The sequence below is a fragment of the Schistocerca gregaria genome, chromosome 8, assembly GCF_023897955.1.
Source record: "Schistocerca gregaria isolate iqSchGreg1 chromosome 8, iqSchGreg1.2, whole genome shotgun sequence".
Classification (NCBI taxonomy): Eukaryota; Metazoa; Arthropoda; class Insecta; order Orthoptera; family Acrididae; genus Schistocerca; species Schistocerca gregaria.
The window spans coordinates 285,763,831-285,835,919 of NC_064927.1; the positions used below are offsets into that span (position 1 = coordinate 285,763,831).

The 72,089-nt window shown below is 42.0% G+C and overlaps 1 protein-coding gene across 1 annotated transcript; it reads left to right on the forward strand.

Moving 5' to 3' along the window:
• Window positions 1–4,367: 4,367 nt before the first annotated feature.
• Window positions 4,368–19,942, forward strand: LOC126284491 (endocuticle structural glycoprotein ABD-4-like). Its single transcript, XM_049983453.1, has 3 exons — window positions 4,368–4,467; window positions 10,093–10,226; window positions 18,172–19,942. Exons 1-3 carry the CDS (start codon window positions 4,453–4,455, stop codon window positions 18,482–18,484), a joined length of 462 nt encoding a protein of 153 aa, XP_049839410.1. The 5' UTR covers window positions 4,368–4,452; the 3' UTR covers window positions 18,485–19,942.
• The last annotated feature ends 52,147 nt before the right edge of the window (window positions 19,943–72,089 follow it).

A 72,089-nucleotide genomic window follows, 5' to 3' on the forward strand; every position in this document is an offset into this window, starting at 1 on the left:
CAGGATTCGAACCTGCGACCGTCGCGGTCGCGCTGTTCCACACTGAAGCGCCTAGAACTGCTCGGCCACATCGGCTGGCAACTCAGATGTTAAGTCCCATAGTGCTTAGAGCCATGTGAACCATTTTTCAGTGTAAGAGGCAATACAGATTAATCTTTTTTGAAGATGGCAATACTCAGATCCTAATTTCTGAATGTGTGAACTCATAGAGAGTTTGCCACATGTCTTCACTCATAAGAGTTTAACGTGCTCAACTTCACTAGAACATGAATTACATGCGAGAAACTACAGTATATTTGTTTTATTGCTGCATTTAAAGGTGGTTTCTGTTAGCTCCGGGACAATTTTGTCCACTGCTCTACTTGCGAAATAATTTAAGGTGCATTCCACACACGTTCAAAACCAGTGTGATGTGCATGGTAGACGGAAGGTACCACATGTTAAGATTTTTCCTCATTCCAATCGCGTTTGGCGCATTCGGAGAATGAAAATTGTCACCTCTCTGTGCGTACTGTAATTAGGCTAAAATTATTATCATCGTCACTACCGGACCGATATGTAAGGGGCTTAGTACTTGCACTTTATATTTTTTAAGTAGGTTTTTGTGGGTTATCTGATACAATCTTTAATACTTAGCCAGTTTATGCTTTTCAACACATCCGCGGCCCACTGCAGTAAGTCATGCAAACCTAGTACCTTTCTTGTTGCCCTTCTTCGTAGTCTTATATTTCCTGTTAATATTTGATGTGGGCCTCACAGGCTTCAGCAATTTGACGCACAAGTGATTTTTCCTTATAGAGAGAGAGAGTGGCTGAGTATATGACTTTACACAAATATGTATTTATTGCCATATTCTATTAGTCCACCTCCTCCTTCCCCTTCTCTCTACCTCCTCTTCCCTCTCTATCCATCTCATACTCCCTCCATCTATCCATCTGCTCCATCTCCTCTAACCTTATGTTTCTCTAATCTCCTCTCTGCCCATCTGTTCCTCCAACAACCTCCACCTCCACTTTCTCCTCCTCACTCCCTCTTAGTACCTCTCTACCGATCTCTTTAATCCATCTCCTCCTGCCCCTCTCTATACCTCCTGCTCCATCTCTTGTCTTTGCCCATTTCCTCTACCCTTTCTTTGTCCACCTCCTTCTCCTCTCTCTATCTCCTTCTCTTCCCTGTCTCTCGTCGTCTCTTTCTTTCCTTTGTCATTCTCGCTCTTTCTGTCTGCTCCATTCACTATCCATCTCCTCCTCTCCCCACTCATAGCCCATCATCTCCTCTTTCCCTCTATTTCCCGCAACCCCTATCTCTGTCCATCTCCTCGTCCTCCCGTGTGTCTCCATTCCACCCTTCCCCCTCTCTGTCCGTCCATGTTCCCTACCCCTTTCTCTCTCCACATAATCACCGTTACCATTATAACCGTTACCAGAATCGTATGTGGTATGCGTAACAAGTTAAGTTGATATGAATCCAGAGATTTAGAGGCAGGTTTTTACCTTTCGCTCTGCACGCACATATCATGTATATTCCACACATATTTAACATATTTCACACACATATTTGTACACATATTCCACCAGTATATCTAGCGAATTTGGCCTTGCAGTTTCTTTTTCATGCACCTCTGTATATATCAGGTCTTATCTCCTGAACTATGTGTCGTACAATTGTAAAATGTTGTGGGTAAATTCAGCGAAATCGAATCATATAATTTAAACATCATCCACTAATAAGACTAATATAGTAATACACACCACACAATCTCTGGATACTAGTAAATTGATGAAACAAGGTCGTGGTTCATACATCTAAATATGATGTCGTTCCAACGATTTAGAAATTCCCAAAGGGTGCATGTTACGTATTATTATTATATTTTTGACGGACTGACTCGTTGGAAGAACTTTTAAATTCCATGTATTGAGTTATATTGACGAATTCGTAAGTTTCAAATTGTATGAATGCAGATCAAAGTTGGTGACTAAGAAAAGTCGACTGATAGGAAATCTATCTATGAAGCAAAATTACACTTTAAGGATGGAGGAAGGAGGATATAGGGTACAGAAGAGTACAGGCAAAGAGGGCATCGCTCACAAAACAAGTCTTGCAGTATAAAACATTGGCGTTAATTTGGGGAAGAAATTTCTGTAACTGTACGCTTCGAGCACTTGGAGCACGGGTTTGCAGGATTGTAAAGCAGTGCGTCATGACTCTTGTAAAACCCGGAAAATAAGACACACATTGTATCTGCAGAGTAATCTCGCATAGTGTCTGTCCAATATGAGTGGTGTATGCTTAATCACTTCTGTCGCAGCTATGATCTATGGAACTAGATCTCTCTCTGATTGGACAGAGGTCTCTTAATGTGGCCCCACAAGAAAAAAGTCCAAAGGGCTTCAAGTCAGGCAATCTTGGTAGCCAAACATGTTGTCCACCACGACCGACCACCTGCTCCTGTGGACTAAGTTGGTATGGTTTCGGTTCAAATGGCTCTGAGCACTATGGGACTTCTGAGGTCATCAGTCCCCTAGAACTTAGAACCACTTCAACCTAACTAACCTAAGGACATCACACACAGCCATGCCCAAGGCAGGATTCGAACCTGCGACCGTAGCGGTGACGCGGTTCCAGACTGTAGCGCATAGAACCATTCGGCCACTCCGGCCGGCTATGGTTTTGGATACGAAATGCAAAATATACTGCTACGCCATCATCCTGGAACCACCACTCGTACCGAATGTCCAATGGCACATCTTTCAAGAACTTGTTTGAAGTACATGTCGGCACCAGTTAGGTGGGAAGGAAGGATGTGCAGCCAGATCACACGACCGTTGCAAAAACATGCTCATACACTGATGCCGAAGGTGTGCTGAGATGTTCGTGTACACGTTGCTTTGGGATTTTCTTGACCCCAATTTGGATATTTCGACTATTCAAAACACCCTCCCTGTTCATGCGCGCTTCATCGGTGAACAAAATTCGTCTAGCAAACTGAGGAAAATCCACGTAGCCGTGTAAAAACTAAGATCAGAAATTGACCCGTGGCACAAAATCCACCGCGAGCGTGGCGTATACCTCCTGAGGGTAATATTGGTGAAATTTCTGTTCATGCGGAACACACCAGACAAGCGAGACACAAGCAAGTCACGTGTAATGACTCCAGAAGTCGATGGATTTTCTTCAACCTGATAAAGCACTACCCTTTCCCATACGACAATGGGCCGCCTTCTTGGAGCACCCCAGTTTGCTCTATCATTTGTGATTTTCCCACTTTCCCGTAGGCGTTGCTCTATTGTGGCAAACATGGGATGAGATAAGCACACAATTTAGAAAGCACTCTGACGCTGAGCTTCTCTTACACTATGGCGAGCTTCAAGTTAAATTAACAATATTTGGTGTACTGGGACGTCCTGTTACCTCAGTGCTAGCCACCGTAATGTCAAGTGACTCCTCACTAGGAAGCATTAAAACAAGGCAGATGGAGACTTGGCATCGCGTCATCGTACCAATCATGACTGTGAGTAGCCTACCATAACAGACAAACTCCACTAGAAACATCTGAAGAGCGACTGGCTCTGAGGACTTTGGGACTTAACATCTGAGGTAATCAGTCCATAGAACTTAGAACAACTTAAACCTAAGTATCCTAAGGACATCACACATATCCATGCCTGAGGCATGATTCGAACCTGTGACCGTAGCGGCCGCGCAGCCCCAGACTGAAGTGCCGAGAACCGCTCGGCCACAGTGGCCGGCACGAGCGACTGAATAGCCCTTGTTTCCTTGTAGCACGGAAACGAAATGTTTCAGGGCATGGATCCCCATGTAAAACTTGCCCCTTCCGTATCCTCTAGAAGTGTGAAACATGAATTGTGAAACACCTTGTATATCCAACAAATAATAGAGGGCGTTGCGTGAAAGCGCAGCTCTGAGACGAAGTCGTAGAGTAACCCGCATTAAATGACTCAGATACTGCACCAATAGTATCTACACAGATCTGTAACTGATGAAATCTTTGTGTCATGATCACTGGTAAATATGGAAACTGACAGCAGCTAACAGCGGGACCAGACGAGTTTCGAAAAGAAGTGATATTCCACTTTTCTTTGGCTTTATTTCTGGATCACCGGTGCTTAGCAGGGCAGGCGATGAAAGGCTGATAAGAGCAGTGTGTTCTGTAATAAGAGAGACGAGCAGTGGACTAATTGTGAGGTGTCAGGAAGCGGGGCTGTTGGCTGCGGCCCGCCCCCGGTGGCGGCCGCGGGATGACCTTTGGGTGCCTCGTCTTCTCTCCGCTCCTCACACACACGCTGCACGCACTCACCTGAGACGCGACGGGTGGGGTGGCCGCGCCGCCGGTATAAATAGCGGCCTGCGACGGAGCACGCCATCCTCTGCGCAGACCCGGGCAGCAGACCACCACCAACGCCTTCTCCTCCACCAGCGACAGCCAGCATGCTGTTCTCTCAGGTAAGCACTGGTCACTTGCTCGGCCACTTGCCTCGGTGCATGTTTCAAAAGTTGTCTAGGGTGATTCAAGTATAATCTCTGTCGCGACGGGACCAAGTGTCCTATTCATTGACACTAGTTTCAATAACTGTTCCAAAAATTTCTTTTAACATCTTGTGGTAGTACACAACTTTCTGGAGTTGGAGGCAGTTTATCATCGTTCGTTCAGTCGAGAATTAATGGTTACCGCCCTAGACCAAGTTATAAGGGAAGCATCAACCAAATGAAACTATATACGTAGATGATATAGCTTCCTAATTGGTCATTTTAGATTATGTTAGTGCGTTAAATTTACACTGGACACCTAGTTTGCCATCTGAAATTCATATTACTCTTCAGTCCCGCGTGGTGCATTCCCCAGAAAAAATTATTTAAGAAGCTGAGAATTACGGAAATCGCAGAGCGCGTGCTCTCTTATCTGAATGTGCATTTTAGTTCAGTCTTTATCTAGCCAAAAGCCTTGCAGATGACAACAGAACGGCACTGCATAGAGCTTACAATAAAATGTTGATGCTTACGGTCTTAAGGTATTTGAAATACTCTTAAATTTAAATAAAATGTATGTAATGGTAATTATATATATATATATATATATATATATATATATATATATATATATATATATGGCTGCTGTAACTTTGTGGTGGGGTCGGTTGGGGGGGGGGGCGGAGGGGGGACGATATATTTTTAAAGACGGTAACAATGATAATCTTTATTAAATTTTTGGTAGTGGAAAAAATTATGCTACACATTTTGTCTACTTCTTTAAGTTTTCTTTATCCTTACAAATATACTCCCAGAAACGCAAAAGAAAATGGAAGAATTTGAGATTGGTGCGATACAACTATGTTGAAAATTTGGGGATTGGTAAGATAATAATTGAAGAGCTTCTCCGCATAACTAGCGAGGAAGGGCAAATACGGAGAACACTGAAGGGGCAGAACCATAGGACATGTGTTTCGCCATCACGTAATTATTTACGTGGCTCTAAAGGGACCTGTATGGGGTTAAAACTGCAGGTGAAGACTGGGATTGCAATATATCCATCAAGTAACTGAGGACGTAGGCTAGAAGTGCTGCTCAAAGATCACTGATCTGAGACTGGAGACAAGTTCGTGGCACACAACATGGAGCCAGACAGACTACTGCTCATCCTCCCCCTTCCCTCTCCACCAACCACAAAAGAGATACTTTTCGCAGTAAGAAGGAACGGAGTTCTATCTTATCTACAAGATGGATTTCGTTTTTCTGTTTCTATTCAAGGAGCCATTTTGTTTTAATTTCATTTGTGGGAACAGATAATGATCACTGGAGCCACTGATGGAAGGAGCGTATTATTCTAGAGAGAAACCACTTTAACTATAGGTAATTCTGTCTTTTTGCCTGTGTCAACAGTGTGTTTACAGTAAAACAGGCTTCAAGATGCTTTCTGATCTTGTTTTAAATATTAGTTACGAGAAAGGAGACGATGATCGTTCTTGTAGTAATGGAAGTAGAAGCATCAGTTATATTGCGTGAAAGCAAGCCACATCTAGTGTTGTGAGGCGACAGTCACTTGGAGGAAAGAATAGTGAGTCTGTAGCAGGATTAAATGTTACTAGGAGCTCTGGAGTAGGTGGTACGATTCTGAGTTCTGAAACAGTTTTGTCTGCCAAGTTTGGGATCCCAGTACAATTGTTCTATGTCTATTCCTAAAGTCTCGAATCTTACTGCATTTAAGATTTGATGTTGTACATTGTATTTGCTAAGTAATAAAGGTATTTCAGCAACACTGGGAGACGTACAGCACTTTGACTATCAAAGTCTTAAGTACGTTGCAACAATAACTGTCGGAATCCACCAAAGCGTATATTATGTATATACGCTCCAATATATGTTTCACTACTGCGGCATAAATAATTAAGATAACTGAAACTCCATGATATGAAAAACTGCACAAAGAACCAGCTATGTTCTTGAACCTATATAGCCATACTAGTGTTAGTAATTGCAACCGTCAGCACGAATGTATTGTTCAGATGCATGCAGCTAACTTCTGTCGAAGACCACCAACAATTTTAAAATTAGACTTCGATATTCCGAGACATTTGTAACGAAACACAAGCCCCAAAGGCTTTTTTGATAGTAAGAGGGGAAGATAGAGAAGTAACGAGGTCCTCTGTGGTTAACAATCGAGTGGAAGCATCTTATTGAAGCAACGTTTCACCGCGATTTCTACTAATATTCGGGTCATGTTCTCTTCCGCTGAAAACCTTAGAAAATTTCGCTACTGCGATTTTCCGAGAATTTATTCCTGTAGAGACAGGAAAAATTTGAGAGCAAATGTTATTCTGGTCGTATTTAACGCATTACAGCGAGGCCACCGATGACCGAATGTATGTGGAACACTTCATCCCTGTAAAGTGTAGAAAATGAAAAGAGAAAAAAAAACGAGATTGCCTACGAGTCTTAAGCCTGACAGTAGTTAGTGTAAAACTCGTTAGGTGGATGGAAGTCCTCATTATATGGTGCAAACTAGTAGATACACAGATACGTGGTAATAATATGAGATCTTAGGTGTTGGACAGTAACGGTCAGTGGCCCTTTGAAAAGGTGTGGCGTAATACGAGCGAGAGCAGACCGCCCTTGACAGAGCATTCTCCGGCAAGGTTGAGAGGCTTTCGCTTGGAGATCACGTCGGAAGATCCACCGCCGACGCACGACATTGGGACGGGTCGCGAATTTCTTATGTCTTTTACCGAGATGGGAGCCCCATCTGACCTTGGTGCACTGTATCCCTATCATCAGTCTTCGGACTCCTCAACTTTGTCCATTTACTTTATTGTATCCACACATTTGTTTCCTCTCCATTTCTATGGAAACACCATTAACTCTATCTGATCAGTTCACTTAGTTGCCATCATCTATCTGTTCCGCCTTACCTCAAACGCTTTGATTGTTTCTTTGATGATTATCACCAGTGGTCGTGGTTCACTTCCGTACAATAGTGTGCAACAGACGTGCAGTCTCCCAAATTCCTTTCCGCCCTTAAGTACCTTCCTGGAGAAATTTTCTCTCTGTCTTTTATATCCTGCTTCTTATGGCCTCTATGCTTCGTCCGGCATACATTAACTTGCTTCTTAATATTTTCACCTTATTTACTTTGCTGCTTAACTTTCAGACTACATTATGATTTCAGCAATCTGATCATTCCTTTTAATGAGTTCAATAATCCTTCCTCATTTTCTTTAAGGAAACATAGTCCTGGGCGTACGTGAAATGAATTGGAAGTGAGGAGTAGAAAACTTTGCAATCAAGAAATCACTGAAGGATATTTCGTGGAACACTTTTTCCTGTACCAACGATTGTGGGTTCTCAAGTAAAACAAAGAAAGCGCAGTCAGTTTCGCAGACTTTGTCCATGTAATCAAGACATTTCCACAAAATTTCCGTCCGTTCTTCGATATCATCATGTGCAAAACGTGTGCAGCTTATATCAGCAAATATGTTGTACCCAGATAAATATTATTGGTACGATTGGTGATGGAGTTGTGCTACACGTGGCCTGTTGTGGAAACCTACTGGGATTTACAAGGGCAGTTACTTCACAAATACAAATAAGCTACAAGACTGCAGAGGTTTCACTTTCGTCATTCATTATAAGCTGTTCTTCATATCCTAGGTTCCAACCAAGAAGGAAACTTCCAAATAAGGCTTTCGGCCATTAGACAGAAATCACCCCATACTGAGAAATTGAGCTCAGAGTGTTGATATGACATATGACTTAGTGAATCAGAATGTTTGGATTATTTCACTTACAACAATTCCGTCCTTATGTCAGTTACGAATTTGTGGTAGTTTACTTGGATGGAAGTGTGATGTCAGCTACATCGCTGTCTGGCGATGCGTGCTGCGATTCTACACAGGTGGAGAGACGCTTGATTTTTCATCTCTCTCGTGAAGCTGTAGAAATGAAATTGACCATACTTTTATTAAAAAATAAAATTCCGGTATTTGCCTGAAGTGATATATAGAAATAAAAGGAAAGCTACATTTGGATGCATAGCGGTAGATTTAAATCTCGCTTCTTCACCTTTAGAACTCGATAGACACAGGAAACAGATTCATTGGCTACCGTACTAGTCGAATCACAAATCACCTTTAAGTACGAGTTGGAAAATTCATGACCTACATTATTTCCGTTTTATTTCGCAAAGCAGGGCAAAATCACCGTTGTCTCACGTTAATTCTATGACGGGTTTAGTCGTCTTTAGGTGAAAATTTGAAGAATAAACTACCGTATATCGTACGTATCAGAGAAAAATATCCATAGGACTGCCAATCGAAAGTAGTTCCGAGAAAAAGGGACTGTACACGTACGGGGGCAATAGACTGTAGTTTCAATACTCGACTAAAAGTTTCGAATCATCACACCTTCTTGATAGTAAAATAGCTAGGCACATCATCAGGAGATCTAATTCATTCCTCATACTTAACATGTATCGTGACAATTACTACTTCGAAATGTTAACGCGAAGCGTCTGTTTGTTCGAGTAGCCTCAGCAACATGGGCTTTAACATGCAGTGAATGAACCCAGTACGTTGTCCTCGATGGTGAGTGTTCATCGGAGGTGAGGGTATCATCTGTAGTGCCCTAGGGAAGTGTGGTGGGTCCGCTGTTGTTTTCTATCTACATAAATGATATTTTGAATGGGGTGGATAGCAATGTGCGGCTGTTTGCTGATGATCCTGTGGTGTACCCGAAGGTGTCGTCGTTGAGTGACTGTAGGAGGATACAAATGACTTGGACAGGATTTGTGACTGGTGTAAAGAATGGCAGCTAACTCTAAATATAGATAAATGTAAATTAATGTAGATGAATAGGAAAAAGAATCCTGTAATGTTTGAATACTCCATTAGTAGTGTAGCGCTTGACACAGTCACGTCGATTAAATATTTAGGCGTAACACTGCAGAGCGATATGAAGTGGCACAAGCATGGAATGGCAGTTGTGGGGGAGGCGGATAGTCGCCTTCGGTTCATTGGTACAATTTTGAGAAGGTATGATTCATCAGTAAAGGAGACTGCTTATAAAACACTAATACGGCCTATTCTTGAGTACTGCTCGAGCGTTTGGGATCCCTATCAGGTCGGATTGAGGGAGGACATAGAAGCAATTTAGAGGCAGGCTGGTAGATTTGTTACGGGTAGGTTTCATCATCACGCAATTGTTACGGAAATGCTTCAGGAACTCGGGTGGGAGTCTCTGGAGGAAAGGAGGCGTTCTTTTCGTGAATCGCTACTGAGGAAATTTAGAGAACCAGCATTTGAGGCTGACTGCAGTACAATTTTATTGCCGCCGACTTATGTTTCGCGGAAAGACCACAAAGATAAGAGAGATTAGGGCTCGCACAGAGGCATATAGGCAGTCATTTTTCCCTCGTTCTGTTGAGGAGTGGAACAGGGAGAGAAGATGCTAGTTGTGGTACGAGGTACCCTCCGCCAAGCACCGTATTGCGGAGTATGTATGTAGATGAAATCGAAGTTTCAAGTAGAATGCCAGGAAGAATGGCAGGTTTCAGGATCCCTGTCTGTCCTTTTGTTCCAGATCGTCGCCCTGTCTCTGGTGTGCCTGACGGCCGCGGCACCTCAGTTCCGCCAGGCACCAGGCGCACCAAACGAGCCCATCCCCATACTGAGCCAGGAGCAGGAGGTCAACTTCGATGGCTCCTACAAATACAGGTGAGTCACAATGCAAGGGAGAACCAACTGCCACACACGGTAACCATATATCAATGGTATCTGGAAATCCACTGGATGGCGCTAAACAGAACCTGATTGGTCATAATGGACCTTAATATATTGACACTGCATGAAGTGGGTGAACGGAAAAATGGCTGATCCGAAAATATTTGCAGGGTTACGGGAGAAACTTGTAAGCATTAAATTTTACACTTGCCAAGTGTGCTTCTGTTCTTCGATTTGCACTAGCATGGCCGGCCGCTGTGCCTGTGCGGTTCTAGGTGGTTCAGATCGGAACCGCGCTGCTGCTACGGTCGCAGGTTCGAATCCTGCCTCGGGCATGGATGTGTGTGACGTCATTAGGTTAGTTAGGTTTAAGTAGTTCTGTCTAGGGGACTGATGCACACAGTTGTTAAGTCCCATAGCACTTGGAGCCATTGGAACTATTTGACACTAGCATGCCTTCTAGTAATATTTTACTATCGACTCCTGTTGACGGTTTAGTTAAGCAGATTTTAGTTGGGATGAATCTTTCACATCTGTCAATAATTTTGAAACACCGAGTCTAAAAAGCTAGGAATATAGTCCTTGGTTTTAAAATAAAAATAATTTAAACACGAATCATAAGCAAGAAAAGGCATTTCTAATATTTTAATTCCGGAGAACCCGACTCCTTAGCCGAGGCCGCTAAATGCATGGCTATATGGTGATGCTTGACTGGAAAATAATGCGGTTCGAATGCTGTTAACGCGAAAATTTTCACTGCCGGTATTTGGCTGGCTAGGGGAAGAGAGGTGGTGGAGTAAGTTTCCTGATCGCCAGTCTTAACATCAATATTGCTGATTCCATACCTCTCTGCAGTCTCTCAAGCAGTGAGGACAAGTGACACTTGATAGTAAACCGTGTACACTAAGTTTTATTGAGCCTTAACTGCAACAGAAGTATTTTCCCTCAATGGCAACCTGAGGTACACATTTGTCAATGTTTGATTCTTTCACCGTGCGCAAATGGTGCCAACTGTTGGGGCATCGCTATGAAAATATCTAGAAGTAAATGTAGTGCTGCACAGTAGCTCGTGACCACCATCCGCAGATGGTGGTCTCGCGGTCGCTGTCTCGCTTCCCAAGCACGGGGTCCCGGGTTCGATTCCCGGTGGGATCAGGGAGATTCACTTGCATCGAGATCACTGGGTGTCCGTGTTGTCCTCATCATTTCATCATCATTCATGAAAGTAGCGAGATTGGACTGAGCAAAGGTTGTCAATTTGTACGGGCGCTGACAACCGCGCAGTTGAGCGTCCCACAATCCAAACATCATCATCATCGTGAACACCAGAATACGCTGCTCTGGTCGTTTATCTATGTCTCACTATATAATGGAATATTGTTATCTTGCATGGCAATTACTGAGTGATCATTTTATTTATTACAGTGAAGTATTTCATAATTAGTTATTTTAGTCCATAAAATGAAGCGAAGTGTGCTAAGTAAACTTCAAGCACGAGTACGCATTTTTGTGCAAATCTTGCATCTAAAGCAATTAAACATCACCTAAGAAAGGAAACTTTTCTGTCGTATAGAAAAAATACCAGTCTCAAAGGCTAAACAAGACGGCTCCCTTGATGCTTATGGAGAGGAGCAGGTTATGTATCGGCATCTGGTTCCTCTCCCTTCCCTTCATTCATTATAGCAATATCTATTCCCGTGTTAGTATCATGCAGGCAGCCTTCGCAGACTTCTGCTCGAAACAGGCACATATTTGCCACTTTGTAACGGGCCTCAGGAAGGCAACAGAAAACCACCTCCACTAGGACCTTGCTTAGATCGGCGATGCATCTCCTCTCCTAGCTTTTCCGCAGTACGGATCTACTTTTACTATAATTCTCCATACTGTGAAGGTTAGTCTATATAGCCAGCAAAACTAGTAAGAGATCAGAATTTACTGTGTTTTCCCATTTACATAACCGCCTAATACGTATGTAAATAGGTATGCTCATGTTAGCTTCGTACACTCTTTGGCGGTACAACCGCGGTGAAAACAGACCATGCATCTTCCCATCAACTTGGGACAGCCCGTTACGTAATCTAGGCCCACAGCACCAAGGCTAGCAGGACCTCTGCGTAATCACTTCCCAGAGGACGATTAGACACGTGAGACACATTAAATCATGCGAGGGAAAGCAGAGGAGAAGGTAGAGATAAGTCTCGTAAGAGTAACGACGCAGCTCTGTTGTTGAGGTACAAGGCAGGCGTGCCAGTACCGAAGCTACGGCAGACACTGAGTGAACTACTGTGACCTAAAGTTCAGCAGTTAATCAGTAAAGGCTAAGGACGTTCTGAGTTTTGTTACGTCATTACACTAAGGGTTACGCAGTGTGTCACTGCTCGTACCTAGTAGCAAGTGACCGGTTATGAAAGAAACACATCAGGTAAATGAAGCACTGTCTTTGTTGAACTGAAACATTTTTTATTATTCAGCCGTGTGAATATGTTCTTGTTACTAAGCATCGTTAGTTTCCTGTCTGCTGTGATGCGTTCTGTCAAGGTTTGCTGAGCTGTTGACGAATACCTTCATCTCATTGAGGCCCTTGCACACTACGACCGCAATTATTTGCAGTACACATTCCAGTTTCCGGGTTTCTATATGAGATTGGCCCTCTGCACATATCTCTAGTACCAGTGACGTTATTCTTTGATGCCTTACCTCATACAATGCCATTCTTTACCATTAGTGTTCCTCACGTAATCGCTTTCTCACCGATGCTATGATAAATGTATCTCAAAATCTTAAGCATTTGAACGTAATCAAACTGCAGTGCTGGCTCAACCGCATGAAGATGATGTGAAAGAATCGGCCATTGTATTAACCAAATAGTCTGCATCTATCGTAGAAATTTGCTGGCAATGTACGGTAAATGTGTCTTGTAGCACATCCGATTCCATTACCCGATTTAGAAGATTATAAGTGCGCTTAAATCGACCTATGGAAAGCTGTCTCTTTGTACGACGTGGTTGTATTTTTTTCACTTGAGACAACTGCATACTTCAGCCCATTGTGCTAAGACATCAGGTGGCGAAATAAATATTCTGTGTAATAGGCATTCTGTTGCATTTTCTGTTTCAATAGTCCTCACTTGACATGATATCGCTAGCTCTGCATAGTGCTCAGAGTAGTAAACATAACGTTGTTCTTACAGAAGATCTGGAAGGCAAATGTATTAGCGGTACAAACCGCAGGTAACATCAGTAATGAGAATTTCGAGATTTTTAGTTTTATCCAAAGGCGTGGCTGAGTATTTAACGTACTAAAAGGGTTTCAGGTTCGCGCCCATGTACCTTCAATTATGCTTTTATGTGACTTGCGAATTATTTCAGGTGTTTGCTGCACTGGATCTTGCAATCACTGTGCGATATTGATCCAAGTGAGCTACAGTTGAATCAATAATTATTCTATTTTAGGCGAGTGTTTAAATTCTGGCCGTTGTAAATGAATATTAGACTGTTTATGACGCACATGGTAAAATAATCAGTTAACTGGAGTAAGTGCATCTTTTGGAAGTATCACGTATTAGGCGAAAGAAGCTTTATGTGTAAGCCCCTTGACATCGCGTTCATTAGAAGCAGGATCTGCCAAGGTTGGTTGGTTGGTTGGTTGTTTACTTTGGAGGAAAGGAGCAAACAGCGAGGGCATCGGTTCCATCGGAGTAGGAATGATAGGCAGGGTAACCGATTGTGCTCTTTCAAAGGAACCATCCTGGCGTTTACATGAAGCGATTTAGGGAAACCACGGAAAACCTAAATCAGCATTGCCCAATGCGGGTTTGAGCCATCGTCCTCCCGATTGCGAGTCCAGTGTGTTAACCACTGCGCCACCGGGTTCTCTATCACGGATCAAAGAAAGGCTGACTGCAGCGCCTTAAAGCTATTGATGTCCCGTGCGGTTCGCCGAAGCCATTAAATTCACGAGGCACGACCACCAACGACGTGAGCTACGGCCACTTTGCGGTCGCGATGCTCCGGCGAGCTGTTGGCGACGCGGCGCCTGTGGTAATGCAACGACGTGGGCGCACATTAGCGGCGCGTTAGGACGAAATGTCAGACTGGAGACCGCGGGTGACCGACTGCTTTCCCTCGCCTGACCTCTGCCTCCGACAGCCACTGAGCAGCCAACAGCTGACCCACTGACGGCGCCGGGGGACGTAACGCACGTAAGGCTTGACTCACCGTGGACGGGTGCGTCCTGTATTACCGTACAAGTCCTCCTTTCTGAGGACATTGCGTAACGTACCTATGCCGTCTTTTACGCAGCCTCAAACGTACAACACGTTACTACTGGACGGCAAATTCGACACAGAAAGGAAAACGATGGTGTACGCTCACAAGAAAAGTATTGTACACTGCCTTAACAGAGCACAATCGTTGCTGTCGATGTATACATGGTGTAGAACTGGGGTCAGACCACCGTGTGATCCAGTGGAGAAGTAGTGTCTTTATCTCAGCGCAGAAGGGACAGAAGTGCGTACGAGACAGAATTCCTGAACGGGACTGTCGTGTTTTCGTGTTTGGACGTGACCACACCGTGAATGAGGTTTACCAGTTTTTGGTGCGTTAAAGCGGGCAGTCCAACGTATCTACAAGTAATGGTTTTCCATTCGCAGCCTCGTAATACGGCGAACCGTGTGAATTCTGCATTGTAAAAAACCATTACTCTTAGCCGCATTTAATGTTACACACATTCAGTGACTCGCGCGGGGTAGCCGTGCGATCTAGGGCGCCTAGTCACGGTTCGCGCCGCTCCCCCCGTCGGAGTTTCGAGTCCTCTCTTGGGCATGTGTTCTTGGCGTAGGTAGATTAAGTAGTGTGCAAGCCCAAGGACCGATGACCTCAGCACTTTGGTCTTATAGGGACTTACCACAAATTTCCAAATCTCCACATTCAGTTGGCCAAACAGCACAGAATGGGACATTAGTTGACGAGAGGTATGTAGTGTAATCGGACGAGCCACTAATCTGCCTATTTTCCAACTATGCGAAGCGAAGTGTTTACCGACAGCCCAGCGAGGTTACCTTCAGTGTTTAGAGGGTATAATACAAATCGGAGGTGATTCTGTGATGTTTTAGGGGTTTATCGTACCCTGAGTTAGACCCAATTGAGCTAAAGTCAGCATGAACGAGGATCTATGTTCCTTCTCGATAACAGGTGTTGCTTTTTCTTCTACAGATTCGTGACGCGTGTGATAGGGTCACATCCAGGAGGGCCCCAGCCATGTTTGCAGTGCCGAGCTCATACGTTTCTGGTTTGACCAACATTTAGATATGATGTCGCACCTCGACTTGTCCACCACATCATCCTAATATAATCCCATAGAAAACTTCCGGAAGAACTCGGGACAGTGGGTCAAACTTAATAATCAATATCCCCACAATTGGGCGGTTCTGCGGGATATAATTGCCAAAGAATAGCTTCAAATGTGTGTGGTATTCCTGAAGAGACATGTGAACTCTCTTCCTCGCCGGATTCTGGCCATTATCTACGCTAGGTTTTATACTACATTAGCGAGATGTCTCCTGGGTGGAGTGGGGGTTTCTTATAATGTTGAAATGGTCAGCTACGTGAGTGGTTTAGTGCAACTCTCCTCGCTAGCCTATGTTGCGCGAATGTTTTCAACTAAGTATTACTGCATCCTTCACGCGTTCGAGCCTGCTAAATCTATTCAAGTTTTTTTCTCCCTCTCTGCAAATTTTACCTATACATAGCTCTCCATTTTCAGATTAACTATTTTCTAATAGCTCTCAATGTAGTACATAAAAACTTTCAGTCAAAATGTGGAATAAAGCTCTTTTCCTCACAGTTTGAATCTGTACCTCTTTCCTGGTTACTCGAACTATCTGTCTACTCTTCAGCACTCTATACGTTTTACTCTTAATACGGTATAAAAGATGACAAGACGAACTGACGAATTTTTATGACCATGAACAATATTTTTGTCACGTTCGTTTAAAGCGAAGATTCGAAGAGAAGTTTTAGTAGTCGCTCGTAACGTTGGCTGAGTTTAGTTCTTCAGTTTTACACGTGATGTTCAAAAGGATGTAATAAGTTAGCCAAATTTAGCCACTTGTTAATTAAATAGGTGAATAGTTTATATAATACAGAATTGTGGAAAGAGTTTGAAGCCTGTCTAGCCCAAAAAGATAAGCAATAGGGATTAAGTGGTGTTTGGATAGTCTTGCTGTTAGTACCGATAGGTTTATTGATGAAGAGATGATAGATATGCAATTTTTTTGTACAATACAAAGAACTACCAGACTGACTCGTGTTTCAGAAGATCGGTAATACCTGGTGCTTCAGGTTCAGCTGTATTCACATAGCATTAGCAACTTTGTACACAGAGGGCATTTCCAGACCGTGTGCTTTGGCGTTCTCCCTAGGTAGGGACTTTTTTTTATTTATTTCCTCCTTTATTTCGAAAGGTGGCCGGGGTAAAATACAGGGAGCGAAACGCTATTTACAATTTGTACAGAAACCAGATGGCAGCCGGCAGTCTGGAACCGCTCGACGGCTGCAGTCGCAGGTTCGAATCCTGCCTCGGGAATGGATGTGAGTGATGTCCTTAGGTTCGTTATGTTTAAGTAGTTCTAAGTAATAGGGGAATAATGACCTCAGAAATTAAGTCCCATGGTGCTCAGAGCCATTTTTGAACCAGATGGGAGTTACAAGAGTCGAGGGGCATGAAAGGGAAGCAGCGGTTGGGAAGGGAGTTAGACAGGGTTGTAGCCTCTCCCAGATGTTATTCAAACTGTATATTGAGCAAGCAGTAATGGAATCAAAAGAAAAATTCAGAGTAGTTATTAAATCTATGGAGAAGAAATAAAAACTTTGTGGTTCGCCGATGACGTAATTCTGTCAGAGACAGCAAAGGACTAGGAAGAGCAGTTAAACGGAATGGACAGTGTCTTGAAACGAGGATGTAAGATGAACATCAACAAAAGCAAAACTAGGATAATGGAATGTAGTCGAATTAAATCGGGTGATGAAGAGGGAATTGGATTAGGAAAAGAGACACGTAAAGTAGTAAAGGAGTTTTGCTATTTGGTGAGCAAAATAACTGATGATGGTCGAAGTAGAGAGGATATAAAATGTAGACTGGCAATGGCAAGGAAAGCGTTTCTGAAGAAGAGAAAATTGTTAACATCGAGTATAGATTTAAGTGTCAGGAAGTCGTTTCTGAAAGGATTTGTGTGGAGTGTAGCCATGTATAGAAGTGAAACATTGACGATAAATACTTTGGACAAGAAGAGAATAGAAGCTTTTGAAATGTGGTGCTACAGAAAAATGCTGAAGATTAGATGGATAGATCACATAACTAATGAGGAGGTATTGAACAGAATTGGGGAGAAGAGGAGTTTGTGGCACAACTTGACTAGAAGAAGGGATGGGTTGGTAGGACATGTTCTGAGGCATCAAGGGATCACCAATTTGGTATTGGAGGGGAGCGTAGAGGGTAAAAATCCTAGAGGGAGAACAAGGGATGAATACAGTAAGCAGATTCAGAAGGATGTAGGTTGCAGTAAGTACTGGGAGATGAAGAAGCTTCCACAGAATAGAGTAGCATGGAGAGCTGCATCAAACCAGTTTCAGGACTGAAGACCACAAAAATTACTTTTCCTCCTGAATCGGTGTAAGTACATGGGTAAGCCCTCCAGAGATAAACACAATGTCGGTCCTTCTCCTTTTAACCAGGCTGCACCTGCCAGAGAAGGAGATCCGTGTACAATAATACTATTGTTTCATGTTTCTTCTCACCCTTTCTCCTCGCAGTTTCAGCCTTTATAGGGATTTCATTGTTTGCTAACAGGATGTCAGTTCATCTCCTTTTAATCAGACCGCGCCTGCCAAAGAAGCGAGACCCGTGGTACAATATTAATGTTTAATGTTTCTCCTCACAGCTTCGAGACGGGGAATGGCATCGTCCAGGAGGAGCAGGGCTTCCTGAAGAACGCCGGCAACCCTGAGGCTGAAGCGCAGGTGGCGCAGGGGTCCGCGTCGTACACGTCGCCGGAGGGCGTGCAGATCCGGCTGGTGTACACGGCCGACGAGAACGGCTTCGTACCGCAGGGCGAGCACCTGCCCACGCCGCCACCCATCCCTCCGGCGATCCAGCGCGCCCTCGAGTACCTCGCCAGCCTCCCGCCCCAGCCCGACGAGCAGGGAGGGCAGCCACAACCAGGAGTCTTCCGTGCCCCCGCGCGCCGATTCTAGGTCCAACGTCAATACAGTCCCACCTCTCCGAAAAATCGTACGAGGCCGCGGTCTCCTACAGGCGATGATCCCTGTGCGGTGATCGGGGACTCATTTAACTGAACAATCAAACCACAGCAGTCGAAGTGGCGAACCGAAACTGAATGCCAGACCTGGGACTTTAAGCTGAAATAGATGATACTGCGGTCTGGCACCCAGTTTCCTTACGGCACTAAGTGTTGTTGCCTACAGTTCACGTGTTTCTGACGAGTCGAAAGATTCCGCTTTAAACGGAGTGTCTCCAAATGCGTAAAATGTAACGAGTTCCACAATGTTCATCTGAAAATGATTCTCTTACATTCGACTGATCTAAATGCCCTAAACTATACCGAAATTTCACGTAGTGTGAGGATTATCTGAAGAAGATATTAGAGTGTAGTGTAAAGCCATGAGTAAACTGTAAGGACTTTACATCAAATCGCTGACTATAACTGTGAAAGCTGGAAGGTAGTGCTTGCTGATAACTAAATGGAGATGTGTCTTCTGGGGACCAAATCGTACAGTAAAAACTGGTAACACCGGGGTAGTACATTGATCTTATAGATTAATTTGTCAGAATAAAGATACCCGCTTCCAGTCAAAGCTAGCATCTGTCTTCGTAACATTCAGGCAAAATTACTTCAACTAAAAGCTTGTTTATAATTATAGAACAATATCTTTCAATTAGCTAGAACTCGCGTAAACTCTTCGAACGTCCCACGAGGTTTCTGAAGCCTTCTTTCAGCAGTGAGATTCAAAATAATGTGCAGCACTAAATAGGAATAGAAAGTTGTAAATTGAAGATGGATGTTAAAATCGTTCGATATATATTAATTTTAGGTGTTGTAGCTAATAAAATTTCTTTAGTTTTATTTCGCCTACGGTATGTGACTAACACGTTCGTGAAGTAGGAGATTTTTGCTAAGGGAGTAATTCTACGTGCCATATTAAAGTATTGTAATTTGATTTAAAACTCCAGTACTCGATTTTTATACGACAGGCTTTCTTGAGCCGATGGATGTTTCAACATCTCGTATTTCCAGGCAACGTGCCGATGTCCTCGGTAGAGCACAGATTCAGTTCAAGACTGATTAAATGTATGCGGATACAGTATAGATTAGTGGCTGTTTGCTGTTTAGAACATTAACGTGTCTTTACGAGTACGGTATTTATCGATACTAAAGCTTTACGTTAGAAGACGAATTATTTAAGATACAGGAAATACACGGTATTGTTGAAGTAACCTAGTTATAGGTACAGCCGCGATCACCTGTAGAATTAACATACAACTGAAATTTCGGTAACTGAAAATTTTCCTCTTATGTTCGCTCACTACAGCTTTGAGATAATTCATTTACCTTTCTTATCTATATAGTATGGTAAATAATTGTATTTTTGTTGTATTACCGACGAGATTTCTAAATAAATAATTTTATATAATTTCCTGTGTATTCCTTTTTCAAACTTACGTACCTTAATCGCTGAATTCCATTTACTGTACACAACTGACAAACACGATATTTGATTTTACGTTAAATAACCATGCAGTACATTCACAACATGAAAAATAGGTCTTCAAAAGTCCGAGTGAAATCTTTACTCGCAAACTGAGGGCGGAATGTGGGTGTCTGCAACTCTGTGCGCCTTGGAACAATTTGTTTAGCAGTATGTGCAAAATATTCCAGTCAGTAAGAAGCAAAAGGAAATTTTATAGACCACTACTCGGAGAGAGTAAAATTTGAAACCACAATGTGCAAAGTATGAGGAACCACAGCTGACACTAAAGATTTGTTCAGATATCTACGTACTCGTGTCCCACGGGAAATTTTCAGCTCAAGTCACCTGGACGCATAAGAATGACACTGAAAGAATTCATCAAACAGAATATGTATATATAAGAATATTTATTACGTCAAATATTTTTTTAAACTTCGTCATTCTTACTCTAACTTGCTCTCTCCCAACTCCTACTTCTCTAGTATCTTCCCCTCTTCCTTCTCTACCCATATTATCTAAATGCAACCGTCAAGGAGGATACCACGGTTTGCGCCTGGATTTCATACCGAAGAGAAGCCGACATCCAACTATGAAACGTGGAAGCATTGAGAAGTGCATTTAAACACACTAGAATACCTTCAAACACACGAGAATACATGGTGCAGTTGGCTGGTCGTTTATGAACGTGTGCGATGAGCAGTCGGTTCACTTCAGTTTGGCTTTATGTTATTAGACAACGGTAGTGCTTACAGCAGACTGCGCTGTATCATTAGGCTCGAAAAGTAGCAACGTAAAACTGGGCTGAGAAATAGCACAGCTCTCTACAGAATTCCCGGCAGCTGATGATAAAAATCAAAGATTTTACTAAACAGCTGCTGAGGTGGTGACTCACATACCTTAAATTGTGAACAACAACTGAGTTCCTTTGCAGAACATAGATCTGATCTGATACAGATGTACATATCAGGACAACAACCATTTTAGAGTGACAATTGAATTTTGGATCGAAGACTTTCCCATAGCCGAACTATGCTCCTTTCTCTCTCCCCTTCTCCTCCCCCCGACACCGACTTAGTTTTTCCAAGAATCTTTGATCACTGACGGAAAATTTTTTTACAAGTTTGCAAAAAGTGAGAGAGCTACTGATATAATTAGGATTTCACCGGCACTTAATGCGTTGAGGGGGTGCTTGCTTTGCGGGACGATGTTCACAAAATGTCAAAGTGTAGTAATGTAGTACTGTAGGAATGTGGTATCCTGATATAATTTTTCCATACTATTGTGCTTCTTTGTCGAGAAACTCAGTAGAACAGTACCAGCAAATACACATCATATTATACTGAGTTCATCTTGCGTGACTAAAACGCCTGTAGAATACCTTCTTTCTGTAATGCAGTGCACTGTGTTACATTGTACGATGCACTGCTCTGTACTTGGTAGAGAGTAGATCAAAAGAAGTAAATACGTATTCCATTACAGGCTGAAGGTGCGCATGGGGTTAAACCGCCAGGATGAATATTTCCTATGTGGTTCTAATGTGCGTAGCGAAAAGTCACGGAAAGAGTTTTACCATTTCAAGGATTACTATGTGTGACATCCGAATGTTGTGACTAGATTATAACCATGGCGCGAGCGTAGAGACAATATGAAGGGCTTGGATGTTATCAGTGCAAGGGACTACTTGATTGATTGATTCTTTTGAAATACTGCAAGTTTCAAAAAAGTCTCGTGCATATGTCCAGAACATACACTACAATGTTTGATCCAGAAAGGTATATATATCTACAGTAAGGTAAATATATCTACAGTGAGGTAAATGTATCTACAGTAATGACATATTTTTTAAACTGGTAAACTGTTCTCAAGACTTTACTCTTAATAATTTGTAAATGGGTTGTTAAGTTTGTTTACTTGCTAACCGCGTGCACTTACCGTGGGTTAGCATTGACTTATTACTGTCTACAAACTGGGATAATAATCGAAAAATTACTGCAAAATCCCTGAATAACAGAAATGTCCGAATCGTATCGGTTGTTGATATCTAGATTTACATTAGCAATGTTTGAAATAAAAGGGTTTCACAATCTCCAAAATTAATCTACACTCCTGGAAATGGAAAAAGAACTCATTGACACCGGTGTGTCAGACCCACCATACTTGCTCCGGACACTGCGAGAGGGCTGTACAAGCAGTGATCACACGCACGGCACAGCGGACACACCAGGAACCGCGGTGTTGGCCGTCGAATGGCGCTAGCTGCGCAGCATTTGTGCACCGCCGCCGTCAGTGTCAGCCAGTTTGCCGTGGCATACGGAGCTCCATCGCAGTCTTGAACACTGGTAGCATGCCGCGACAGCGTGGACGTGAACCGTATGTGCAGTTGACGGACTTTGAGCGAGGGCGTATAGTGGGCATGCGGGAGGCCGGGTGGACGTACCGCCGAATTGCTCAACACGTGGGGCGTGAGGTCTCCACAGTACATCGATGTTGTCGCCAGTGGTCGGCGGAAGGTGCACGTGCCCGTCGACCTGGGACCGGACCGCAGCGACGCACGGATGCACGACAAGACCGCAGGATCCTACGCAGTGCCGTAGGGGAACGCACCGCCATTTCCCAGCAAATTAGGGACACTGTTGCTCCTGGGGTATCGGCGAGGACCTTTCGCAACTGTCTCCATGAAGCTGGGCTACGGTCCCGCACACCGTTAGGCCGTCTTCCGCTCACGCCCCAACATCGTGCAGCCCGCCTCCAGTGGTGTCGCGACAGGCGTGAATGGAGGGACGAATGGAGACGTGTTGTCTTCAGTGATGAGAGTCGCTTCTGCCTTGGTGCCAATGATGGTCGTATGTGTGTTTGGCGCCGTGCAGGTGAGCGCCACAATCAGGACTGCATACGACCGAGGCACACAGGGCCAACACCCGGCATCATGGTGTGGGGAGCGATCTCCTACAGTGGCCGTACACCTCTGGTGATCGTCGAGGGGACACTGAATAGTGCACGGTACATCCAAACCGTCATCGAATCCATCGTTCTACCATTCGTAGACCGCCAAGGGAACTTGCTGATCCAAAAGGACCATGCACGTCCGCATGTATCCCGTGCCACCCAACGTGCTCTAGAAGGTGTAAGGCAACTACCCTACTACCCACGCGGTCTGCACGTCCAGCACGAACGCTGGTCCAACTGAGGCGCCAGGTTGATATGGCATGGCAAGCCGTTCCACAGGACTACATCCAGCATCTCTACGATCGTCTCCATGGGAGAATAGCAGCCTGCATTGCTGCGAAAGGTGGATATACACTGTACTAGCGCCGACATTGTGCATGCTCTGTTGCCTGTGTCTATGTGCCTGTGGTTCTGTGAGTGTGATCATGTGATGTATCTGACCCCAGGAATGTGTAAAACAAGTTTCCCCTTCCTGGGACAATGAATTCACGGTGTTCTTATTTCAATTTCCAGGAGTGTATATGCACATGGCCCTTGACATTCCTGCCGTCATTTTTTTATGATGACAGACCTAATATTGTTTTCTCAGTTAAATAAACATTCACAGTTACCTGATTTACAGCTGCTGGACACCGACTCATCGTAAAACATAATGTGATACCGCTGACGTCTCTCTCATTAGACCAACCAATAGCAACGTCTGCGGTTCGAGTACCAGTGAGCTGGTTCACAATCACTGAATACATTTAGTGGATCGACTCCTAGTCTAGGAACTGGCTGCGCGCTGTTGTATTGTGCTCTATATAGATTCGATAGTAATAATCAAGTAATAAAGCAGAAATATGAAACTTCAAATAAGAGACTGGGAATGGTCCTTGGGGGCAATCATTTATCCGGACACAGGTTGTGACTCAACTTTAGTTTAATTACAGTCAACAAACACGGTCCATTAATCGGTGGGCGCACAAAAACCAATATTCACAGTAATTAAACATGATTTTACCATTTCAATGCAAGGAAGCAGTTAGTTCCTCAATGTTCATCTACAATAGTGTTTTACATGAGCTCGTTATTGTCGATCAATTCCTCGCATTTATCTAGTTCATACAGTCTTCATTGGATAACACAGTGTCATATGAAGATAAGTGCTAAGTCACAACGAATACAACGCAACTGAACAGTAGCAAATGGGTTTGATCGAAAATGAATAAGCTGAAACTGTCTACCACATTATCACAAGCTAATACCAGTGCCTCTAAGACCGCACTGTTCTTACCACACATAAGGACACGACAAAAGACCATAGAACCTCCCCAGATCTTCTGCTCCTCCGTCTCCTCCTCCTCTTCAACTTCGTCACGTGATCATTGCTTCAGTTATGTTATCCCTCGTAATTTGTAGACACTTCGTATTAAAGAAATAAATAAGAATAAAATAAATCAGAATTTCAGAAACGCGTCTACCTAGGCAGGAACATCTTTTAAATAATTTACTATATGCCGATGATGCAGTGATTGTAGCAGAAAAGGAAGATGACCCTCAGAAAAGAATCTACTTGCTAAAACAAACAAGTGGAAAATTTAAATTACAAAACAAAAAACTAAGACATTGGCCTTCGTGGGGAAAGAACCAATATGAACCTAAATAGTGACAGATCAGAAGATTTTAGAGTAAGTAAACCATTTGAACTATCTAAAATGTGAAATGACATACGGCTACAGCTGAGGTATTGAAATTAAGCTTAGTAAATTACGTCGGGTATGTGGAACAATTACAGAAGCATGAAAAACAATACCAGGAAAGACAGCCAAATTAAATTTTACAAAACTATTGCAGTTCGCACACTGCTCTATGTACGTCAGACATGGATGATTACCAAGAAGCAAGAGAGCCGGATTCAGGCGCAAGAAACGAAATTCCTTAGAGGTGTTAAAAGTAGCTCAAGAGAAGACAGGATAAGAAATTAGAGAAAAAGATTAGAGAAGAGATTAGAGAAGAACTCCAAATCTTTAGCCTCAGTGATAAAATTCGAGATTACAGAAGAAAATGGAACGAAAATCTACAAAGAATGAAGAGTGAGGGACTTCCCTTAAGGGCAAGAAATTGTAAGTGCCAAGGGAGAAGAGACAGAGGAAGACATCGACAGAGATGAGTGCCGTAACAGGCAGTTCCTGCCTAATACCTGAAGAGAAGACGAAGATAAATTTTTTAGTTACATTTGCGTTCCAATATTACACAGATTAATTTTCTATACAACTTAAATTATGTGTTTTGAATAAGTATTGTAGACTGTGAATCAGAACTGTAAAAATTTAGTAAAGTCCAGAACTTAATTCTTCACACCCCCTCCTTAATGCTTCTGACAAATGACACACTCACAACACTACCAGAATTTTTTGCTAATACATGTAAATGAAAGATATTAATATAGGCTTTTCGTCCATAGACTGATCGTTTTGGGTAACTGTAGTGGACTTCCTGCTTTGACACGCAACAATTTCAGTACGACGTTTTTGTTTGTAACAAATTCCTCTTTTGATGTAACAGTATGTCATATAGGCTGTTTCTATAGCTGTCTTCATTATCCTTTATATGGCAAGTAATTTGTTTGTGAAAAGTAGTGTAGGACGTACTGGGAAATAGTTTTTAAGGAAACCAGCCGATGCGCTGTGCCGTTAATGAGCACTGCAATTAGCCAATCAGGCCGCTGCGCCCGCAAACTTAAGCGGCGTGTCAGACTGTTTAGCCAAACGTGTCCTTCGTTTGGTTTCCTAAAACCGAACAACTGGGGGATACAAAAAAGTGGGAAATGCGACTGCAATGAGGATCGAACCCGAACCAAAGGCTGAGCAGCGTAGCGCACTATCATGTGCGCTATGAGAACAACTGATCCTAATTTCACACGGCGGACCGCCTTAATGTGAGCGCATCGGCCTAATTGCCTAACTTCGATGCTAACGAATTCGACGACGCGGCAAAATGTTCTTCCATGAATATGTAATTTTGTGTCAGATACAGCCCAGAACCTTGCCATGTTAAGAATGCTGCCTGCCAGCGCTCGGCCGTGTGGTATACTTCCCAACGCGGGATTTCCTACAAGCAGTTGTACAGTCCCCTGTGTCTTGGTTAGCCTAACCTCCCTTCCGGCATACATGTCACATAACTTATACAGTCTACTAGATAGTCAGCTATATGTCACTTTACCCAGCCTACGCTCTCCATGACCAGTTTCAAGATATAAAACCCGGGGCTTACAACGTTACGGTGTCACAGTAAATAACCACGACGTTTGGTAATTAAGTGATCAGTAACCGTTTGCTATACAGACGGTGGCACTGTATTCGTATTTAAGATTTTCGACACTGTTTACTCATTCAGTTCTTCTTTAATGGTTTTCCCGCCTCTTGAGGCATCAACGGAATGGCCGCTACTTCGGCTTAAGAGACAATATATGAGCGTGATAACCGCAGTAGTCTGAGAGAAGGCATGTCAGGAAAAGAACTTCAGTAAACAGCAGAAGAAAAAAACGAACACTCTACTGACAAAATTAATCGTTCTGTAATAGACCAACAACACCAAATACGGAGTGTGAAGCACTTTCCGTTATGCAGGCAGCGACCTGAAATTCCGCTTCAGAATAAACGCACTACATTTCAAAATACCTGCATACGTTATTCATATTACGGAACTCAGGAAGACTCCACTAGTTACTGATGTTTCTATGAAGAACTCTCCTAAGAGACTTATAATTGTTGTTGGTTTTTAATGTTAATTAATTGTATCACTATGTGTATGGCTGGTTTGGGGGCTAATTTTGGTTTGTTTTAAAAAATTATTTCTCTTTCTACTTGAAGACAACTTGGTTTAATTATGAGAATTTTGGCAACGCACTGTGAGCTGAGTTAACATATCTCTGTTGAAGCAATTTGAGCTCCAAGGCTGTGGATGAAATTACTTGAAGAGATACAGTGAGTGAGCTATTCTTTTTCCTGTGATGTGACATCTTACTTCTGTTGCTTTGTAGCAGCCTAAATTTCTCATACGACGAAAGAATTACTGTCGAAAATACGATTTTTTGGTGTGTAAGAGTGATGAAAGATGTAGTATTTTAGTCATGGAGTAGATACTTAACTCTTCAAGTACGAAGCACCTGCCTTCGACCACAAGGATAAGAACATCTTATCTCAGGCACCGCATTACAGACTGTAGAGTGGTCGCCCTCGAAGGTAAATTAAATGTGAATATAAAAATAAGATGCAATTATAGACATATCAGTAAACATTTATTTATAATAACAGACGTACGTAAGTTTAGAACATTCTGTTACTTTGTTTGTTCCTGTAACCACAATTGAATGACTGCGTAGTTATCTCTGGAATGAGGAGCTTTTCAGCGTAATATAGAATCAACGATATCCGCGTAGTTGCGTACATGTGTGGCCAGAATACTGACAGGAGACGAAACATGTATCCAACGGCTGTCGATTATTATGCGCTAATATGCTACAGCACGATATAAATAACGCATTAAAGCTATATATTCCCTTCGAATGTGACCCGGAAACCGCACTAAAATTACACATTTCCCTTAGAACGCATGCTGGTATGAAAATAAAACAGACAAAAGCATTTTTCGTAGAAATATCTCCACTATAACTAGAAACTAGTATTGAATGCTGCGTTACGGTTGGTATTTTTCTTTTTAAGTGCAAGCGTAGAATATGACGGTTAATAGCCTTGTTGACGTTAGCTCAGCTCTGTACACAATTCTTTTAAATCGTAGTTATCACTTCACTAGCTTTTCCACCACTAACGAAACACTTTTTATTTCAAAATTAACAGAATATCAACTTATAATTGGAAAAAAAAGCTCCATAATTTTTTTGATCAAAATTTGACAAAAAGGGTACACGTAATTCCGTAGCGTACTTTCCCTAATTTCATAGATGATTTACTGATGACTCAGTTATTTCGCGTTATATTTCAAACTTCAATTCCGAGTAGCCAACTTCAATACATCTCAAATCATCACGTAATCACAATTATTAAGGAAATTGGTTTTCAAGCAGTTGATAAAATCTTTTGAATAAATTTTCACATCTTTTAAAAATATTTATTACACAGTCCTTGTTACACAGTGACAAGATTGCCACGTCTAAAGCCTCACTGCATTTCCTTAGCAGTTTTCATCTATTTTCATCTAAAAGTGGCTAAGGTTGAACAGAACAGATTTTACAATTTTTACAGTTCCTAATGGATTTCTGCTCTTGTCTTCATTGTTCGTTCAGGCTCGGACGAGTTGCTTCGGTAGTATTCTCTGGCAGGTGGCTCTCGATTCGGTGTCATAAGAGTCCAGCAACGGCTTTTTGGTCTGGACATGAAGACTGGTGCTTCCAAATCCGCCAAGCCCCACGCGAGGGATATAAAATAAAAGAAATAAAATACATTTCAAAGCATCAAAAATATAACTGAAACACATACCAGTTCGGGTATTAATATTACACCATTCATTAAGACTTACTTTTCAAAAATCGTCTAGCAGAAAAATTTCGATGATACGGCCCAGGAACCACCGTATCATCACTGACTACAGCTGGGAAGCCAAAATTAGCACAGTGTGTTAAGAGGTTCGGGACTACGATACCTTATCCCATACATCAGTTGTTCCAACATTACTCTTTTGGAAGCACTCAAACGAAACATTGCGAGAGGACATATTTCCTACAGATACTGTTGTACTAGAAGCGTCTTGTAGATCAGTAGTGTAACTTCTTTGGATTGTGTTACATGTGCACAATTGGATCATATCCATAGAGCCTGAGCCGCGCGGGATAGCCGCGCAGTCTAGGGGGCCTTTCCACGGACCGCGGGACTCCCCCCGTTTCGAACCCTCCATCGGGCATGGGTGTGAGTGTCGACCTCAGCTTAAGTTAGTTTAAGTTAGGTTAAGTAGTATTTAACCTTAGGGACCGATAACTTCAGCAGTTTGGTCCCTAAGACCTTACCACAAATTTCCAAAATCCATTGAAAGAGAGACTATTGTGCAAAATTTCTTTAGAAATTACGACATATTTCAAGCATCCATCGCATGTTAGTTAACCATACACTTATAAGGGAAAACTGTGCGCTGAAGCAGAAGTAGAAAATCGAGATATGATTCAAGAGGAAATGGACAAAAGACATGCTCTGACAGTGTGGAACTGCATACTTTTGCAATCATCGTACATAGCGATAGAAAACTAACATACTATACGGAAGAGAAAAATACTTTGCTACTGTTTCAGTAGTTATTAACTATAGAAACAAGGCGTAGGTTCCTGATTATTAGCCCATTTTGTAGCTTTTCTGGGGAAGATGTGTGAGACCTGCCTGACAAGCCTTCCCAGTCATTTCTTTTGATATCAGTGTTGGCACTAGGTAAAACGTAATGGTTACGAGATATACCCCCGACAGAAAAAAATCAAGTATTTTCCTTGCAAGTGTTATATTTAACGAAGTAGCAACAGTGCAGATAACAGAAACTGAAGGCAGTCAGTCAAGCTATTCACTGAAGATCTCATTCAGAGTCCGTCGCCCGCCTGTAATGAACTTGGAAAAACTAGTGAAGTATTGCACATACCTCAATACTCCTTGTAAAAAAACTTTCAGTGACTCACTGAAGAGACAAATAACGACCTCTTGTGTTAGTCATGTGATACCATATACACAGCAAGCGAAGATAAACAGGAAACAGTAAAATACGTCTTTACATGTGCAGCAAATTGGGTATGAACTAGAGAAAGATGGGAACTCTTTAGCAGAATCACCACACACTGTCTTGTAGTAAATCAGTTTATTACAGCGGCCTTGAGCGGTGTACCCGAGGTCGGTGGATTCACTTGAGAATTCTGCAGCCGTCCAGAAGGCAGAGATACCCGCGTGGCCAGCATGATCTTCGGACTGCTTATCGGTATGTAAGGAGACGCTCCATGGCAACTCATGAGAATTCTCGGAAATTCCAAGGCCAAGGTCCCTGTCATGGCCTCCGACTATTCCGTTGTCTCTTCATCGTTTCCAGAAGGGGCGAAATTGTTCTGGTATTTGAAATTATGGTTCGCAACAAGACTTAGGTTAGAAGATGGGTTACAGAGAGGCAAATCTGTAACATTTTTAGATTTTCAACAAACTTTTGACTGTCTGACTGAAACAGATTATTTGAAATCCTGAAGGCAGCAGGGCGAAAGGTTGTTTAAAGCTCGTGTGGAAACGAGAATGAAGTTATAAAATTAAAAGGATCTGAAAGAGAAACTGTGGTTGCTAAGGGAGAGAGATAGGGCTGTAACCTATGCACAACATTATTCATTTTGAATCCTGAGCAATCAATACTGGGAACCGAAATGACTTTGGGGAAGAGAATTAAAGTTCAAGGAGAAGAAATAAAAATTTTGGGCTTACCGCAATCCAACCCAAGTGAGCGCGATTCATAAACCAAACTGGCAGAAAAATTCACGATCGACGTCGTCTGCCTTGTTCTCGTCTGCTCGGATTGTAACTTCTCTTCATATACGGTAACCTAACCGAGTTGGTAGAAAAAAATATTCTAGCTTCCATCTGAGTTTGTGCAGTTTGAATAGCTTTTTAATTGCAATTTGTTTCTTATATGAAATCGGCGATCAAACTGAACACACTTTTTTATTGCCTGACATCCAAATATCTGATGTCAAAGCAATTTATTTTTTACAAGCTATACACAAAATATTATTATAGATCATGAAACATAACACACTTTTTTTTCTTGACAGCAGTTCATAATCGGTGATTCTGTAGCCAAATACCCCGCCTTAAGTACAAGTGGCTACTGCGCTTTAATCGTGATGTACCTTTCTACAATCAATATAAAAGGCGATGTTACGACTGATTCACTTACTGACAAATAATCCCCCAGCCGAAACTACAAAGGATATGTAACATCCAGAGGATAAATTTAGCTACAGTGCGACGAGAGCAAATTATGCCTTTAACAGTTATAAACGTTATCTATTCTACATATAAAAACAGTTAAAACGATGATAAATATTAATAATTTATATAATATTTTATGGTGTAATTGGACATATCGATGTGTATCATACAACGACAATGATAATTGTAAATTTCTTTTATGATCTGCATTTGTCTTCTTTTTTTTACCTTTTGTTGAATGGTTTTTGTAGGTTGCTGACGCATATCGAACTGAGGTCTGTTAAGAAATTGCAATTATTTGTTAATTATTACCTGAGAATAGAGTTCTTTATTATTATAAATATTTGTGAATAATCATTTGTAACTTTAATTCCTATCTCAGTAAGCATTATCTGTGTTAATTACTTCTTTCCGCTGCAAGGAGCGCAGCCATTGATGATAGCAATTTGTATAGCGTTTTTGTCTGTGTTTTCCTTAGAAATAAATCAAATGTTTGCTTGATAAAGTCTAAATAGTGCAAAATACGAAATTAAAGTCTAATAAGCATTTCAAAAAACTTATCTTATTTGCTCTAACAATTGAAAGTCTCTATCAAGTGTCTGCCGCCATCTTAACAATTATCTCAGCGGCAAATTCAAATTACGCAACTCTGCAGACATAAACGCCGAAGGAAATACAAATGTGTAAAAATAAATATGCACTGGTCGTCCCGATCTCATTTTAATGAAAATAATTCTAATCAGATTGGATCTTTAAAAACAGTGCTCATAGCACGATCGTTATAAGAAACTTTTCTAGGTGATGTATGGAGCCGAAATTAATTATGCACGAGTTGCGAAGAATATAGTTTCAGGTAACATACGTCAGTGTTGTGCGCGGCTGATATTCGGTGGTTTGAATGATCATTTTGCTGAAGATAACTACTTCCATCATACTCAATAGTTATGTAGAATCTTTTGTAAGAACTGTAATTTAGTGACACTTACACAACTTACAGACAACACTTTAACACGACGTTAACTTGGAGTTCTTTAGCAGCTTGACTAAATCTTGAGCCGGGAGTAAAATTATTTAGTAGTTACTCAATGTAATAAAATAAGATTATCATTTTCATTTACAAATTAGTGAAATACCAAACCACTGAATAAAACAGCGAACGCCACACTGGCGCCCAACGTGGGGCCATCAATGCTGATTTATTCATTTTAATAATTGAAACTGTGATCTATTACAGGTACGGGGTACCAAAACAAACTATTATTCTTTTTTTATTTACTTACTTCATGAGCATTGGCATCTTCCTACCAAACAGCTGCTGATGCCAATCACTTCAGTAACTTGATATAAGCAATGCAGCCCACCACCCTCAATCAACACAGGTATGAACAGATGTTCATGTTCAGTGACCAACAGCACACGATTAACAAGCAATGTATGTACAATTCTAAATTATATTCAGCGAATGCCACACTGGCGCCCAACGTGGGGCCACCAATGCACATTTATTCATTTTAATAATTGAAATTGTCATCTATTACAGGTACGGGGTACCAAAACAAACTATTAATCTTTTTTTATTTACTTACTTCATGAGCATTGACATCTTCCTATGAAACAGCTGCTGATGCCAATCACTTCAGTAACTTGATATAAGCAATGCATCTCATAACTCTCAATAAACACATGTAGGAACAGGTGCTCATGTTCTGTGACCAACAGCACACGAATAACAAGCAATGGGTGTACAATTCAAACTTTTAATCAGTAATTGCAGCAATAAGTAGTAATAACTGAATATTCTGGCTGCGAGAATAATATTTTTAAGTGTTATTTGTGTAAATGTGTTAGTTATAAGATCAATTTTTGTCAGTTGGTGCTTGTCAGTGATTTATTATTTGTTGTGCTATATTGGTGATAGAATGGTTGAACAAAAGAAACAAAATAAACCAAATGAGCATACTGATGCCGAGATAACATCAGAGTCCCAGGTAGAACTATCTACCCATATTTCTGTCGAATTATTAGAAAATTTAATTATCACTCATGATTTAGTAACTGTTGTCCCGAGTTATGGTAAAACTGAGGAGTTGCCAAAACAAACTGACACTCCTGCATTCAACCTGTTAGGAATTAATGACAATATTTCTTCTGGGCAAGGGGCAGAAGTTAGCAATGCTCAAGCTATGTCCATACAGGATATGCTAACAGCATTGTCTGAGAAATTTACTATTAAAGAGCAGGAGCGTGAAAAACAACGTCAGCAGGAAAAGGAAATCGTAGACAGGTAAAGCTTATAGAGAAACAGCAAAAGGAGCTCAGGGACCAAGAAAAGGAAAAGAAATGTATGCAAAACAATATTTTTCTGGAAAGAGAGAAAGAAATTTTCCCGTAGGATAAATCAAGTGTTGGTCGGTCTTGATAATGCTATTGCTACCCATTTTAAGCAGGAGATCGATCCAGTAAGAACCAATATTGAAGCGTTAACAAATATTCCAGTTCAGGTCAATAGTCTTCAAACTGAAATAGGTAGAGAACCAACTCAAATCCTTGGCTAGCGCTGTGGAAAGAATCGCAGATAATCTAACTGCGAATTTTAATGCACCACAAGGAAGACCAAATTTTGGTAATCAGCCGATATTAGCAGAGCAATATGTGACACCAAGCGACAATAATAGTGGAACAGAATGTACTTGTAATAAAGTAACTACACCACTTGCGAATGATAGCAGTTCCATGCACTTAACTACTTTCATGCATGAAGGAAGCCTGATTAAGCATAGACAGTTTCAAATATTTAACGAAGAAAACAAGAAAAACATACATCCAGTAGTTTTAATTCGAAACTTCAAATGTTTTCTTCCAAAATCATGTTCGGAAGAACAGAAAATTTTGTTGTTTCACAAATTTCTGGTGATGCGTCGCTGTGGTCATTAAATCCAGCAGAAACTTGCAAGACTTTCCACAACTTTGAGAAGGCGCTCCTTGATCAATTCTGGTCAGCGTCTACTCAATAGCGACTCCGTAATGTTGTTTTCAATGCAGAAATGTACAATCCGAATTCAGGTTCCTCAAGGAAGTACTTTGAAAAATATATTAACATGACCCGATACTGGGATGAGCCAGAAACCACAAGAGACTTATTGTGAGTTTTAAAAGCTAGATTACCCATAGATATTAGAGAAAAATTATTTAATGTTATAGACACTGATCTCAAAGAATTTGTGTCTGTAATTGATCGTCTGGATCTAGTGCAAGAAGACGCTAGAAAAAATTCTTACGTGATCAGCAATAATAATAGTCCTAACAGAAAAATTCATGGAATGGAAATAATGGAAATAGGGGCGAAGGTAGTTCTAAGAAAAATAAAAGTAAAGCGTATAGTAACGGAAAATACAATAATAATAATAGTAGTAGGAATCCATAAAACCCAAATTTTGGTTATGCTAAATAGTAATTATCAAAAGGCCGAAGAACACCAACAACCGAATGGTAATCAGAGGCAGTACCACAACGAATACCCAAACAATAACAAGAGCGACAGAAAGAGAAGAAATAACAACAGGTCAGACAGTCCATATAAAGACAAGCCAAAAAAAATTTGGGGTGACAGTGAATATTGGCGACAGCAAGGGCCAAGTCATTGGCAGCCGCAGCAAAATTCCATCAATTCAGGTCTGCCAATAAATTACGTACAGGCTGTACCTATACCAAGCAATCAACATCCACCGTGGTGGGATCCAAGCAGGCCTCCTCCGACTGAAAACTCACAAAATGTTAGAAACAAAACAAAACACTCAGAAGCCAACACACTAATTTCGGTCCCTGTAGGCCTTCGCCAGGTGACCGAGGCCAACAATGAAGGCAATAGGTCGACGGAACATAAAGTAAACATGATACGGTACCAGAATGGCAACAGGATCGAAGCTGAGTTATATCAGGAATCTGCTGTCTCTGATAAGCCACAAAGGGAAAATATCCAAGCAAGTGTCACCAGAGCTGTAAATGGTGTAACAACTACTATTCCGCCTTTTGTTGGATGGTTTTTGTGGGTTTCGGACGCATATCAAACTGAGGTCTCCTAAGAAATTGTAATTATTTGTTAATTATTACTTGAGAATAGAGTTTTCCATTATCATAAATATGAGTGAATAATTATTTGTAATTTTAATTCCTCTCTCAGTAAGCATTATCTGTGTTAATTATTTCTTTCCACTGGAAGGAGCGCAGCCATTGATAATAGCAATTTGTATCGCGTTTTTGTCTGTGTTTTCCTTAGAAAAAATCAAATGTTTGCTTGATGAAGCCTAAATAGTGCACAATACGAAAGTAGAGTTTAATAAGCATTTCAAATACTTATCTTATTTGCTCTAACAATAGAAAGTCTCTATCAATTGTCTGCCGCCATCTTAACAATTATCTCAGCGGCAAATTCAAATTACGCAACTCTGCAGAAAATGATAATCTTATTTTGCTATACTGAGTAATTACTAAATAATTTTTCTCCCGGCTAAAGATTTGGTCAAGTTGCTAAAGAACTCAAGTTAACGTCGTGTTAAAGTGTTGTCTGTAAGTTGTGTAACTGTCACTAAATCACAGTTCATGCAACAGATTCTATACAACTATAGATAGAAACTTAAAATTTGCGGAGGGTGTTGATCTTCCACTGTGGGCGACGTATAAGAAGTCCTTTTTCGAAATTCCTTCCCTAAAAGCGTGAGGTATAGGATGGAAGCTTTTTGAAAAGTTGTCGCTATTAAGGCAATTTTGAAGCTAGGCCCTCCAAAAATCGGTATTTGGAATCTCGACAGAAATAAAGATACACTTTTTCCAGCACTTATGTATTTTTTTTATTTTTAAGTTAGCCCCTATGGGGGTAAAATAGTTGGTGAAAGATTTTTTGAAAACACATCATTGTTAAAGAGCTATTACAACATTTTTAAAATTAGAGCTACGAAAATTGTTATTTGACTTTCCAGTTATAAGTAAATGTTTCAGTGTTTTGGGGAATTCAACCCCTAAGGGCGTGGAATAGTGGCAAACTGGTTCACTCACTTATCATCAACCAGGCAATACCGCTAAGGATAAGTACTGAGAGATGGTATGTATCTTATACCGTAGGCATCGTTTAAGAAGGGATTCTTCGAAATTACGCTCATAAGGGGTTGAAATAGCTATAAAGTCTTTTTTAAATATGTCGCTATCAAGGCAATTTTGAAGCTAGAACTACGAAAATTGGTATATGGTCTCTCAGTCAGAAACAATGGATTACGTGTTCAGCAATTTTGGAAATTCTGCAGCTAATGGGGTAAAATAGGGGACAAAATTTTACAAGAAAATATTTCGTTGTATTGAAACTTTTTTGATAGTAAATCTATGTTAACTAGTATATCACTTCTCGGTGTATTAGGTGATTACGTTTCTTTGGAAATACCACCAGAAGAATCCAAAAGACATATTTAACAAAAATCTAGGACTCCAGCCACCAGCTAAGCTTTTTGGTCGGAAGTTCATTATGCAAATCCCGTGCTTCTGCGACCTTATTTAGCGAGAAAAGTTCAGAATGTGTAGCAATTAGGAAACGACATAAAAATTCGATTAAACATAAACAAAAAGAAATATCTGTGCAGACCATACATTCCACACGAGCGAAGCAGCGAGCACTATGTTAGTATCCAATATTGTTCTGGTTAAGGAACTTTTACGCATAATTACCTATTTAAAAGGTATGTTGTTAATATATGTCTGTAACAATTAACGGTTGTTTCTTTTAACATTTTTTAAAGATGGGCTTAAGGTCTAACATTCTCTGGTAATGCGCATTGTGGAAAATGAGTTGGTATTCCTCAGGTTAAAGAATGCCACACTATAGGATGAAATTTTAATACACTAATGAGCTACTTTGAATTTCCTGTAAGATTTGACGACTATCGGACGATCTTAATACCCTTGATAATAACACTTTAAAACGCTTCACTAATTATCGCCAAACAAATCACAGTACTACACTGCACTTTTAAAGAGCACAGTGAGTGATTTCCCGCTGTGTAGGGTCGGCGCGACGGTGGTAAACTCTAATCTCGCACGAAACCGTCGTCGCTAGGAGAGGCCACCGGGCACCGCGTGATCACAACTCGAGTTAGCAACAATCGAAATCGATACTCAAAATACCCTTAACTCAAATTAACTCGGTTTGGTAGCTCGAGTTTACCCACCTCTACTTTGGCTGAGTTCTCCCGTCTGAAGTACACAGTCAACAGTGGAAATTTTGTCGAGTTAGGGAGTGTTACGGCTTCTGCTGTTACTGTACAGAGATTTGTTTCGGAACTAAAAATATTTATCCAACAGTGGACAGTGGGATCAGCATGGCGTTCGCCAGCTTCATAGTTTACGGTTTGTTCTGTGAAATAGTGCAGAATGTGCAATTGGGCGTGAAAGTCACGTTTTACAATGCCAAGCTGTGCTGTTGCGGGCTGTGTTTCCTACTCAGAGGGAACTGACGTAATGTATCACAGTTTCCCGAGTAATGAAGCATGACAAATAGTGTGATGTCCAAATGTTGTAGGAAAGACAGTGTAAATACCGTGTACGCACGAATATGCTCTCGCCATTTCGCGGAAGGAGATTGCATGATGGATTAACGGTCCCAATTCCTTAGTTTTTTCCGAGAAAGTGTGCACAGCTAGAAGCAGGTCCGTCGTGTAGTTTGCCGTGAAGTAGTACGAACGTCTGTTTGTCACCCCACGTGCAGAAGAAGACAAGAGACAAACGGTATAAGAAACGACAACTGCAGGGCGATCATTATTAAACTTTCAAACCCTTGTAGAAGTAACACCACTGGTCAGAATGACGTCAAATTACAACGGAATATAATCGGGGAAGGGGGGAAACGTATCACAGAAGAAAAATAAATAGTTACAAAATGTAGGAAGATGGCGCTGTAAGCATCACAATTTAATAGTGGTCGATTACAAATGACGAATGAATCACACAACAGTGCCTAAGGTGAGCGTTTGACGTTAAACCAACAGTACTACTCAGTGTGCATGGGTGTACAGGTGTGATACTGTTAGTTACGTAAGCCTATCCACCACGGGAAGGTCATATCACACTGGAAGGGAAAAATCGGGTTTTAAAAGTCTTGAGGCCAAAAACCGCATACAAAGCATCAATCACATCGGTTTTTAATTGTCTTGAGGCCAAAAACCACATTAAAGGCATCAACCGCATCGGTTTTTTAATTGCCCTGAAACCAAAACCCGCATAAAAAGGATCAATCAAAATCAAATCGGATTATCAATTGAAAGTTGGCTACACTGAGTCACAGCCCCAGAGATTGCGCCAAAGAGTATTATTCAGCTGCCTGCACTGGCAGTTGCAGCTGAGAAATTGCTGAGGGCAGTAGTAGTTCTGAGGTAGCCGTAGTTAGAGTACTAATTGTGACCATGTCGTGTGCAGTTGTTCTGTTGGGCAAGACACCAGATGTTGATGGATTGGGGATGTTGTAATGATCAGAGTGTATTTTTCGTCAATATATATGAAGGTAAAGAAAATTTTTTTATTTCAAATGTCTTATGCCTCTTGGTCACAGATTCAGTCAACAAAGCATCTGACTCGTGTTCTTGTGTTAGACTGTAATTCTAGTTTCTATATGGAATTATAGTATTTCTAGTTTTTTTTTTATTACTTCAGTGTAAATCGTGTTTAAAATATCTTGTCTTATTGAAGTAGAACCATGCCAGATGTGTACGTTGAATTACACTTCCACACACAGAACAGCTACATTTGTACTTTGTTGTTTCGTAACTTTATAGTTCCTGGGGAATTAATTAATTAATTATGTTAACGGAAATTTCCTTTCATTCCTTGTTGTTATTCTATGCAGTCAGATTGCGTACTAATATTATTCAGGGCCAACCGGTTACGAGACTGCGTAACCGGACAAACAGCGACAAAAATTTAAATTATGAGCATTATATTTAATTAAGCCCCCATGCACAATTTCCGAGTGACGCGCAAAACATGTTCAATACGCTGTCCACCGTTTTCTGCAACGAGTTGAAATCGAGAAACAGCATGTATCACAACTGATCGAAGCCTTATCTGGGGCCACGTTCAGAATGTGTTGCGCAATGCATGCCTTCAGTGCAGCTAAATTTGCAGTCAGAACACTGAACACAACATCTTTCAGGCAACCCCAGAGGCATAAGTCACAAGGATTAAGATCAGGTGATCGAAACAGTCAGGCTGTAGGGAAGTGGCGGCTGATAATTCTAGCATTTCCGAAATGGCGTTTCAGCAGCTGCCTAACCGGATTTGCAATGTGCGGAGGTGCGCAAGTTGCATAAAAATGATCCCATCCACACATCCGCGCTGTTGGAGAGCTGGAATGACTCAGTAGTGCAAAAGACACTCATAGCATTTACCAGTGAGAGTGCAGGGAACAGGGCTGTAAGCATCTGTCTCTTCGAAAATACATGGTCCTATGATAAACGATGCTGTAAACCCGCACCACACAGTGACCTTTCCTGGATGAGGTGATACTGGTTGATTTGAGTGAGGACTTTCGGTGACCCATATTCCGCAGTTCAGTTTATTGGCATATCCTGTCAGCTGCAAGTGGGCTTCGTCTGTCCACAAAATCTTCCACGACCAATGATTGTCCACCACCAAGTGAACAAGAAATTCTGAAGCAAAAGTATCTATCTGGTACGTCAGCACAAAGCAACTTGAGCACGTGGGCAATGTTGAGTGGACAGCAAAGAAGGCTGTTTTGTAGGATTTTACGCAGCGTGTTCAAGCTCATGTCCAATGTTCGGGCGATTCTCCGTGCACTACACGTTTGCACACCACCACTCGTCTCCTTCTACACTGCTGCGGCCACTGCTTCCACCGACGTCGAAGCAGTTCGTTTCCTCTCTCTACCAGGTTTCACACCAAAAGAACCTGTCTTTTCGAATTTCATAATCATTTTCTCCAGGCCCATGGCAGTTATCGGATCAACGCCTTTTTTCAAACCATTCAGTGCCGGAACTTCTGCACAGTGACGTGTGCACAGTCATCACTCTCGTAATACAGCTTTACAAGCAGAGCGCGATCCTGCAGTGAGGCTGTGAACGTCGCAGACGCGAAAGGAGGAAAATCCGTGTACCTGGCGGGTTCATACCAACTTCAGTAGGTCGCGCGCGTATTAATTTACGTATTCTGACACACACAGCCCCACCCAGTAATCAATTTTTACACTACTTTCTTCTGCCGTACGTTTTCGCCCTTCTCTGACAATATTCCACTGCAATCTGACGTCATCCTAACCAGTGGTGTTATTTCTACAGCGTTTTGAAAGTTTAATTTTCATTATAATCACACGTTATATAAAAGATCTCCCGAGATTCTTGAAAAGCTGGCACCAAACACCAAACATCTTAGTAACGGCACATTTACAGCTGGCAGTCTTTCTTCTGATGAATGCTGTAGCGGCATAAGGCGGAAGAAATGCTGCTCTTATAGACGAGTATGTGCAACTTCGAGCACGTAATGAAGTTCTTTGGAGTCAGCTGTCAAGAGCACAATGACTTCTGTGCGAGGAAGAAATTGATATGGGGATGGTTGAGTTCAATGAAATTACTCATACGTTCACTCAATCCAATGATAAGTTTATTAAATGACTCAAAAAGGATTTGTTGAAATAATGAGACATTGGTAAAGCGACTACTCTGCGTACTATATCGCAATACTATAATTTACTGAAGGAAAATGTCGGGTATCCCATATCGCCTGTGTCGACGTTGACAGCCTGAATAAACCGTCTTTTGCTTGCAGTCCTGTCATTTTGAAAGATGTTTTAATTATGATAAAAAATACACTGACAGGGAACGTGTTTACGTTTTGTCCTTTGACGAAATGGAGATTGACAGCAGGATTTGCCAAGATCAACAAGAGGACAGGGTGTTAGCGCCCCACACTAACGGTTTAGTTCTTACGGTGCGTGGGCTATTTTCAAGTTGGAAACAACCTGCTTATTTTGATATTTGCATGACAGTTAACCTCTTGAATAAAATTTTTGTCGCTTAGTCAGTAATTCGTTTAAGGTCCTACTTTGTGTAGTGCACATGGGAACAAAGAACATTTCCGTTTGGTACGTGTGTAGTGTGACGCACATAAACAGTAGTTTCCCTCGCCCTAGCGGCACAGCGAAACGTGCGTGGGTGATCACTGATGTCCCACACTTGCTAAAGCTGTTACGGTATCATTTGCTGGATGATGACATTATTGTAGAGAATAAGGCAGTGACGAAATCTGTGTGCGAGAGGATTTTGACTTTAGTCAATCGCGAGATGAAAATGTGGCAGAAGTTAACTCAGCAACCCCAGACTGTTAAGGGTAAGGACCGACAGAGTGTGCGTTTAGCAGCCGAACTGATGTCTCACACAACTTCTCAGGCCAAAAAAGTTCGCAGGAGAGCTTCTGTAAAGTTTGGAAAGTAGGAGACGAGGTCCTGGCAGATGAAAAACTGTGAAGAAGGGGCGTGAGTCGTGCCTGGGTTCTCAGACGGTACAGCACTTTCCCGCGAAAGGCAGAGGTCCGGAGTTCGAGTCTCGGTCCGGCACACAGTTTTAAATCTGCCAGGAAGTTTGATATCAGCGCACACTCCGCTGCAGAGTGAAAATCTCATTCTGGAAACTTCTCAGAAGGTTAGGTATGTAATGACAGAAGAAGGACACCCTAGCGACTTCATACTGCTCGTCGAGTATATTTTAGATGTCCTAAATTTGAAGGATCTTCGAATGTAGGATTTGGAATTCGTCTCGAAGCACAAAGAACAATGAGCAAGTTCTACAAATGCTGTGAGAGCATACGTGTTGGATCATCAAGACGCTTCCTACCTTTTCGGAAAGTATTCATGAAATGTATCTAGTCACTTTTAAGTACTTGGGAGCATGCGATGTCAAATATATATTTACTGCCAGGCTGAATCAGGACAGTCTAGAAAATTTTTCTCTTCCAGGGGGCGATGGACATGTTATGACCGACCAACTATCAGATGTCTATTAGGACTTGTTTTTATAAAACAAGTGTACCTTCATAATATTTAAAGGGCACAGATGCACATGTGTGTCAGTAACACTTTTCATCATGGTCTATTTTATTGTTTTAAGCTGTAGATAATCTGCTACTTGTATTTGTGTTTTTTCCATATTATGGCATGATTTAAGTGCATCACGTGTGTTGATTTTGGACTACGATACTGACCATAAACGTGAAGTAAATTCATCATTATTCTAATCAAACTGTAATATCTCAGCTTAAGTTTTGTGTTGTTGTTGTTGTGGTCTTCAGTCCTGAGACTGGTTTGAAGCAGTTCTCCATGCTACTCTATCCTGTGCAAGCTTCTTCATCTCCCAGTACCTACTGCAACCTACATCCTTCTGAATCTGCTTAGTGTAGTCATCTCTTGGTCTCCCTCTACGATTTTTACCCTCCACGCTGCCCTCCAATCTAAATTAGTGATCCCTTGATGCCTCAGAACATGTCCTACCTGGTCAAGTTGTGCCACAAACTTCTCTTCTCGCCAATCCTATTCAATACTTCCTCATTAGTAATGTGATCTACCCATCTAATCTTCAGCATTCTTCTGTAGCACCACATTTCAAAAGCTTCTATTCTCTTCTTGTCCAAACTATTTATCGTCCATGTTTCACTTCCATATATGGCTACACTCCATACAAATACTTTCAGAATTGACTTCCTGACACTTACATCTATACTCGATGTTAACAAATTCTTCTTCTTGAAAAACGCTTTCCTTGCCATTGCCAGTATACATTTTATATCCTCTCTACTTTGACCATCATCAGTTATTTTGCTCCTCAAATAGCAAAACTCCTTTACTACATTAAGTGTCTCATTTCCTAATCTAATTCCCTCAGCATCACCCGACTTAATTCGACTACATTCCATTATCCTCGTTTTGCTTTTGTTGAAGTTCATCTTATATCCTCCTTTCAGGACACTATCCATTCCATTCAACTGCTCTTCCAAGTCCTTTGCTGTCTCTGACAGAATTACGATGTCATCGGCGAACCTCAAAGTTTTTATTTCTTCTCCGTGTATTTTAATACCTACTCCGAATTTTTCTTTTGTTTCCTTTACTGCTTGCTCAATATACAGATTGAATAACATCGGGGAGAGACTACAAAAAATGGTTGAAATGGCTCTGAGAACTATGGAACTCAACTGCTGTGGTCATTAGTCCCCTAGAACTTAGAACCACTTAAACCTAACTAACCTAAGGACATCACACACGTCCATGCCCGAGGCAGGATTCGAACCTGCGGCCGTAGCAGTCGCACGGTTCCGGACTGCGCGCCTAGAACCGCGAGACCACCGCGGCCGGCGGAGAGACTACAACCCTGTCTCACTGTCTTCCCAACCACTGCTTCCCTTTCATGTCTTTTTGTCAAAAGCTTTCTCTAAGTCTACATAAGTTTGTGTAGTAAAACAATATTCCTACAGGTATGCAATCTTGAATCTTCCTTACGAAATAACCCTATCTGAAACGGCGCGCCCCTTTCAGAACATTTTCCAAAATGTACAAGTTTCTTTGACAAAAATTATGAAACATAATCTGCTTAGACTCGCTATAAAAGGTTAGATACAAAATCTATTTTGTTTTCTATATGCCAGTCATGTGCGATAGCTTTCGGCTAATTTTTAATCAACCAAATCCTTATAATTCCTTAGTTATCCGAAAGTATGGCTCCTTGCCCTACAGACATAACAATAACATTAGGTAACTTTTTGAATATCGCTTATAATCTTTTATTTGACCCCTAATATTAATAATTTCTGTAGTACATTGTGATTTCATGTAACATGTCTTGTGTAGAAAGGTTGATCTGTTTACACCATATGTCTCAGACTTCTGAGATCTTGTCATTGTGTTTCTACTTACATAAATTTTAATAAGAGTAAAAAGGAGGCTTAATCCATGTATGGCTTTAAAATTTTAAACCATCTGCATAAAGGAATTGGGGGAAATGGTGGCAGAATATTGTATTGTTTGGTGAAGGGGCAACTCCTTTGTAAGAGTGCTGAGACACATCACATGAATTGAAGGGATACAGCAGGCATATTGCTTCCAATTTTTTGTTTTGGTACTCACAGCCTTTTATGTGTAATGTTTGAGTCTGCAGTTTCAGTTTTGAATTCTTTCAGCTTGTTAGTGATATAATGTACCTGTGTTTTGAGAATTCTCTCCGATTGTGTAGAGCGTAGCAAAGGCAGAAAAGCTTATCATGCCTCCTCTTACACGCCAACGAGGGTCTAGATGGGTGGCAATAATCTTATGAAAACAATGGAGGTCATATCGAGAAAGCATATTCCACTACGATCTGTCTTCCACCTTACGCTACAGCCACCCAGTGGGTTGAACTTGCTTACATGTTGTGAAGAGATGTAGAATATGCAATGGCATTGAAATATTTACTTGCAACTTCCTGGAAGATTAAAACAGTATGCCACGCCGTGATTCTATTCCATGATCTTCGCCTTTAGGAGGCAAGTGCCCTACCAAATGAACTATCCGAGCACGACCCACGACCTGTTCACACTGGAGAACTTCTGTGACATATGGAAGGTAGGAAATGATGTACTGACGGAAGTAAAGATATGAGGGGAGATGGTGAGTCTTGGTCAAGTAGCTCATTTGGTAGAGTATTTGGCCGAGCAAGGCGAAGGTCCCACATTCTGATCAGGCACACGGTTTTAGTCTGTGAGAAAGTTTCATAACAGAGCCTACGCAGCAGAATGAATTCATTCTCTACCCATTTAATGTCTGAGCAATGGCGCTAGCTGCCGCTACCACAACTGTGCTGATTGCAGGAAACTACATTTCCTAGTCGCAACCTGCCTCGGTATGCAGGTAGGACATTCGTTTGCCAACCAGAGGTTTTACCAAGAGCGATAATTCTCTAGAGGTATACAAACAAACACTCGCAGCTGAATGTCATACCAGAGGTGCAAAATACCGCTTCAGTCGTAAATTTCTTTAATTATTACGACCGGTTTCGGACTCTCATAAGACCATCCTCAGGTGTCGCAACTGTGTTGTTGCCCCCGAGCGCCGCGGTAGGCGTGTACTTGGCGCGGTGTGCTACCTATGAGCGCAGAACAGGGGCTCTTGAAGTATACCCACAGGGAACCTATGTGACGCCTGGAGTATCTATACGTCAAAAACCTGGTTGTGTCGCGTATAAATACTGGCCGTCCACCGTAAAATGTTACCGAGTTAGTGATCTATGTGGAGCAGATTACCACCGTGTGTATCGGATAAGTATCGTCGCTCTGCCACTGTCCGCTAGTGATGATCCTACAAGACCTGCTGCTGTATGGCAAAGCATCGTCAGTTCCCATTGGTGGAGAGTCAAACTAGCACCCCTCTAGCCACTGATCCGATCAGCGTCTACAGTCGCCAAGCGCTGCCAACCAGATGTCGGCGCTAGGACTTACTACACTTCCTGCACCATCTGTAGCTATGTGAATGGAAATATTTGTCAACTGCAACGAATAGTATTAGACACTTGACAGATTTTTACTGCACTGGCCAATCAATGATTCCAAAACACAAGTAAGTAACATCCGTTAGTGCATAAATGGGCGAAATGAATATTTGTTAGGTGTCATGTGTCCACATTACGCGTAAGTAGAGAAATTCTGTGAAAAACAACTTTTTCTGCTTAAAAGGGGCCCTACAGTTCGTCAGAACAGTCGGCTATCCCTATAAATAACCTGCAACTGGGAGTACTGTAAATAACATAGAACGACTTGCATCTGCCTCCTGCATGTTACAAGTCGCTGCTACGTCTGCTAGCCAAGATACTGTCACAGAGAGTATAATTTTCAAATTGGAATACGAATTTTCAGCAGAAAAGTAATACCAGGTATGGCCCTAGAACGCGTGGTTTCCACCAACATGACTAGTCTGCATTATCCACTGAAGTGCCTGGAAGCGCACTATCGAACCACTGTCGTTCTAGTTCTGTAGCTCTCCTCTCTCGAACACAGCGCGGGGAAAGAGAGCGCTCAAATCTTTCCGAGAGGGCTCTAATGTGTCTTATTTTATTACAACGCAGTAGCACGCGAAGTGGCGAACAAACCTAAGCAGCCGTTAGAAAATGACCTACCGCCGCGTAGCGTGAAGTCCAGAATGCACACATGTGAATTTCAAGCACTTAAACCATATGAAATTGTCTCTAAGAGGAGGTATACTTGTCTGAACGATAGAAGAAGAAACAGTAGTCCATATAGAAAAGATATGGGATCTAGCATTATAATCAGAATTTGAAACAGATTTGGGAGACTTAAGATCAGATCAGGCTCGAGGGACAGATAACATTCCATCAGAACAAAATGAATATTCGCGTTGGTGTGTTTTATGAGTTTGGCGATATACCATCAGACTTTCGCAAAATGATCCACATAATTCCCTAGATTGCCAGAAAAGAACAGAAAAGTCATGCATCCAAGCTGCTGAGAAAAATAATATACATAAGAATGTAAAAGAAAACTGAGAATGTGTCGTATGACAATCAGTTTGGCTTTAGGAAAGGTAAACGCACCAGACAGGCACTTGTGCATTTGCGGTTTGTAACGCAAGACTAAGACAAATCAAGACGCGTTCATAGGATTTACTGACCTGGAAAAAGAGTTGGGTAATGTAAAATGGTGCAAGATGTTTGAAGTTCTGAGAAAAATAGGAGTAAGCTATAGGTAATATACAACATGTCCAAGAGCCAATAGGGGAAAATACTACAGGTAGATCAAAAACAAAGTGCTCGGATTAAAAAAGAGGTAAGACAGGGATGTACTTTCCCGTCCTTACTGTTCAATTCATACCTCGAAGAAGCAATGATGGAAATAAAAGGAAGGTTCAAGAATGGAATTAATATTCAGTGTGGAAGAACTTCAATGATAAGATTCGCCGATTCCTATGCTCACCGAAAGTGAAGAAGATTTACACGATCTGCTTAATGGAATGGACAGTCTAATGAGTACGGAATATGGCTTGAGAGTAAACCGAAGATAACGAAAGTAATGAGAAGTAACAGAAATGTGAACAGCGAGAAACTTAGCATAGGGATTGATAGTCACGAAGTAGATGAAGGTAAGGAATACTACTACCCAGGAAGCAAAATAATCCATGCTCCATCATGGATCAAAAGCACGAAAGCCGGGACACAAAAGTCATTGGTGGTGAAAAGAAGTCTACTAGCATCGAACATAGGCCTTAATTTAAGGAAGATATTTCTAAGAATGCACGTTTTGAGCATACAATGGTATAGTACCGATGCATGGACCGGAACAGAAGGGAATCGAAGAATTTGAGGTGTGTTGCTACAGACGAATGTTGAAAATTAGGTGGACTAATAAGGAAAGGAATGAGGAGAAAAAGTATGTCAGAACTGGAATGGAGCAAGAAATGGTCTTGGCGTTTGTTCTGTTTATTGTGCTGCTTACCATTTTAACAGGCAGAGTAAATATGGTAAAATATCGTGATGGAAACTAACAAAGTACAAATGACTGAAGTTTAACAAAAGAGTTCCGTTGATAAATCTAATATGACAAAGAGTTGTCAGAAATTATAATGTCTGGTAATTTTCTGAGACATGCTATACACTGTCGTTTCTTTTTCCTCGATATGATGAATCATGCTATTCGTCCAGGTTGGAATTTGAATTGTATTAACAGTCTTTTCGTCGTCCTCCTATACAGTTTTGTCTATGACCAGGCCAAGAGTCCAACAAAACCAACGAATTAATAAATCATTTTCTGCATAATTTAAGAAGACATTTCGGATGTAACATACAAAATTATTCTCTCCATTTTTCCAGATTTTGCTACGTTTCTTACAGGAATTTTGCAAGTAAACAGAACTTATTTCATAAGTTTACATTGATGTACCTGAAGATAGAGGTAATGTTGCGGAACAGTAATACCCTGATAAGAACCACTGGCGCTGTTGTATAGCAATATGTCATAACATTCATCGACGAGCCAGCCTGTCTTTTTTCCGCTCAAAATAGTAAAACGTGGTACGCATGAAACGTGACTGATTGGCTTTATACTTGGCTTTTATGGGCTAGCATGAAGCTTCAGCTGCATGTCAGCTACCAATTTCTGTGTAGTATTACCTATTAATGACGTCTCCTCTACACGTTTACTTGAGGCAAACTTCGTAATTTTGCAGCACCATTTTCCATATAATGCCCTGAATCTGTTCAATCTGGTCGAAGAAGAATGGAATTTAGAAAAGGTCATCTCCTTTGCAATTCAAAGCGTCCAGTGTCGTAGATCTCCCGTGGTAACGGTGAACTGACTCTCACCAACAGTTCGAAATTTTCGAACAGATTTTCTTTCACACTTTTCGAGTTTCATTTTGGCGATTATTTCATACTTTCTGTCAATATTTCTTCCATTTATGCAATTCATGTTCAGCAACTGGCTTAAGTTTAAACGTTTTCTCCATCCCTCATTTAAAAAAAAAAGTTAGTCTTTTCTGTGTCACTGAAAGATATTACTCTACACGTTTAATTTGTGGTTGGAAGGTACTCTGTTTTTTATGAGCTTTATTTAGCACAACAGTCATCGTCTGAATCACAATTCATGGAATCGTTTTCGATGGGAAGTGTCTGATCACCCACCATACAGCTCAGCCTTGGCTTTCTCTGTAATTCATCTCTGCTCAATTGAACCCACTGGCTACAAAAGCAACATTTTGGCACAGACAGTGAGCTGCAGTCCAGCGCAAAAACTGTCGTAAAGCACAGGAGGCTGCCTTTTATGACGAGGCCATCGGAACCTTCGCACAAGGTTACGACGGATGTCTTAAGGCGGAGCAGCAACTATGTAGAAAAGTATAGAGAAGTAGCTGCAGGCTGTAGCTACCTGTTGCAAACAAAAAAATTCTTATTTTCGCTGTGGTTTCCACACTTTCCGAATGGCAAGAGAAAGTTATTCAAATAAAAATGATTGTTGTTATTCATTATAAATTTGCTCGCTGGTTGTGTAAGCTACGTGTAAGCTTAGGCCAACACTCACATAGATATTCGTAAACTATAGACACAAAAAGTCCGACTCCGAGAATGTGTAGCAAAATCTGTTTGACAGAAAGTAACTTGTAAGTAACTTACAACATTCGTAATAGCAAGAATACTTTCCGAATTCGACACTGCGAATCATTAAACTTTTAAACTGTTAAATGTGCCCTAAAATAACTCAATGTTCCCTTTTTTAATAATTAATTTTGGAATCAGTGTGACAATTGCTATTCTCTTGAAAGCGCGTCGCATTTACTGAGCTACAACTGAGATGCCCCTGATGCAGTGCGCTCTCTTTTATAAGCAGTCAGATCGTACTTGGTTTGCTATCGATCAAAGTAAATAAAAAAGGTAAATCATAGTTTGGCATGGACTTTCAATGCGGACAATAACTTGGGATAAATTATAACAACAAATGTAATTCTTATTCTGATTACAAAGGTTCTATACTGAAAAATTATCTCTTTCTTTGCTTCACAAACAATAAACAAAAAATTCAGTTCTTGAGTTGAAAACCGTAAATAGTCATACGATACGATGTGGTTATTGATGCTTGTTGTATTCCCGATTTGCCACGTCAGGTTGTACACTTCTTTTGTACAGGGTGTTTAAAAAATGACCGGTATATTTGAAACGGCAATAAAATCTAAACGAGCAACGATAGAAATATTGCAACCAACGGTGTATTTCTATCGCTGCTCGTTTAGTTTGTATTGCCGTTTCAAAGATACCGGTCATTTTTGAAACACCCTGTATCATTCTGTATAATATATTAATGTATATACATTACATACTGGGAAACGTTATGACCAAAAGCCTCGGAAAGTACTCGACCCATTTACTGCAAATTTTTAAAGGACACTCTAATAAATATTCACGCAGGCTCTATACTTTTTAAAACAACACTGTACACGACTGTACTTTGCCTTGCTGGAAATGTTGCCGTTTCACGTTTTTTCTGGAGTCAGCTTTAATTGCAATAGTATGGCACTTGAAACATTTGAAGAATTGTTCCCAGAATGAGGTTTCCACTCTGCACCGGAGTGTGCGCTGATGTGAAACTTACTGGCAGATTAAAACTGTGTGCCGGACCGAGACTCGATCTCGGGACCTTTGCCTTAGAACAATTCTTTCTCGTTAATTAAGTTTTTAAACAAAAATTTCACACACAACAAATAATATAGTGTTTTGTTTTCTTCCTCGTAGTCGGCTTTTACATATAACTTGTATTTGTGATTTATCAGCTTATGATTGGAATACCACCACGGAAGATGAATTTGCAGCAGTAATAAACAAGACTCCAGATCAGAGTGAGGGGGAGGAGTAGATGGACAGAGAAGAGCGAGATTAGGTGGACAGAGAGGAAGGAGGTGCTGGGCAGAGACAGGGGAGATGGGGGGAGGCTAAGGTAATGGACATATGGGCGATAGGGGGGGGGGGGCGAGAAATGGACATAGAGAGGTAGAAGGAGAAGAAGATAGACAAAGAGAGAGGTCGACGGATATATGGTGAGAGATAGTGGGTCGGGGGGGGGGGGGAGATGGATAAATGGAGGGGGAAAGGAGATTAGGACATATATCCATTTACCATACATGGTCAGCAAATGTCGCATTCACTTATGAGCAATAAAGCAGATTTTGGCGTCTGTAATGGAAAATATAGTCATCTCAAATTGCGGCCGATTAGTTATCACGAAGATTAAAGAATATATGTACATAGGGAAGGTGAAACTAAACACCGAACTCCTTGAAGAAATACATACAAGATGGTTCAAATGGCTCTGAGCACTATGGGACTCAACTGCTGTGGTCATCAGTCCCCTAGAACTTAGAACTACTTAAACCTAACTAACCTAAGGACATCACACACATCCATGCCCGAGGCAGGATTCGAACCTGCGACCGTAGCAGTCGCACGGACATACAAGATGAATGCGGATAAACACGACATATTATTTTTACTACTCGCTTTTGTGAAATCAATATTTTCTTTACAAGTGATGTGTTATATGAGGTAATTAGTCGATATAAAGCGGAAATATGTAAATATGACAAGAGGTAGATAATTTTGTTTTTCCAGACTAGCAATTGCAGGAATAGCAAAAGTAACTGCAGTTAACTATTTGGGCAGTTCAGCAATACAGGATGATTACAATTCACTTTCGCTACTGTAGTCAGTGTAGACGGAAAAATATTTGTTTACGACCTTTGTACTCAACTCTATAGGATTGATGTTCAGGAAAACTATTTATTTACAATATTTGTACCCACATCTATAGGAGAGATTGTCAGACTATCCGCTGCTGATTACACGTTGGTACTAATGTTAGTGCCATAACTTGCCTTATTTATCTACCACATTTGTACCCAACTGTATAGTAATAACGTTCAGGAAGATTATTTATTTGCCATATTTTCCCTCGGGCATAGGTGTGTGTGTTTGTCTTTAGGATAATTTAGTTTACGTAGTGTGTAAGCTTAGGGACTGATGACCTTAATAGTTGAGTACCATAAGATTTCACGCACATTTGAGCATTTTTTAACTATATTTGTACCCAACTCTATAGGGCCAATGGTCAGACTATCCACTGCTGATTATCCTTTGACATTAATGTTGCTTCCATAAAGTGCCTTACGGCACATGGAAAAGTTCTACTCGTAAAAAGTAACAGTGCTGCTGCGAGTTCGGTGCATTACAGGAATGAAGATAGAATCTCCTTCCACACTGGGGTTTAACGTGATTTGGAAGTTTGAATTAATTGGTGGGAGAGACTAAGGATCAATTGCGCCACAAACTGTTGAAGAAGTTGCTGGTATCATGGCTGAGAACGCGGGACGCAATATGCGATCTTCTACCAGTGCAGGGCAACTACAGCTGAACATTTCGTCTATGGTTCACTGTCAGAAAAGTCTTTGAATAATGGTGAAATGGAAGCCATGCCAGCTTCCAGGCTGTTGTGAATGCAGATGCTCCTCACTCTGAGCGATGTGTGTGACCGGGAATATAAACATAGTACGCAATTAACAAATGTTAAAGCGTGTTTCTTTCCATGGTTTATTCCTTATAAGTGTTTCCACAAAGTTTGTTGTCCTACTATCGCTTGCTTTTCATGGGAGTCCTGTTAAGCAGCCAAAGTTTATTTTTATAACCAACATGTGTGTTTTCTTTTCCAGGGCAAGTTTTCATCAATAAGCCCACCCAAAACTTTGGAACATTCTACTTCCTTTCAAGACCCCTTATGCATATATTACATGAGTTGTAGGTATGAGACTATTTGTTTAGAGAACTAAGTGCAGAGTCTGTTCTCGAAATTAAGCCTGAGTCTATTTACAAAGAACCAATTAGTAATTCTTTGAAAAACGTGACAACCTGTACTTCCGCAGATTTGTTTCTAATGAGATTCATTATAACACTAGTTTCGTATGACAAAAGTACCAGGTCTGTCTACGAATGTTAAATGAAAATGTCAGTCATTTGTCTCTGGTGAACGGAACCACGTAAAAACGCAGTATCGCTATACAATCTAATACTACGAGGAAAACATACCTAACTCATTAACCATCATTTTGTTTCTGGCGCAAAACCACGCGATGACACTACAATTTAACAAGTACCTTCATATGTTATTTTTGTTAAGCTAACACGGGGAGGCCACGACGTTGGAATTACGGATTTACTTCAGAATTCGTACGCCTTTAGTGCGGCATTAAAACAACATAAAGTAAAAGTAGAAAGTTGCACTCCTCTGGTAATTCCGAGAAAATCTCAAGAGAAGTTCTACGCACCTGTTATGTAAAACATGTATATTTTTTTCATCACTGGTCTCCTTAGTTTATTTATATGACATTTGAGAGGTAATATAATACGTTATTTGCCTATTTACTATTTGTAACTATATTTTCAAGGATGAGGGACAGCCTTGGAAAGCCCAACTTAAACCTCGATAAATAATGACGTTATTCACAATCAGTAATATAATATCTCACAGTGTGCCAGAACAAAAGAGTAATGTAGATGTGATCACGACAACACACGTTGCAGGATGGTATTTGAAAACATAAAGTGAAACTTCACCCAAATACACGTGACGTTTTCGTTGTATTTCATTATAGTACCTCTCAAATCTCACATTAATTAAATTATGTGGCCAATGATGAAAAAAACAAAATAGAAATACAGATAAAAAAATGTCAGCGGCATGCGAACCGTCGGCTCGTCCACGTAGCTTTTACATTGATTTAAAATTATAAGTGTAAGTGGTAAGAACATCTCGCTTTTCCATTTATTGCTCTGGATTTCTTGTTTTCCGTTCTTCAAGTGCTGTTTCAGGTCATTTTTTTCATTAACCTTCTAGCACGAATACGTAATTTACGTAACTGACGCGTAAAACTTCTCTTGCTGTTTTACTCGAATGTTCCAGAGTTGTGCACCTTACTACTTTCACAACATATTCTTTTAATGGCCTAGTAAAGATATACATAGTTTGAGGTAAATCCGTGAGCCGGCCGGGGTGGCCGAGCGGTTCTAGGCGCTGCAGTCTGGAACCGCGCGACCGCTACGGTCGCAGGTTCGAATCCTGCCTCGGGCGTGGATGTGTGTGATGTCCTTAGGTTAGTTAGGTTTAAGTGGTTCTATGTTCTAGTGGACTGATGACCACAGAAGACCCATAGTGTTCAGAGCCATTGGAACCATTTTTAAATCCATGATCCCACAGTCGTTGCTTCTCCTTGTAAGGTATGATTAAGGAGGCATCACCATGTTATTATCAGAAAAGTACGTTGGAAAATATAAATGCCCTGATGTAGTTCGTAAGGTACTGTTTAGATTTGGGATTTACGTAGAGCAAGGCAGCGTATGTTGGTCCAACAAAGGACACCTAGATTTTAACCAAAAACTGAAGAGCGACAAATTATGAAAAATGTGTACATAGGAAGACATATATTGTGAATCACAATGTTCATATATTAATTAAATTGAAAACTAAAAAAAAATCCGGAAAATATTTGACTTAAACCTACTTTAGCCAACTTTAGTCATACTCCTATTTTTAACGTTCCTAAATTGAACCATGATGAAAAGATTTAATAACTTTGGCCCCACTGTAGCACAAGCTTAATGTGATCACTAAGAAGAAAAATGAGAATAACATTTTAAATCAATTTAACAAACAAACTACATTCGTGACAATAATTATTTTTCTTCCTCGGCCCCTCTATAGCGCAGTCTTTATGTATCCACTGGCCACACTTCATAGATTCCTGCATGGCCCTCTGGTGATCTCTGTTGCATAACTTACAAAATCTGGTGACTATGTCATCTTCGACACTACCTTGGCGGGGAACTCGCTCTTCGTGTCCTTGTTTTCCAGGTTCTTCTCCCATGGAGATGACGTCAAAACATAGCAGTCCGCTTGTCACTCCTTTAATTTTACGCAGTGGACATATTTCCGTTGCCTGTATGTAGGTATTTTAAACCTTGGAGAGCTTTCATATTGATAAGATATGGCATAACGTTGAGTAGACTTTTTACATCAGCCCCTCAAACGGCTGCTGCTACAGATTCCACTGCACCTCCCGCATACTCTTCTGTTTAATACACGACTGAAGTTTCTAGTGAAACTCCTAGTGAAACTGCTGCTGCAATGTCACTGTCATCAAAAAAGTTTCTGTCAACAGACCAAACTCCAGTACTTTTGAACCCGTTAACAGCATTGGCAACTGTTGCAGCTCTTCACTTACCTCAAATCGGATAATTGTCTGCACAAAATGTTCTCTTATCCACGTTTCACAAGGTAGGTTGTAGAACGCATAGAAAGGCTTTAAAAAGGCCACATCAAAGGCAGTAGGTGATGTACAGTACGCTGGCGACACACATGAACTGTCGACGGAGGGAGATTGCAGTGGGACGATCGTTGGTTGGTCGTTCGGTTGGTCAGCTCATCAGCCGACGTATATTTGGTCCTGTCACCGTTTCTGGACCTGGGGAGTCAGTCGGTTGGCGTCGAGCATTCTCTGGCTCGGGCCACTGGCACAGGCGGTTGGAGTGTAAGGTGCTGCTTGGGAGTGCTACGAAGTTCGTCTCCCACAGATGTTGGACATGAAAGTTGAGTCCTCACTTAGCCTAATATCGAGCTTCATCTGTTTACATTTCTTCGTTTGATCGTGATTGCCGCTTTGGGGACATTCCTCCGAACAACAACGTGTGTGTATTCAAATCGGCCGAGATTCCAGCCATCTTTCTGTGGAGCTTAACTTAATTTATCCCCTGTTATTGAAGTTGACCGGCGGGATTTTCTGCATTGTGGCCATTGGCGTTCTGGGTACCTGCCCTGGTCGTTCACGTAATTTTCGGCAGTGTATTTTCCTCGTCCTGTCGTTTCTGTCCATCGCGGCGTGTAGTTCGACAGCTGAGGTGTTGTTGGTCGTTGTGGGCGCCAATATTCTCTGTGTCGATGCACTAAAATCTTGTGGTCGTTATGGTGGTTGCGTGGGGCGGAACTGATCTTGTCGATTGGTTGGTCGGCTGTCTGTTAGTTGGGTTGCCTTTAGATTAAGAGGTCGTTGGACAGGCTGCCTGTCTCACCCAAATGGGCGTTAGTGTTACAGTTCTAGGCCGACCCTTGGAAACTTCTGAGTGCCGTTCCTTGTGTGTTACATAGCAATTTCCCTGTTTGAGTTTTAGGCATTTGATTGATGTTGGCCTTCAGCCAAGTATCAATTCTCTTAAATTAATGTTCTTGTCTTGCCCTAAAGACATGGGATTACTATTCCCTATAGGGCCCTTCAGCCGAACTTTATATGAAATGTTTTAAGATACGGTCTTCTGCCTTTTAAAATTTAAACTCTTCTTTCTAGGGCTTCGACCGTTAAATTATTTGCTGATGTGCGACCTTCAGCCAAGTTTTAATATGTCTTAAATTAATGTTCTTGTCCTTTCCTTAAGGGATAAGATTGTTATGCTTTTATGTGGAGCCTTAGGCCGAATTACGCATGAAATGTTTTAAGATAAGGCCTTCATGCTTTTTTATTGAAACAGTTCTTATTGCTTAATATGTCGCCTCCAGCCAAGTTCCATTAAAATTAAATTGCTAAGGCCTACAGCCTATTTAGATAGAAGATTTAGAAAATAATTTTGGGTGAAACTTCCAGGAGGACCTTGTATTTCAAGTTCTTACTTGGGCCTTGCGTCTTGAATTTGGAGTGTGGCCTTCAACCGACCTAAAGTTAATCAAAGAAGGTCGATTTAAGTTTTGAGTGTTTTGCATCCCTGTTGTAATACTGTATGTTGATCAATTAAGTTTGTATGTGTAATGCAACTGACAGCAACTTATTTTGGTCCCTTTCCACAACCTAATCCGCTTTGTTCCGCTAGCCCAGAAATTTCCCTTGCTGTACAATTCTGCCGCAAATCATCGTTTCTGCAGACAACTGAGATTCTTTCCATTTCCTCTTCCTCCCACGTACCGTATTTATCACGTTCTGACAAAAACAAGAAAGACCATAGATAACACAGACTTATCTGATTACGAATTCGAAACTATAATTGAAACCTGTTAATCAAGGGAAGGCAGGATTCGGTTACTACTGTGAACGGGGCCGTAGTCAGTTACTATTGGTTGCCTTTTGCAGTTACACGCGATTCATTTGAAACCAGTAATTCCAGACCCAACAATAGATAAAAATACCACACGTTATTAATGAAAGAATATAGAATTTGTAAATAATAGTGTTTTCAGTGAGTTACAATTTAGCAAATCACCATACAGATGCAGAAGATAATTGTTTTAAAGCAAGTCACTGTGACCTGGGCAGAATGCCTTACACGCCAAGAATGACCATAATTAAGAATTGTGTAAGAACTCAGTGCAGTTTACAAATTACAGGTATTTAAATATCAAAGGAAAGTCGCCACAAACACAGCAGAGGGCGTAGGACACAAGGAATGGCATTAAATAAGGTTTTAAAGCCTACTGCTAAAATACAAATACCAAATCAGAATTTTAAGGCAAATAACCACAATCACGGCTGAAGGTCTTATACGCCAGGAACGGCAATGATATAATATATTTAGAATCCTGCTGTAAAACAGCAAAGAAAGTACCCAAGCTTAATTAAAAAAACAATCAACTGATCACCAAACTTGTGAAATAAGATGATGGCAAACTTTTTAACTCTACCCTTAACATCCACTGAACACTGCACTGCTAGATTTATTCCAGAAGGCGACCAGAACTATGAAATAGACATACATGATGTCTATAAATGAATATCGGGGCTTTAACGCTTCATAATATTTGTTATATTAAACTTACAGTTGTGAATGATATGTCCAATGAAAGAGCAACTCAAACAGTTTCACCAAAAACCTTATAAATGTTCAATGTGTGCACCATATGTCACACGGCACATATGAAGTCTATAGCCGAGTTCTTATCATACGTTGATTAAGTGTGTCTTCACTGATTGTAACAACAGCTGTTTCAATCCGGTTTCTTAATTCACGGAGGTCTGCTGGTAGCAGAGGCACGTACACACGATCCTTGATGAAGCCCCAAAGGAAAAAAATGACATGGCGTTAGGTGGGATGAACGTGGAGGCCATGCAAAGCAAGCCCTGTCACTGGGCCCCTTGCGGCCTAGCCAGCGCTCTGGTACAGTGAAGTTCAACCAATCGCGTACTTCGCTCACATGGAACATTTATAAGGTTCTTGGTAAAACTGTTTGAGTTGCTCTTTCATCTGACATATCATTTGTAACTGTAAGTTTAATGTAATAAATATTATAAACTGTTAAAACCCCGAATTTCATTTATTATTATTAGCGAATGTCCCCATAGGAGAACGATAAGCAGGTGATTTATCAATATTTCTTTAGGTTCTTCTTGTTTTTCCAGTATTTCTTCATTTTCTCCCCAAAGGCCTTCTTTCTTTCTTCAGTCCACTTTGGTCGGTATGGTTTTGGTGCCATCTCTGAAGTAAACTTCCACTTGTCAATTTTTCTTCTGAATGTATCCCTGTCTGATGCGTCTGCTATGTCAATTTTTGCTTTTGTCAAATCCTTCTTAACTTCAGTTACCCAGGGTATTGTTGCTTTAAGTGATGTCACATAGTCCAATAGACGTTTAGTTAACCTGTTTCCAGGTAATCTGTGTAGGTGTCCATAAAATTTCATTCGTCTCTTTCTGATGTCACTTTCGATATTTCATAGTTTTTCAGTTGTTTCGATGGTCTGCAGTCTGTATCCATCTTGTGTGTATCGTGGTCCCAGAATTTTCCTAATAATTTTTCTCTCTATTTTCTTAATATCTTGTAAATCTAGTTTTCTATTCAGTGAGAGCGTTTCACTTGCATATGTGACTGTAGGTTTGATATCTGTGTTGTAGTGTCTGATTTTAGTTCCTTTTGACAGGCATTTTTTGTTATATATGCTTTGAACAAGTCCGAATGCTTTCTTGAATTTCTGTACTCTGTTGTTTTGTGCTATTTTCTCGAGTCCTGTTGGTTCAATAACGTCGCCGAGATTCTTAAAGTGTTTGACTCTGTTGATTTCACCAAAATTTGTTTCCAGTTTCGGAATATCTAATTTGGAGCACATAAACTCAGTCTTCTCAAAGGAGATTTGCAGGCCAACCTTCTCTGCACATTCTTTAAGGATCTCAATTTGTTTTATTGCAGTTTCTTCACTGTCAGTTATAATTGCTAGGTCATCTGCAAACGCTAAATATGGGATGTTCAATTTTCCTTTACCTCTTCCTACTTCAATTGGTTTCCAGAAGTTTTGTTTCCTTAGTTCGATTTCCCATTCTTCCATTACTTTGTCTAAAACTATGTTGAATAATAGTGGCGAGATCCCATCTCCTTGTCTTACTCCTGTTTTAATTAAGAATGGTTCCGAGATTTCGTCTATGAATGTAATTTTTGATTTGGTTTCTGTCAGTGTTTGTTCGATTAGTTTTCGGGTTTTGGTGTCTAGTCCACGTTCTTCGAGAATATTAAATAGAGACTGTCTGTCTATAGTGTCATATGCTTTTTTAAAATCAAAGAATGTGCACACTATTGGTTTAGACCGGATTGCTTTCATTTTTAAAATAGTTTTAAGGTTAAAGATCTGTTCAGGGCATGATCTGTTAGGTCGAAAGCCTGCTTGGTAGTCTGAAATTGTATGTTCTAGTTGTTCTTGTGCCCTCTTTAGTAGACACGCGGATAAAATTTTATAAGTCACAGCTAAAAGTGAAATGCCTCTCTGTTGTTTACGTCTGCTCTGTCTCCCTTTTTGTGCAGTGGGTGAATTAGTGCACACTTCCAATCCTCTGGAATATTTTCTGTCTGCCAGATTTCTGTGATGATTTGGGTGATCTCTTTTAGGGAGTTTGGGCCAAGGTTCTTCAGTAGTTCAGCTACAATTACGTCCTCTCCTGATGACTTATTATTTTTGAGCTTCTTAATGTGGCTATATACACTCCTGGAAATGGAAAAAAGAACACATTCACACTGGTGTGTCAGACCCACCATACTTGCTCCGGACACTGCGAGAGGGCTGTACAAGCAGTGATCACACGCACGGCACAGCGGTCACACCAGGAACCGCAGTGTTGGCCGTCGAATGGCGCTAGCTGCGCAGCATTTGTGCACCGCCGCCGTCAGTGTCAGCCAGTTTGCCGTGGCATACGGAGCTCCATCGCAGTCTTTAACACTGGTAGCATGCCGCGACAGCGTGGACGTGAACCGTATGTGCAGTTGACGGACTTTGAGCGAGGGCGTATAGTGGGCATGCGGGAGGCCGGGTGGACGTACCGCCGAATTGCTCAACACGTGGGGCGTGAGGTCTCCACAGTACATCGATGTTGTCGCCAGTGGTCGGCGGAAGGTGCACGGGCCCGTCGACCTGGGACCGGACCGCAGCGACGCACGGATGCACGCCAAGACCGTAGGATCGTACGCAGTGCCGTAGGGGACCGCACCGCCACTTCCCAGCAAATTAGGGACACTGTTGCTCCTGGGGTATCGGCGAGGACCATTCGCAACCGTCTCCATGAAGCTGGGTTACTGTCCCGCACACCGTTAGGCCGTCTTCCGCTCACGCCCCAACATCGTGCAGCCCGCCTCCAGTGGTGTCGCGACAGGCGTGAATGGAGGGACGAATGGAGACGTGTCGTCTTCAGCGATGAGAGTCGCTTCTGTCTTGGTGCCAATGATGGTCGTATGCGTGTTTGGCGCCGTGCAGGTGAGCGCCACAATCAGGACTGCATACGACCGAGGCACACAGGGCCAACACCCGGCATCATGGTGTGGGGAGCGATCTCCTACACTGGCCGTACACCTCTGGTGATCGTCGAGGGGACACTGAATAGTGCACGGTACATCCAAACCGTCATCGAACCCATCGTTCTACCATTCCTAGACCGGCAAGGGAACTTGCTGTTCCAACAGGACAATGCGCGTCCGCATGTATCCCGTGCCACCCAACGTGCTCTAGAAGGTGTAAGTCAACTACCCTGGCCAGCAAGATCTCCGGATCTGTCCCCCATTGAGCATGTTAGGGACTGGATGAAGCGTCGTCTCACGCGGTCTGCGCGTCCAGCACGAACGCTGGTCCAACTGAGGCGCCAGGTGGAAATGGCATGGCAAGCCGTTCAACAGGACTACATACAGCATCTCTACGATCGTCTCCATGGGAGAATAGCAGCCTGCATTGCTGCGAAGGGTGGATATACACTTAACTAGTGTTGACATTGTGCATGCTCTGTTGCCTGTGTGTATGTGCCTGTGGTTCTGTCAGTATGATCATGTGATGTATCTAACGCCAGGAATGTGTCAATAAAGTTTCCCCTTCCTGGGACAATGAATTCACGGTGTTCTTATTTCAATTTCCAGGACTGTATTTCTTCCTGAGTTGGCGCTAGTGAACTTTCATTCGTGCATTCTGGTTGTAGTCTGGGGAATCTTGTTTTCGGTTGTGGGCAGTTTAGAAGTTGTGGAAAGTATTTAGCTACTTCTCGGCAATTTTCTTGGTTAGTTAATGCCTATTTTCCATTTTCTTTCCTGAAACAGAGGTTTCGTGGATTGTATCCTTTGACTTGATTTGCGAACATTTTGTAAAAATCTTGTGTGTTGTGGTTCCTGAAGTCTTCTTCCGTTGAGTTTAGTTGTTAATGAAGATATTTTCTTTTAGTTTGCCTAAGTATTTTAGCTGTTTGCTTTCTCCCTTCGAAAAATGTCTGTTGCGTGGTTTCTGATTTGTCACAATTGTAATTTAGGAAGGCACGTCGTCTCTCTTCTATTGCATTATCACAATCTGAATTCCACCATGGGTGTTTGGATTTTTTCTTTAATGGGATCAGTTCTCTTGCTTTCTGTACAATTTTTGTTTGGAAATCTCTCCAGTTGTTTGCAGGTTGCTTTTCCCATACTTCTGTAATTTTTGATTCTTCTTTAATGTAGGTTTAACAAGGTATTTTAATAACTAATACAATAATAAAACAAAAAGACCAGTACATAAGTTCCTAAAAGGGTACTGAGGCAGATTCTACCAGCAGAAGGCGTGGACTGAAGGAGCGTTACACTGAAGTACTAACCATCAGACCTCCTTTTAGAAAACACTTGTCTTAGAAGAACCAAGGGACCACAGACGGTGCTCTAGAAATCGACCTCTGAGAAGGTCCGGCAACAAACACTTTCGCGAGAGATGAGACAGGCAGCCAAGAGTTGCATTCACTTCACAAGGTAGTAACTCAGACTAGTGGCAGTTTAACGAATGACTAACTATAATTTTTCTGAAGGTTCCTGACGTCCGATAAACCAAATGCAAAGATGAAACAATACGCCAAAGCCGGAACCGGCGGCCTCCATTACGTCCCCGGAATACTGTGCATCGAGTGCCCGGAACGAGAAGGGAATCACTACCACCAGAGTAGAAGAATCACTAACCGGGCTACAATCATGAAAGCTGACAAAACTGAACGCCTTACCGACATCGGCGGCAAGGCGAGGAAACGTTAAGTACTCTAACCTCTAGGGCAGGTAACTGAGGCGTTAGCGGCCACCAGGCACGAAAAATTACTGCTGGTAGAACTTAATAGATTGTAACAACCTGAATACAGTAAATAGTAACAAGAGGTGGAGGAAAGATAATCAGATGCGCCTCACCCAAGCACTCCACTCGCTGCTCTTCGCCTCGGCGACACTCCAAGGAGCAACACGAACACAAGTCACTGGAGTATCGCTAGGTATTTCAACGGTGGAGGTTTCTCTACTTGGATTGAAATGCACTCTTCTTGATGGATCCGGTTTACGACGAGGTCGTGCACCCTCGTGACCACAGCCCTTCCATCCGGCAGTCCATGCGTGCCGCCAGCGGTCCCGGCGTGTTCTGGCACTGCGCGGACCTGGCTCGTTCTGAATCCCGAACCGAACTCGCCGACTCACACAACCCGGAAAAACAACGTCGTCACCCCATAGATAGAACAACAGTTACTAAGTACCGATAACCGCCGCTGCTGTCACTAGCGACAGGGACAGGACACGCTTGTGAAGCCGAGTGGCGCCAGTAAACACAAGAAGGAGACAAACAACTGCAACCATGCCAACTGAACGATGCCGTGTGGCCTCCAAGAGAGGGCGGAAACATACACATTTATAAATGCGCTAAGTTTAGTTTGAATTTATTTTCCTAAACTGGACCACAGCAAACAAAGCAGTCCAATATAGGAAAATGCTGTTGGGCAGTAGTACAACGTGTCATTTTTAGTGTCATTTTTACATAATTCCATCAAGCGGCAATGACAACAATGGTGAAGACAGATTTGTTGTCTCTGTTAAGCACTGTCTGACGTGTGTATAAGTCCACCGCTGCGCACTGTCCGTGGCGTCTCTAGACATGCTTTCGCTGGCATCGTGGCACAGTTCGAAGAGGGGCTCATCACTTATGACAGCTCTACTCTAGTCTGTGAGATTCCAGGCCGAAGACGTGTCTGGAGACGCCAAGGACAGAGGTGGAATGCAGATGTGACTGTCACCCTCCAGACGGCCCGACAAACAGGACTGAAGTTCTGGAGGGCACTTTTTTTTCATAGTAAAGCCGTTTGGTTGTCATCCGTGGCACGGTACGTCGACGTTGTTCTATGTCCCGTTATGTTGCCTATCATGGCAAGCCATCCTGGGCTTACATTTCAGTAAGATAATGCCTGCACCCACAAAGCGAGAGTTTCTGCTACTCGTCTCCGTGCTGGCCAAAGCCTTACCTTGGCCAGTAAGGTCGCCAGATCCCTCCCCAGCCTCCAACCAGCTGGGGACTCTGACGATCTAACGCACCTGTTAGGGTGTGGCACAGTATCCGTCTGGGGGACATGGAACACCTCCATCAATCAGTGCCAACCCGAATTACTGCTTAGAGAAGGGCTGGAGGTAGATCAAAGCGTTATTGATTTGCTCAATTTGCGAAGCCCTTTCTCTTGAACAAATTATCCAATTTTTCTAGTATTGCAGCGATTTATTAGTTTGTACAAGTGCATCACATGTTCCGACTTCCGTCGCATTCGGATAATTCCTTCGTGGTTTGTTTTCTTTGCCTTAAAGTGTATTTAGACATGTTATTGCAATATTATACATAACTTTAGACATAGTCTAAGGATGCCACACTAAATCTAAGACCAGCTTAGAAATCAGCAAATAAATTTTACGTATAATTTCATAGCATTTCGAAATTTCGTAAGATATGCATCTATTCATTTTGCTAAGATGGCAGAACCAGTCGTGGAAGGAATAAGTGACTCAATTACCATTGCTGACATATTTGTATAGAATGCTACTGATTTAATGTGCAAGTGTCAGTCTCCTTTGTGTTGAAATTACTGTAAGTACACACATCGAAAAAGGGTTTGCATCACCCCGGTTCCCAGAGCTCCTGAAGATAGACGTTGACTGTGGATATTGTATCACAGACAATGTCCATTTGACTGTTCAGACATGTCACTAAACGCGCCCAAAGATGTAAACATCCGTGCATGAAAAGCGCCTATTAGATGGATTGGGTCCGACAGCCGATGAGTTCCAGTCATTCTACCGGGAAAGAGGTACACGGCTCGTGTTTTCTCTAGTTCAACAATGCCTAGACGGTCAATAACGTTGTTCGATCGCATGTTCATTATTACTTTGTGCCAGAAAGGGCTCTCAATAGAGGACAGACAGGAACTGAGTACGACACGCCTCGCTCAGGCCGCCCAAGGGCTACTACTGCAATGGACGACCGCCACCTACAGATTATGGCTCGGAGCAACACTGACAGTAACGCCATTATGTTGAGTAATGTTTCTCTTGCTGTCACAGGGCGTCGTGTTACGACTCATACTGTGCGCAATAGGCTGCAAAATGTGCAACATCTCTTCCGAAGTCCCTGGCGAGGCCCATCTTTGCAACCACGACACCATTCAGCGCGTTACAGATGGGCCCAATAACATGCCGAATGGATCGCTCAGGATTGGCATCACGTTCTCTTCACCATTGAGTATCGCATATACTTTCAACCACACAATCGTCGGAACGTGTTTGGTTGCAACCTGGGCAGGCTGAACTCCTTAGACACACTGTCCAACTAGTGCTGTTTTGGGGTGCCGTTATGTGGGGCCGCCGTACGCCACTGGTGTTATGGAAGGCGACATAACGGCTGTACGATACTTGAATGCCATACTTCGACATTGGCCAGGCATTCGTCTTCAAGGACGACACTTCGCTCCCCCATCGTGCACAACTTGTTAATGACTTCCTTCAGGATAACGACATCGCTCAACTAGAGTGGCCAAAAAGTTCTCCAGTCATGAGCCTTATCGAACATGCCTGGGATAGTTTGAAAGGGGCTGTTTATCTACGACGTGACCCACCAACCACTCTGAGCGATCTACAACGAATAGCCGTCCAGAGGTCGGACAATCTGAACCAACAGTGTCGTGATGAAGTTGTGGACAGTATGCCACGTCTCAATGCAAGAGGACGTGCTACTGGGTGATAGAGGTATCGGTGTGTATAGCAATCTGGACCACCACCTCTGAAGCTCTCGCTGTATGGTGGTATAACATCGAATGTGTGGTTTTCATGAGCAATAAAAAGTGCGGAAATGATATTTGAGTTGATCTCCATTCCAATTTTCAGTACAGTTTCCGGAACTCTCGGAACCGAGGTGATGCAAAACATTTTTGGATGTTGTAGATACGGCCACTAGTTGGCTTACTTTTGTTAGACAGTGCATGTTTATACTTTGTTTCCATGACCCAACATCCCCTGAACTAGAGCGGCAGGTTTTTAAATAGATTTTGAAGAGATGCAGGCGGCAGCATGAATGTGAGACCTTATTTGGGTTGATCACTTGACTTCCAATTAGTTTATTTCTTTGTGACTGTCTGCAAAAAGTAAATTGGTAACACTGAAACAACATGGCCGACTTTTTGTTGTGTGGATCTTGTGAACTGTGATTTCTGTGAATGGTGTTTGCCCAAGGGAGGACTCGATCCTACGAGGGGGGGGGGGGGGGGGGGGGAGCCGAACGGTGTTTACAAATGTATTCTGAATCCGTGTTTGCACTTATTCATCAATACGTGGAACATAGCACCTTGAGCATATATGAACCCAGGAAGTAGTTTCCTGGAATAGGCTGCCGGTAATATTATTTTTATTATATTATTTATGGAAGTAATCGATGGCATTCACTAATGTGTATGTATGTTTGGTGTCAATTAAAGGGGTTCAGATTTTAACTGAATTTTGACATTCAGGGTTAGATAAGCTGCGACATTTTCGTGAATAAAACAGTGACCCGTGGATACTATAAGTTTCCTTTAATTTACGTCTATGGTTAACAGAATACCGGTTTCGGTCTATTATGACCATCATCAGATCTGTTTTATAAAAACATTAGGTCTTTGTTTTTATAAAACAGGTCTGATGATGGTCATAATGGATCGAAACTGGTAATCTGTTAACAAAAAGTTTGTGACAACAGACGTAAATTACAGGAAAATCCAGGGTTAGGTCAAGCCACAGTGTGTACCATGTAAACGCAACGCAGGGGAATCCCAGAGTGCGACCGCACTGTCTGACAACGACAGGTGCGGGCAGCCACGTCCGCCTTCCGCCCCGCTCGTAGCCGGCCCGGCTGGGCAGCAGCCCGAGGCCAGGCGCGGCAGCAGATGAATGGCGAGCCGGCGCAGGCGGCGGCGCTGATTGGTGCATCGGCCGCTCCATAATGCATAGCGCGCCTTGCCGCGGAGCGGGCGACCTTGGCCCCGCCGCTGGCTCGCACGTGTGGCGCACCTTCCCACCGGCGGCCGCCACGTGTTCTCCGTATCACCCTGCCCACCCCGAGTCCGGAACTCGGCTTCTTGCGCCTGCTCTTCTGCTCTCGATACTTGTCAGGTGACCTTCTCTGCAAGCCCAAGTCCACTAACTGGCCGAAGAACTCGCCACCGATGCAAATCCATCAGACGCAGTCCAGGTCTTTTCTCTCTAACGCCGGACTTTCTCTTACATAACTCGTCGCGCTTAGTTGGATGAGACCATCGTCAACAAGCCGAAACCAATGCCCGTCTTCATCCACATTTCATCTCGCTAATGTTCTGGGCAAATATTGCTCGAACGTGCCATGACCATCGACTTACATGCTGTCACTTTGAATCATCGTCATGAAAGAGAATTCTGTTGTCAGTATTTGTCAGTCAAGTCGAGTAGAGATAGCACCATAAAAATCATAGTCTCTTGGCACAATACGATCGAGTTCCAGTATACAGGGTGATTCTTATTAACTTTAAAAAATCTGTGAAGTGACTTGGATGACACCGAGACGAGTAACTCTACATAAGACACATGGGGACGCAAATGTTTCGAAATGGATGAAAAACGTTGAAGCGTCCCTGTACTCTTGAAAATATACTGTCTTTCTCCTCTAAAAAATTTATCTCTTTTTATTTCTTAAAACACATCTTTTAGTGTCAAGTATACGCACGTACGTCAGAGATGTACTTATAAGGAACAGCGAAAAATGGAAACATTCGTTCGGTTAACTGAGGTCATAATCCCTGAATTTAAATTTTTGCCATACTATTTATGATGTTTTAAGGCCTTTAGTAAGGTTGACGAATAAAATTCTCTGTGAAAATATTTCAGTTGCTACGTAAATAGCCTGCCGGAATGGCCTAGCGGTTCTAGGCGCTTCAGTCTGGAACCGGGCGACCGCTACGGTCGCAGGTTCGATTCCTGCCTCGGGCATGGCTGTGTGTGATGTCCTTAGGTTAGTTAGGTTTACGTAGTACTAAGTTCTATGAGACTGATGTCCTTAGAAGTTAAGTCCCATAGTGCTGAGAGTTATTTGAACCCATTTTGCTACGTAAACACACGCCACACCCTATTGCGAAAATACTCACTAAGAAACTGAAAACTGACTTTAATATTCATTAATATGCTGAAGGTCAGAATATATTAGAATGGTGCACAAGTTCGAAGCGTCTTTGGTTTGCGTGCTGGTGTTCCCGTTACTATGGATTTATTTATCGATTATCACAGTAGCTATCTGAGTAAACATATTGACATCTTGTCATTTGGGGGTAGTGAGTGGAAATACCGTGGCTAGAAAATGTAGTGTCGAGTGGAGAAATTGGAACACTTCTGACAAATTCTTGTGTTTGATTTTATAGAGGGGTGACAGCAGTGGAAGCAGACACAAACATTACCACCTTCTTTGGGGATAATTCCATTGGACAGCGCACGGCTTCTAGTGTTAGGGAAGGTTGTTTTGATATTAGTTCGAGATCTTCGGGGTTCGATGAGATAATTTAAACGCATTAATCAGCTATGATTCCCGTCAGTGTGTTCACGAACTGACAAATGTGATGAACTGTGATAATTCCAGCGTTGTGCGACATTTGCATGCACTGGTGAAGGTTCAAATATCGGGTGTATGGAGACCGCATGCTCCAAACAAAAATAAAAAAACTCAGTCGGTGACCATAAGCCCATATCTGCTTGGTTGTCTTCAGTTTCCTCGCGAACAAGACCTCCCTCCTCCCCCCCCCCCCCCCCCCCCGCCACCCCGTCCCCACAGTGCTATCCTGCATCGTTATTGTTGATACTGTTGACAAGAAATCGCGTCTAACATCAGGAAAAGAAGGGGGTGGCTGATCCCTAACAAAGCGGCAACTCCCCGTACAAAGACCTGCGCTCATCCACAAAATATAATGTTCCATATCTTGTGGAAGAGCGCCGGTGTGGTGTACTACGAATTCCTGCCCCAAGGTGTAACCATCAACGCTAGCATTTATTGTCAACAACTGAGACGATTCGCAGTCGCAGTCCAATAACAACGAACAGGAAAACTGCGTGATGCGATGCTATTCCAAGATAACGCCCGCTCGCATTCTGCTTGATTGGCAGAAAACACAGTGCAGGAGTTGGCAAGGAAAGTCATTCCGGACACGTTTTATTCATCTGCACTTGAGCCCTGATATTTTTACCTTTTACGCTATCTATAGCACAACTATCAAGTAAGTTCCCATCAAGATGAAAATGCCGTCCGAATATGGATCGAAGGGTTTTTGGCCTGAAAACAACGTGAATTGTGTTACTCAAGGTTTGGCAGACTATTGTAAATAGGATAATGTATTATTGATGATTTATCTATCTTACGTGTACCTGTTGGTTTGGCAGACTATTGTAAATAGGATAATGTATTATTGATGATTTAGGTCTATCTTACATGTACCTGTTGGGCTTATTAAAAGTATGGAGAAACCTACGAACTTCGCACCAAACCAATGTCAGCATAATTTATGTGGAATGCGAACTAGTCTCTCAATTTAAAGAAATTTGAATCTTCTACGTAATGGCACCGGACTGCATAGCGCCGCCGATATTTCCCGAGGCTGCAATCGTCATAAAAATCTGAACATGCTAAATTATTTGACATGGAGGCTGCCATTATTACATAAATCATCACTGAACTAATGCTTATTATAATTCCTCTCGGCACAGGCCTGGAAACAACAGATAAATAAGCATCCACCTTACGCTACATCCAGAGAAGAAGTTTTTTTATGTCCATTCTTGTTCATCTCTTCAAGAAGACTCAGAGTTCATTACACAAAGTGGGATTCGCATACATTATGACACATTGTCTCTTCTTTACCTAATTAAGTAAAATTCTTTTACAGTTATTCTCATACAAACAGCGTTTATCGCATTTCATAGTGACATGTACACTACTGGCCATTAAAATTGCAGACGATAAACGGGTATTCATTGGACCAATATATTGTACTAGAACTCACATGCGATTACATTTTCACGCAATTTGGGTGCATAGGTCCTGAGGAATCAGTAGCCAGAACAAACACCTCTGGCCGTAATAACGGCCTTGATACGCCTGGGCAGAGTCCAACGGAGCTTGGATCGCGTGTACAGGTACAGAGGCACATGCAGCTTCAACGCGATACCACAGTTCGTCAAGAGTAGTGACTGGCATATCGTGACGAGCCAGTGGCTCGGCCACCATCGACCACACGTTTTCAATTGGAGGAACATCAGGAGGATGTGCTGGCCAGGGCAGCAGTTGAACATTTTCTATATCGAGAAAAGCCCGTACAGGACCTACAACATGCGGTCGTGCATTATCCTGCTGAAATGTAGGGTTTAGCAGAAATTGAATGATGGGTAGAGCCATGGATCGTAACACATCTGAAATGTAACGTCCACTGTTCAAAGTGAAGTCAGTGCGAACAAGAGGTGACCAAGATGTGAAACCAATGGCACCCCATACCATCACGCCTGGTGATACTCCAGTATGGCGATGACGAATACACGCTTCCAATGTGCGTTCGCCGCGATGTCACCAAACACGGATGCGACCATCATGATTCTGTAAACGGAACCTGTATTCATCCGAAAAAAACTACGTTTTGCCATTCGTGCACCCAGGTTCGTCGTTGAGTACACCATCGCAGCCGCTCCTGTCTCTGATGCAGCGTCAAGGGTAACGGCAGCCATGGTCTCCGAGCTGATAGTCCATGCTGCTACAAACGTCATCGAACTGTTTGTGCCGACCGGAGTGCGGTTCTAGGCGCTACAGTCTGGAGCCGAGCCATCGCTACGGTCGCAGGTTCGAATCCTGCCTTGGGAATGGATGTGTGTGATGTCCTTACGTTGGTTAGGTTTAATTAGTTCCAAGTTATAGGCGACTGATGACCTCAGAAGTGAAGTCGCATAGTGCTCAGAGCCATTTTTGAACTGTTCGTGCAGATGGTTGTTGTCTTGCTAACGTCCCTATCTGTTGACTCAGGGGTCAAAACGTGGCTGCACGATCCGTTACAGGCATGCGGATAAGATGCCTGTCATCTCTACTGCTAGTGATACGAGGTCGTTGGGATCCAGCACGGCGTTCCGAATTACCCTCCTGAACCCACCGACTCCACAATCTGCTAACTGTGGTAGGATGTGGACCAACGCGATCAGCAATGTCGCGATATGATAAATCGCAGTCGCGATAGGCTACAATCCGACCTTTATCGAAGTCGGAAACGTGATGGTACGCATTTCTTCTCCTTACACGAGGCATCACAACAACGTTTCACCAGGCAACGCCGGTCAACTGCCGTTTGTGTATGAGAAATCGGTTGGATACTTTACTCATGTCAGCACGTTGTAGGTATCGCCACAGGCGCCAACCTTGTGTGAATGCTCTGAAAAGCTAATCATTTGCGTATCACAGAATCTTCATCGGGTCGGTTAAATTACGCGTCTATAGCACGTCATCTTTTTGGTGTAGCAATTTTAATGTCCAGTGGAGTATTATAAATAATAGTCTGATATCATATGTAATGTACTTCACTACGATGCCTTTAACATTTTACACTATTCAGTATGTCCATCCTATGTGGACGCTATAACAACATTAGATGTCCTCGGTGTACGTACAACAGTGTGGCCTGATCCACGATATACAACACAGGTATTTACGTTGGTTTTGGCTCTGCGACTACGTGCGCGATATCAACGCTTCGGGTTCAGGGTTAAGAGTCTTGGGTCTTCCAGGCAGTATTTTTCTCACTGCGCGAGACAACTGCGTGCCGGCCGCGGTGGTCTCGCGGTTCTAGGCGCGCAGTCCGGGACCGTGCGGCTGCTACGGTCGCAGGTTCGAATCCTGCCTCGGGCAAGGATGTGTGTGATGTCCTTAGATTAGTTAGGTTTAAGTAGTTCTATGTTCTAGCGGACTGATGACCACAGCAGTTGAGTCCCATAGTGCTCATAGCCATTCGAACAACTGTGTGTTTACATTGAAGTATTAATTTAGTAATTTGTTTAGCAGGTTCGCCGTCTCCAGTGATTTATTGCAAACAACAACACAACAAAAACCTACAGTATTGCGTCATAAGTAAATGAATAAAAGCTTCGTAACTGCTTTCTTGGCAGTAAGTAATTTACGTTTCCTTTACTAAATAATGTCTGTAAGCCAAAATAGGGCAACAGAAAGGCAGTACAAAATAAGGACAGCTTTTGAGTGGTTACAGCGAGGAAGATAATTTTGTAGTTTCTCTGCTTACAACAGATCACATTTACGAAAGGTGTTCGAAATTTGCACCGTTTGTTCGAACGCGAGAATTGCCTCCCTCATTCATCCCGCTCGAAAATAGTCTACGGATGTTGGACGTGACGTATCATGTTCAACATTTGTCATACACTTCTGCCGTACTACACGACTTATGTGCCCTGCGTCTTACGTGACATCATTTGTTTCAGCGTCATCTAAGTCACTCTGTTGTTATTTTTTTTTAAATTTTAATGAGCACTACTGAAGCTGAATAGTCTGTTGGATGAGTGCCAGTTAGCTAGGCTACATACAATAAAAGTGTTCTATAAAAGTAGCAGTCAAATTAATAAGATTATAATTTAAGAAGATAAAATATCAGATCTGAGATGTTACCTTTGTTTTCTGTCTTTTTCATTACTACCTTACACATTTGATTTGTGCTTTTATACTACGTTTTCGTCCTCTTTCTACCCTCAGAGTAAATTTTTTCTATGGCGTTTTAGTAACTTTAACACGGAAGAATGAACGATACAGCACTAGCTATATCTTTGCCT

Excerpts from the sequence above, each read along its gene's own strand:
- LOC126284491 (XM_049983453.1), top strand. Across the intron at positions 10,227-18,171 it reads GATGGCTCCTACAAATACAG|CTTCGAGACGGGGAATGGCA; the intron begins GTGAGTCACAAT and ends TTCTCCTCACAG.